Source organism: Protobothrops mucrosquamatus, unplaced genomic scaffold (assembly GCF_001527695.2).
Source record: "Protobothrops mucrosquamatus isolate PMUCROS unplaced genomic scaffold, P.Mucros_1.0 scaffold1, whole genome shotgun sequence".
Taxonomy (NCBI): Eukaryota; Metazoa; Chordata; class Lepidosauria; order Squamata; family Viperidae; genus Protobothrops; species Protobothrops mucrosquamatus.
The window spans coordinates 3932950-4005038 of record NW_015386388.1 but is presented as its reverse complement, the minus strand read 5'-3'; the positions used below and the strand labels follow the sequence as shown (position 1 = coordinate 4005038).

The window sequence follows — 72089 nt, the reverse complement described above, 5'->3', positions numbered from 1 at the left end:
TAGGGTTTTATAAAGTGGTACTAATACTTCGAGTGATCTTGATTCTATGCCTCTGTTTATACAACCCAGGATTGTATTAGCTTTTTGGTTGCTGCTGCATACTGCTGGCTCATAGTCAAGTGATTGTCCACTAGGACTCCAAGGTTGCTCTCACCATTGCTGTTTTTAAGCCATGTCTTGCCCAATCTGTATTTGTAACTTTGATTTTTCCTGCCTAAATGTAAAATTTTGCTTTTCTCCACATTGAAACTCATTTTGTTGGAAAAGACCCATTGTTCATGTTTGTCAAGATATTTTTGGATCCTGAGTTTGTCTTCTGGGGTGTTGGATACTTCTGCCAGTTTAGTGTCCTCTGCAAATTTGATGAGTTCCCCTTCAATTCCCTCATCTAAGTCATTTATGAAAATATTGAAGAGTACTGGGCCTAAGATGGAACCTTGTGGTACCCCACTGCTTACTTCTCTCCATGTGGATGTAGTGCCATTGAGGACTACTTGTTGAGTACGGTTTGCCAGCCAGCTACAGATCCATCTGATGGTGATATCTATTCCATCTTTTTCTAACTTACCAAGGAGTAGGTTGTGGTCTACTTTATCAAATGCCTTATTGAAATCTAAGTATACTACGTCCACAGCATTTCGCTGGTCTACCAGTTTAGTCACTTTATCAAAAAATGACATAAGATTGATTTGGCATGATCTGTTTTTAATAAACCCGTGCTGGCTACTACTCAGGGCTTTTTTTGTCATAGAACACGCAGAACGGAGTTCTGGCACCTTTTTTGGATGGAACCTTGTACAGTAGGCAAGGCGGGTTGTATAACGTGTGTGGGTTCCGGCATCTTTTTTTTTTTTTTTTTTACAAAAAAAGCATTGCTACTAGTTATAACTTTGTTTGCTTCTAGTTGTTTGCAGATCTGTTTTTTATTATCTTTACTAGGATCTTCTCAAGTATTGATGTTAAATAGATTGGTCTGTAGTTTCCTGGGTCCGTTTTTTTCCCTTTCTTGAAGATGGGAACTGTTAAGTCCTTGTCTTAGTGGCGAAAGAAAGGCAAACATACTGTCAGCAACAAGTTCTTTATTCTCCTTCTGATTGCTCCGTCACAACTCAGAGGCTCGCAGGCCTCTCTCCTCCTTCTCAATGGCCAGGTTTCCCGGGTAAAAAAGATACAAGAAAAATGGCGCGCTTTGCACCTCACGCATGCGCGCAGGCTGGCACCGCTTTGTCTGGTCCCGGGCAGCTTTGCAACAGCCTGTTACCATGACAATGTCCCGAGCCTGCTACTGCAGGCTCAGGACACAACAGGAACTACATCAGCCCTTTTCCAATCCTCAGGTATTTCCCCGGTGCTCCAGGATTTTTTAAAAGATATGGTGCATAACATCTGCCAGTTCCTTCAGAGCTCTGGGATGTAGTCTGTTGGGTCCCGGTGATTTATATTCGTCAAGGTGTTCTCTTACCATTTTCCTGCTTATTTTAATTTGTGTTTCTAGTTTGTCTTTTGCAGTGGTTTTTTTTTGATATATTGGGCTGTAGTTAGTTTATTGTTTAATTTAAAATACTTCTCCCTCACCTTTTCAAAGGACAAATTCTTTTTTTGGATAATTTTATAAAAGATTTTTCAAAAGAAGATTAAAACTAGTACAAACCAACATAAGGTGAGAATAAAAAGAAAAGAAGAAAAAGTCAAAGAGAAAGCTAAATGTGCAAGAAAGGCAAAAAAAAAAGAAACGAAAAGAAAGAAAAAGGTACAAACATGGGTTCTAATCTTTGTCTCAGCAGTACAATCATAGATTTACCTCTTAATCTATGGTTACAACATAACTATATCTATAATCTGTTCTATCCGATCATCAAAACCATAAATCACATTTTTCTTCTGGTTCACACTAAAAGTCTATAAGGGCTTTTGATTCAGCAATAAATGCAGATATTATCTTTTGTCTCATCAGAGAAGTCAATTTTGCCATCTCAGCAAGTTCCATCATCTTCAACAACCATTCCTCCATTAGTGCCAAATCTTTCCATCTTTGTGCATGCAACAATCTTGCTATAGTTAGCAAATATTCTTGGTTTTCAGATGTTTGTCCATCAATCCCAAAAGAAAGTAAGATCTCTGGTTTCAGTTGTATATTAATGTTTAAAATCAGTGTAGGAATTTGAATCCAAAGGTTTTATTTTAAGCTTTTTTACACATTCATGAAACCTGATAAAATGTCCTTTCTTGTTGCTCACATTTCCAACATAAATTTGAAGTGCATATATATATTCCAGACAATTTCTCTGGTGACATATAAATAATTCTATAAAAATAATCTTTATGATTGTAAAATAATGTAAATTTCAATCCTTTCAGCCACATATTTTTCCATTGTTCCATCTGTGTATTGTAATCAAAATTTTCAGCCTACTCTATCATACATTATTTCAGCTGTTGTTTTGTTTCAAATTTCAATAAAGTTTATACAACTTAGCAATAATACATTCATCATTTGTACACAATTCTGTTTCGTAATCAGTCTTACAATGTTCAAAACCAAACATTCTTTGGTCTACTTCAAAGGAAGGCTACTCAAAGTGGCTAAATAGTTTGGTACTAAGAACACAGGGAACAATAAAGTCTTGCAGCAACACAGTAAAACCTCAGCTCAAATACCAGGATGACTATTAAACAGTCCATTAAACAACTCACCAACAGCTTAAGTGAAGAAAAGACCTGGCATCTCAGAGGTAAAATGGGAAGCACTACAAAATGTCTCAAGAAAAAATGTTTCATAATCAAGGTACTGCTTCAGAAAAGAGGCAGTGTCTTATATCTCTCTCTCTCACTTTGGATGGGGACATACTCAGAGCAGAACCTTGCTTCAGGTTCACCTGAAGAAGGATGGCTAACTTGCTTCCAGGTACTTTGAACTGTGTAGGTTTAAAGACCAAGATTTGAACCTCTATGCTGTACCTAGAAAGAATGAGAAAGTGCCTTGAAAGGAAGCATCTACAACCTTTCCATGTATGGCAACCTAGTCACTAGGATTTCTTCTTGTCAGAAAGTAGAGTACCAATTGTAGGACACTTCCTTCTCCAGATTCCTGTCTTAGTGCCTATCCTATTCCATATACATGATGGTGTCACACTTCACAGCATAAGAAGAAGCTGACTAGTTATTAGCTCAACTTTAACATTGATGACAGGATGCTTTCTTCTCCAAAGAAGGCTAGCAAACTAGCTCAGAGGATTGCATACAGAGCTGACGTCGCTGCTTCCCACAGTCTGGGAACTAGTTTTGCTTTTACCAGTATTGTTTAATGCTGACCACTTTCAAATCAATCCTTCCACAATAACTATATATTTGGGTGGGACCTCCAGTTCAGCTGCCTCTTCATCTAGATCTGTTGATACCCTAAATGATGGCAGAATCTCTAGATTTACCTATCTAAGTAAGTGTTGAGAAAAGGATAGCATATATCATGTGTTTTCTCCTTCAGTTCTTGCCCCATAATCTCCCTTCTAGTGTATGCAGTTTCATGCAGGATTCCCCAGGGCAAAGCCAGTCTCCATAGCAGCAAGAGGGAATGGTGGGATGTGCCAAGCAGTTGGCACAAAAACCATTCCCTGAAGAGGCCAGAATCCTGATCTGAACCTGGCCTGTATTTCCTTTCCTCCTTGCTCACCTCTTAGTCTGTCAAGCACGTAATGCACACACATTGGGGATTGTGTACTATTAATAGCCACTAGGGGATGTTATCCGCTTAGGAGTAGAGTAAATGTAGCTCAGCCTATGAAACCCTGAAGAGCAAGAACTTCTGGGTTCTCTCTGCAGCTTCAGGGGCGGAGGAGGGGGGACGAGATTAGGAGCAACAAGGAATAAAAGAACCACAGTTTTATTACTCTTTAAAATAGCAGCAGGGAGCTTTAGGTACAAATACAAACAGTACTTCTGGAGTCTTGAAGACAAAAGTACAATTAACGTGGCATTGCTAAAATAGTTTCTGAGAATTGGAATGTCAGAATTATGAGGCACAGCACCTAAGGAAGGAATCTCAATGTGAAACTTCTGGAAAGCAAATCTAGTCTCCCAACTTAGAATGAAAGCTTGCTTTTCTGGAATTACACAACAGCAAAATGTTCCTAGAGCTAGCAAAGCTTCTGTGTCCTGTAGTGAGTTTTGATGGGTGGAAGCAGAATCCTACACCCCATTCCTAGAAAGCAAGGTTTTGCTGATTTTAAGTTGGTCCGAAAAGGGCCTTATGGATAGCAACTAGTTAACTCTGGGCTGGGAATTCTCCCCCTCCCCAGGTTTTCCGCCCAATCAGGCTCTAAGCCACAACTTTCACTCACTGCCAAGTTGGAGAAAGGTCAGCAAGACAGAGAGGCTAGCTGGCGGGAAGGGAGGGGTGGTGGTGCTGGGGCACCAGGCCAGGAGAGCTGGGCCCAAGTTTGAATCCAGGATGACCTGAGGAGGCTGTGGCCACACAGTGGAAGCCAACATTGCAATGAAAAAACACTGATGAGACACAAAGCCTGAATCCACGCAACACACTAAACAGATCAACAAAGCACAGTTGCTGGGTTCAGACAGCATGCTATGTCCAAAAAAATAAATCATATTATGGCCTAATGTAATGACCAGGTTGTACAATTTATGAAGTCAATGGCTGGATTGCCTTGATGGACTGAGCCACAGAACTACCTCAACTCCATTTTTAGCTGAGGCTAACGTAGTGTGGGAACCCATCCAAAGAGATGTATCCAAAGTCTACAGTGGACTATATTTATTGGAACCCAGCAAATTGCAGTTTTTCATTGCTCTAGCCAATCATAGATGAAGCAGAAAAATAACAAAAACAATTTAAAAAATCAAATATGATCACAGGAATTTATGTGGCCAGTGTTTGTTTGTTTTTTTAAAAAAATTGGGGAACTGAGCAGATAATCCACGGATCTATTTAAAATCCAACTACTTACTGCATCAGTATGTGTCATATGCCCACCCCCAGGGTCCCTGCCCTAAAATAGTTCCCTCTTACTCTTAGCAAGAGCGGCACCCAGTGGCTATTCTGCCTTATCACCACAACCCTTTTCACCTTTTTCAAGCTCCTACCCCATCTTCACAGATGCCCTCTGTGGAAATTAAAAGTAATTTCTAAAAAAGTGTGAACGCAAACCACTACTAAGAAACAATTCCCCCCAAGTCAGAAGTCCAGCCAACATTTCAATATCCAATATTTTACTGTCCTTTTTACATTGCCCATGCCTGCAAGTGCCTGTACCAGTACTTTCTTTCATCCTGACTTTGCGAACGTGGAACATAAAGCAAAGAACAGTAGCTTCTGTGCAGCTTTTAAATTTTTTCTCAACATGCGTGCTAGGCAGGCATATTATAGTGATAATCAATTGATATTTCAGAGTATATATCTAACAATCCTCATATTCCTGGAACTCTCTCTGTACCATGACACCCCAACATCTCCCTTCCTTCACAATCTGTTTTCTATAAAGTGTTTGCATTTGATTGCCTATAACCTGTCTCACCTGCCCTTCCCCTTCACAAAATCATAGGAGAGTTGGAAGAGACTATTCAAACTTTGAGTCAAACACAAACTCTCATTCAGTGGAAGAATCAAAATTAAAGCATAGGAGTTAGCTTTACAACTTCTGGTTCCATATACTATAAGAAAAAGGGTAACACACCATATCTTTCAATAATTGGTTCATTGTTGATCTACTCTTCTATTAGGAAAGTTTTTTTTAACCTTTAAACAGAATTTGCTTTCTTATAATTTCCTCCATTATTCCTCTCATCTAGGATGAGAAGAAACCATTTTGGCCTTCAAACTGCAAGTTCCTCAGGGTTGAGAACTATCCTGAAAGGGGTTAAGAATATATACCTCAATTAGAGTAACTTCTTAGTATTTAACATGTAACTACATTAACATTTTTAATTGCACCAGACCTCTGAGAAATCTTTGTGTGTGTACCAAGAGAGAAGGAACTAGTTATTCCTCCTTTTCCTTAAAAACACAAGTGCTTGCGATGGTTCCTACTAGATTATGTCTGAATTTAGTATTGTATTTGGTCAAGCCCAAGAAAAAATAAATTTGAGACCTGGAGGAAAATGGTCTCTAATAGAGTTAAAGTTTTCTAGATGAGTTCACCTATTGCCCCAGTTAGATGATGGGATATCCAGCCCAATACATGTTGAGAACAAGTAAGAAGAGGTGAGTGGCATAGAAATTCAGTTAAGGTTCAATAATAATTACAATATGCAAAAGGAAAATTCCATTTTCTCTCTAATTCAGAGAGAAAACCAAAGAGTCTCTGGAAGTCTCAATTCTTCTTTTTGTTGGCATTCAGAATATCTTTATAATCATGAGACAAGGGAATAATTTTCCAGTTAAGAGAAAAAACCATCAAGAAGAGCCTTTCCTAATGATATTGGGACAAACTCAGATATGGATTTGCAGCTTTGTAGCGCATCTTCCTTTTTAGATACACAGACATGGACACAGACACTAGAAGCTGAGAGGTCTTCCAGGCAACAAAAATGGGCTTGCACCATCTAGAAAAACAGGTTGTTGAGGGCCACAATAACTTAGGCTGAGCCACAGATGGCATTCAAGACAGAGTACCCTACTGTTCACTGAAGAAAAAAATAGACAATTTTTTCTTCAGTAAACACAAAAAAATTAAGAAGGTTTCACTACAGCTGCTCAGTTCCTTACATTAGCATGGAACTCTTTCCACACTGAAACCCTTTCTTAGTAATATATTTCCACAAACCTTCGTAATTGAGTATCAGAAAGCACTTATCTGACAAAACATCATCATCTTATATCTCCAAAAGTTGTTGAAATACATCGGATTCTGCCAGCCAACATGGCCTGTTATCAGAGATGAGATATAGCAATAGCACTTAGATTTATATTTACAGCACTCTCTGGGCAGTTTACAACATCAGCATGTTGCCCCCAACAATCTGGATCTTCATTTTATCAACCTCGGAAGGATGGAAGGCTGGGTCAACCTTGAGTTCTGTCAGGATCAAACTCCAGGCTGTGGGCAGAGTTTGCCTGCAATACTGCATCATCTGAGGACCATCAGCTGAAAAAGCCTAGCACTGAAGTCAACTTTTTCCAGCCTGATGATTTTTTAGGTGGACTAGATGTCTTGTATAAATCCTTGAGTAAGAATTATAAGAATTAAAATACAAACCACCTGGAGGGCACCAGTTGGAGAAGAATATTCTAGACTGTTTCTGGCATTTTTGCAGTTTACAATCAAGTGGACAGCAAGTGATCAATCTGTACTCCATGTATTTCTCATTTTTCCAGATGGCCTCTTCCACCCCTCCCTGCTGCCAATTTCTGTCCTTAAAAGCCAACAAAGTGTTTTTCAGCTGCCAGATCTAATTAATTCACCCACAAGGATTCAATTGGTCAATTGAAACTACAGAAACCCAGAAGCAGTGAGGAGGAGAATGGACAAGCCATCCATTCCCTCCTCCTCCTCCTCCTCCTCCTCCACCACCACCACCACCACCACCACTTGTTCTCCCAAAGTGCTCAAGAGTTTTGACCTTCCATGGAATGGAAATACTAGTGCCCAGGGGAAATTCCATGTTCTGCTCAGTACTGGTAGGAAGAACTGAGATGCCCTGCAGAAGAGCAGCCAAACTTTTTAAAGTCTGTTTTAAAAAAACAAACCCTTTTAGACACATGTATAGAACCTGCTTCTACAAGATGAACAATTTAAATTGTTTTTTTATTAGATTTATTCATTTATAACATAAAATGTGAAAATACAAAAGCAAATAGTAGGGGCAACAGTACAAAAAGGGAAAATAAAGGTGTGAGGAAGGGGAGGGAAAGAAATAAAAGGCATTGACTTCCGACTCTTTCTGTTGCAGTAAAATCAGACATTAAAATCAAATCTCAACTTTTTACATTTCTATAGTAGTATGCACTAGCCATTTCTATACCGGCAAATCAGTCTAATCGGTAAAACCCAAAATCATGATATCATTTTTTTCCACCTCACAATTTAAATTGTTAATGAGATACAACAAGAAATTTATTAAACACATGACTAGAAAGCAACCATAATCAGAGTTAATTTAGTTGTAATATAAAGTTGCTATTGCCCAGAAAAAAAATGTATAACTCTGCTACAGGACATTGCTAGATCTGGAAGAGAAGTTCTGAAGAATTTGAATGCTTGCACACTAATTTATGTCATTTTAATACACATACATATTCATACATCTCTCTCCCAACTGATAATGCAGAAGATGGAAGACATTTGGTCACTGAATGGAAACATTAAAAAAAAACACCTTATAATCAGCTACGTCCTGAACTTAGAACCATCTTCAAGATAAATTTCAGCATATCACTTAATACTGGCAGAGTCAGTGACCTAACGTAGGAATGAGTCACCATACACATCATACAGCTTTGAACACAATGCTTTTCACACCTTTTGGTATGAAGGCAGTTTTTTCTGTCTCAAAATACATGAAGTAAATAGGAAAATCATAGGAAGCACAAAGTACATTTCTCAAACCATTGTGAGCTTTTCTTTCCAGTCCCCCTATCACATCTAGGAAGGGTTTCAAAACAGAGGACTTATTTTCCTGCACATCTATAACATTTGTCTTACTATCAAACAGAAATCTTTAGTCTCCAGCTATAATTGTGTAAGTTACATTTAGCACATTTATAATTAACACATTTGCATTGTGCTGCATTGAATTGTAAATTATCCAAATGATATTGATTCATATGATACATTAAACCCAAAATAACTGACCAGGATTAAAGATATCCAACTTAGCATGTTATGCAGATAAAATCATTAAATCTTTAACTGACGTAGCAAACTGTGCTAAGCATATCCATTCTTAGTGTGCCATTTACACTTAAAAAAAAAAAGACATTCAAGACAACCAAAAATATAGTTTCAATATAACATCTATATTTCATTAAAACAGATCCCATAGAAACATCATTCTATGTTAAAAAAAAATAACTTTTTTAACTAACTCAAAAACATCTAGGCATGCAACAATCCCACAAATTGATGGATTGAAGAAGTCAACTTTTCCAGTTTCTTCATCTCAAGCCTTGAGAAGAAACCAAAGTTTGAAGCAATCGGATGCATCATGGGCCTCCAAGTTGATCCAATTCTACCTGATGCAGTATTTAAGCTCAAGCTTTAACAGTTAAAAGCTTTGATCAATTAGGGAACGCAGAGCCACTTTTCACTCAATCTCAGCTTCTTCAGCAAATTTAATAGCTCAGTTTCTACCTGACAAGGGTGCACTACTTTCAATCTGGCAGCCAGCCATTCTTGATTGCTTATTCCTTGCCCCGAGATGTAGATAGTTAACACAACCTTGCAACAATGCTAAAACCTCAGATGTCCTCTCCTTCCACACTAGAAAGATTGAAGGAAGATCGACTGTCCAGCTGGCTCAGTAGAGGTGCCATATGTGCAGATATTAACCTAAATGATGCTACTAGCAAGTGCAGGTAGGACCATATGGAAGCGGAGAGGTTGACAAAGCCCAAAAGTTTTCAAGTTAGCTATGGGAACAGATATTAATGTAAAGAAGGAACTCTTTCTTAAATAACCTGATATCACCACATAAGTTGATGTTTCTTTTCCACCGACATAAAAAAAAATCAAGCACTTTTTTCATCTCTGCTAAGTTTCAGCTCTTTCCCTTTGCAAAACTACTAGTTTTGCCAAATAGTTGTGAAGCAATAATGCCACAAAATTCAGAAAAATAACCTTTCTACATTGAAATAAATGATTTAGTTCAACAAATAACTCAATGACTACCAATACACTCTATTTTTCCTCTACTTAACCTCTAGCAAAGCAAAACAGTTGGTAAGAAATTGGAACAAGTAATGATTTTCTTCTACCTAGACAAGAATAGCAGAAAATATTGCAGTCAGTTAGCATGTTATCCTTGAGATGCAGTGCTAACCTCCCATCATCTTCAGCCAAAATAGCTCTTCCAAATTGTTCTGCATATAATCATGGTATAATTTAGGCAAAGTTCTTCCCAGCTGTTATTTTCAAAATCTCACATCCTCTATGATCAGAACCTAATTTTAAAAGACCACTGAGGCTATTGGTCTAAAGTTTTCCACTAATTCTATTTAAACATTTCAAAAATCTCAAAGTCCTCCATTCTCTTAATAGACTTCATCAAATGTACTTTAAGGCATTTAGTTATTCATATTAATTTGGGAGGATGGAATCCTATATTTTCCATTTCCATCCTGATAACCATCAAGGCGGTTAGATTATGATTCCCATCATCTTGAATTCAAGCCTATAGCCTAAAAAAACCTAGTTGGAAGAGGCTGACCTGAGCACCAAATTTTGGAGAAAACAATCAAAATTTGTCAAATGAAGTAATATTGAAGACACATCTGTTTTCCCCACAAAACAAGCAAGGAAAAACTATATTTCCATTGAGTCTAATATTGATTTCTCACCCATCAATGGAAAAAATCTATTTTTATTCCTGTTAGGAACCAATAGAAGTCTTTGAGATTGTCTAGGACAGTGATTTAGAGACCGAGTGCCCAAACTGCAACCCAAAAACTCACTTATGCATCACCGGGTGCCGGGTGGGTGTGGCCCATTGGGTGGGCGTGGCTGCCGTGGTAACGGCAGACTGGGTGGGCCTAAAAAGTTCAATCAATCAATTCCAACTTTGCAAGATCTTTTTTTTCCCCACGAGAAGTTGAAATTGACTGATTGATTGAACCTCTTTTTTTTTGTACATGGCGACAGAGATCTAAAGCGAAAAGGTTTTATAAAACCCAGCCGAAGGCCTAGGACTGGGGCGACGGCGCGCGGGCCCACAGAGAGGGCTCTGAATGCTGCCTGTGGCACCGGTGCCATAGGTTCACCACCACTGGTCTAGGAACAGCATTCCTAGGAAGTAGATGATGCCAATTTTGGAAGCACCTCCTTAGAGATTTGAAGGAAGTAACCTGAGAATTGAGAGTGAAATATAGCTCCCACTTCCTACATATATCATTCATCCAACCATTTTCCTCAAAAAACTAACCACTATCCAGATAAATTTTATTGTGCAATTTGTTCAGGATCGTTTAGACATTTATGCTGTCTTGCAAAAGACCTATAAAGAATGATGGCAAATAAGTAAAATAGCACCAACAATCTTTTTTTTAACTGAACTTTGAATCCAAAGTCTTGACCCAGAAATGCTTCCTGAGTTCCATGAGCCTAAAAAACCTGGCTGAGCATACTCAGCTACATGCAATCTACTCCATGTGTTGCCTTGACTTGAATTACTGCATCCATAAAATGGAACTAATCACTTTTAAGTTATTTAAAAAACAAATACGAAGCCTGCTGTTCCTCAAAGAATATAGAAGAGACATTTATACAATTATCCCATTACAGTATTGAGATTCAGCTTAGAGTTGCTGGTCCCAAGTTGTTCTTGATTAAACTCTGACCTCTGCTGCCTGAACCCATTAGGTTCAGCCGTGCTAACCTATCCCCAGCATTTATTTATTTATTTGCCTTCCGCCTCAGCTACTGGAAGAAATCGAAGAGGGGGGGGGGAAGGAATACAAGTAAAGTTGATCCGACGGTATGACAAGCCCGCCCCAACTTTGCAAGCCACTTCTGGGCTGACATTCCCTGATAAATGGGGAGGGCTAAGAATCTTATAGCTGACTTGAAGGGAGGAGATTTTACGACTGTTACAGAAGCCGTGGAACCCCAAACCCAACTATCCTCTTCCCACGCACAACTTTCTGGTGGGCAGCGACGCTTACGTCGGCAGGACCATTTGCTAGTTGGAAATCCCTTAATAGAGAGGAAGCGAAAATCAGACGGGTTGGGGGGGGAGGGTCTTATTAAAGGAAAAACGACAAGGCATTCTCTTTCTACCCAGTGTAAATGCTTGTATTTAAGTATGGTTTGCGGTAAGGAGAGGGAAAGAGAGAGATGATAGGCTGCTTACCTTGTAAAGGTTGGGGCTGCCGGGACTCTTCAGATCCTCGGGGAAGCCCTTCTTGGTGGAAAACAGGATTCCCCGTCTCGCTCAGGGTATGGGCTGTCTGCTAAGCGGCAAGCGCAATCCCGCTGCCCCTGGGTCCTAATACCTTCCACCCCAGTCTTGGTTTCCTTTCCACAGCGGCCTCAAAGCAGGTAATGACCCTGCTCTGGGTTTGTTTTGGAACTTTCTTTCCATAGCAAAGGTCACTTGGGAGAAAAGAGGGATGCGGCGGGAGGAGAGTACAAAGTTTGCTGCCACAAACTGGCGTTGGAAATCAATAAGGAAAGCTAATGAAAACCGTTCTGCGACCTATTTCCCAAGCAAGCAGGGCGCGCGTTTTTGCTTGGAAAGGCTCTTGCCCATCACTGAAATGCTCCTGCAGGTTAATCACACTTTATAGGTCACACTGAGGTGTTATATATTACCTCCATCAGAAAAGAAAAATTATAGAAGTGTAAACATAGGGCCTCTTGGATTTCAGCCATGTCGAAGGTGATCCTTAGGATGGATTTAAAGCAAAAACGGTCTAGAATCGTTACCCATTACATAATTATAGTATGTACGACTTCCTTCAACAACTCCTTTGCCTGTGAGCAAAGTAGTTTTGAAAATTCTATATTCTCTGTGGGATGCAATGTTCATGCCAGAAGCTTTTCCCTTTATCCTCACATATATTCTAAAGTAGGAGATAAGACCCAGATTTGGAAAACACTTGTATAAAAATTTATTTGTAAATCATATCATACAATTAATGGAATACACTTTTATAACATATACCATTTTCTCAAAGAATTTCAGCAGGTTTAGCTAACCATGTAATTAAAACATCATTGTTCCATCCCAATATTTTGCTGCTCATTATGCAAGCAGTGTTAAGAATTATTGTTACAATAATTTACCAACATCTTCCATATTTACCAAATCACCATGGAAGGAATGGCTTGAACCGTATGTTCCTGAAAAGATTAGTGGCTCTGGCAAGCAAGTATTTTCCACTGGTATTTCAGGAAATATGTTTCTCTGATAGGTAAAGAATCTTCTGCATCTCACAAGAGATGCAACAGCAGGAAAGTTTCCAAGAGAAAATGTGAAAGTCTTGCACCCAAACGTAGCCTGTTGTACAGATCTCACAGTGAATCTGAAGACCTTAAGGAACAATGAAGTTTAACCAAGAAGAGCCAATGGGTATTTTTCTTAAAGGTGAAGATAAGTTAAAAATAATTGTGAGATTTCTTATTTAAGAAATGGGGACTCATCCGTTGTTTTGTTTATTCCTTAATTTCAGTAATGGTGGGGAATCAGTGTGTAACCTTAATGTACCCGGTAGGGCCTAGTATGCATGTCTGCGGCCTCCTTCCAAATTCCAGCAGACTGAAACTAAACTCAGATGAGTTGAACAGATTCCCCCGCCCCATTTTTGCTTCCCTTTATTTACCACTTTTGCTGATGACATGTCAGCAAACTCAGAAGCCTGTATTCTACAGTACACTGTTTTGAGACAGCTAGCCTAATCAAATTAAAAGACAGAGGCTTACAACAAATTGAAGTATGCAAATATGCAGTTCAGGACCACATAGGATCTCATATCTCCTTTATGACCTTCAGAACAAATGCAATGCAGGATTCAATGTTTGGGGTGTGTGGCTGTGTTTTTGAGTTGGGTATTAATGGAAAAAAAATGGGTTTTTAAGCCTTGCAAGATATCAAGGCTCTCCAAAACCAATATTCTACTAATTTTTGGAACAAGTCTCTCAACCTGCCAAAGTCTTAACCACTAGTTCAGATCGACTCTTTAGCACAGTGGTTCCCAACGTTTTCTATACCCTGCACCCCTAGAATGCTTCTGATATATTCTCGCACCCCTTACAAAAGTTCAAAATAATGGCAACAAATTATGCATATACACTATAATTTTGAAAACCCAAGTTTTCGCACCCCCTAGAATATCATCTCGCACCCCTGGTTGGGAACCCCTGCTTTAACAGAATGTGTTTATTTCAGCAAAAAAGCTTTTGTTTTAAATCATCAGAAACAGCCACCTCCACCAGAAGGTTAAAATTAACAATCAGTAGCAAAGTCCATTTGTCTTTTTCTTTCTCAGCAGTTACCAAATTCCCAATCACTTTGAGTTTTTCATTTTTAAATGCAATCATGTTGCAGAGCTCCCAACAACTCAAATTAAAACAGACATCAACTTGAGAGCTGATTCTTATATTAAAAATCAGACCACATGAGAAGGATGATTTAAGAACTGCTGTCTCCAAACAAATGCACAAATGGATAAATAACCTTCGCAATGCACAAAATAATGCTACCAGTGTATAAGACTGGAATACCTACTGGAAGGAGGTAGGAAGTATTTTTTTTTAGGTATAGACTAGCATGCGCATGAATGCAACGAATGAAGAAAATAGGCACACATGCTGTAATGAGTACTGTATCATTTTCAAGGTCCTAGCAGGAAGAAAAATATGATTTAAAATCCAGCTGCCCATCTGCTCCCAATTCTTTCTAAAGTCTGCTTTCTATTAGCTGTGGCTGCTCTAGGCCATTAACTCTTTGAAAGCTGGCTTATATACGCAGTGTGCTTTGATAGCCTTAGAAGTCCAAAGATTAATCTTGGTTCTCCAAATCCTGTAGACAATAGTTTGTCAATTAGAACTTGAGAATCTTATAAGTTAACCTTTTATTTTATGTTAGTAGGCTTCAGCATTTTTCTATTGGATATATTGCAATGGTTAACCACTCACAGTTAGTGGCCAGGAAAGACAACCACAAAATCTCCCTTTGTTTTATGGGGCTAAGCTGGTTTCTCTTAACACTGTCATGGATTTTTTAACATCTGATGCCATTGTGGTTTACAGGAGTCAGCCATCAGGGATGCAGATGGATCAAGTCATCCCATTCCAACATAACTGAACAAGGAGGCTATAAAATGTAAATGCCAAAAAATGCATGTAATACATCTCTTGCTGTGGCCACTTGAGCAGCTTTATGAAAATTAGGGAGTATAAAAATTTAGGGGAGAACACAAATTAAACTGAAAGCCCCCAGCTCTTTAATAACACTACAATTTTGGCTAAAATTTAACCACTATATTAGTTACAGAATTGCATGTCCCAATGTAGTAGGTACTCTTCCAAAGTCCAAGAGAATAGTGAAAGATGCTAACGTATGCATAATCTGGAACAAGCTAGTATGCATTAGATATACAAATTCCAAGTATATTTAAAACTGAGCATAAGACAAGCCCACAATTAATGGGATATGTATACATCCCCACCAAACCAGAAAGCTATAACACATCTCCAACTCTAATGAAAATAGCTAAACAATGTAAATGATTGAACTAAGTATATATCCTAAACTTCAAAATTGCAAGATTGACTATTTTAATCTATAAATTAAAGTAATAGCAAATAATTGCAACTGTTAAAAACATCTGGTTACACATATTTCAATAAATCAGAACAATTCTAAGTTAATCAGTGGAGACGATATGTAAAAATAAATGGCTTTTCAGTTAAAACAAACCAATCCTGGTCATTCACATATATGCATGCAAACAAATGGATTCCAATTCAGAAATCCACACTGTGCTTAGTAAAAAAATTAGATTAATACAAGATCATTAAGCTATTTAATTAATTCAGCTTTTCAAAAGAAATGGCCCAGAAATAAAATTGATTCTTTGCTCCAGGTCTAAAACCAGTTTTACTGCTAGGATTGTAGCCATAGTTCAGTAATGTTAAGATGTTCAAGAGCCCTCAGGGGTGTGTGCGTTTCTGTGTGTATGGCTAAGCCCCTTTGCAACTCTTAAGAGGCTAAGCCTCAGTATGGATGACATTTACTTCATTGAAACAGCCCAACTTCAAAAGAACTCAAGCTACTGCATTCTTATTTTCTATTGCTACATTAATGGCTGTGTCTGCAAATGGACTCTCTTACTGACATCTTTCATTCCTTTTCATCTCTGCTGTTAATCACGGAGGCAAATATCACACTGGCAGTTCCATATGTGTAGATGGAAGGGACAGCAGAGAAAAGGTTGATTGCACTGCGGCTGGGAAAGAGGGGAAAATATTTCTGGTATTCAAGAATAAATCTCCAAATGGGAAGGAAGAGTGATGCATTGTCAAAGGGTAAAAAGTTTTAAAATCCTTGAAAACAGGGCAATTTTTTTTAATACTGACATTGTTTAAAAATAATAAAGCCAATGGTCCAAATATTCCGAAGATTGCACCTCTTTGTATGTCTCGATGAAGTCTGTTCCTAAAGTTAATAGATGTATGAGGCAAAGGGTTGTACAAGTGAGCAAAGCAACAGTTTTAAAGTCCCCCAGCCAAAATGCTTCCAACCAAGATTCCATCTTTGAGAGCATGTTCCACATCCTTCTCTTCTATTTTCAGAAAGACCTGGTGGAAGAAAAACAAACATGAATCTGTTACTTGGACATAGCTGAGTATCCATGATTGCCCATGTGTACAATATCAAGATTAAACTTTAGGCATTGGTAATTTCTAACTTTCCCTTTAATCTATATAGAAGAAAAAAGTTCTGCTATCAAGTTGTCACTGAAGCATCCAACTTCCAGCATATGCTGATTTCCAACCACTTTACAAGAACAGAAATATTATAATTGTTACAAGAATCATCAATCTGCCATACAATTTCCACTGCCAGTTCCCATAGAGTTAACATTGAAAAAAGAGGGATAGAATGAAGAGAAGATTCTACCCAAATGCCTCAAATATCTGCATTCCCCTTTTCTCTAATTGCAAAAATTTAGATGAATACAAGCAGAAACAAGAAGTGGGGGAAGATAGATTATTAACCAGTTTTTTTAGTTGTGCAACTTCTCTATGGTTCAAAATCCACAACATTTCAAATCAGAATTATCTCCCATAGCAGAATTCCAAGCATTAGCATGAATTAATCACCACAATGTTGCACTTTAGCTTCCTCATTATAGAGTATTTAATTTACATTCCAGAAAGTACTAGGCTTTGGAAAAATAGGCAAATTTCAAGAAGGATAGAGCACAACTATGACAACCAATCAAATACATTGTGATATGTCTGAACTTCGGGCAGCTCTTCCAATATAGGCAAGAATGATTGATGTTACACATGCAGTTCCAACTGCTCTGGTGAGAAAGTAATTGAACTCTGTTTCCTCTTTGTTTATTGTTTCTACAGTTCTGCAAAGAACAGATATGAACAAAAAAAAAGTTGTACCCTGAGGAAGTGTCACAGAAACATAAGAAAGGAGGGCTGATACACCTATTCTGTTCATATAGCAAAGACATTTAAGATGGCTGCATCTAAAGAAAAAAAATTCCCAGGTGCAGCAGAGATCTTTCAGGCACTAAAGAACTCTAGATAGTACATTTTCCTAGGAAAGCCAAGACAAGAATCACTGGCCAATTTTTATCGCTCCCTGTTATCATCATTATTATAATAGAGTAAAAGCCAACCACTCAAAGGGTTTCCTCTAAAAAGCAATAGAGAATGGAAAATTTGTACATTAATCTTAGATCTTTCAGCCAAGGAAGAGCATGTGATTAAACTACTCTCCCAGCCAACACGGAGAAATACCTTAGACAGCCGTGCTTCTTTAGCCTTTTTGAGTCCTACAATGCCCCTTGATTCCAAAAGAGCTGAGAGTGAGAGGCATTCCGATTGGCCAACAGGTCCTACTTTCTGTTTCTGACAAATTCTGCTGTAAGCTTCATGCAGCTAGAAATAGGGAAGGTTTAATAAGTTCCAGTTATTATTATTCAATACAATAACACAGAGAGATTAGTAGATACAACAAAGCTCACTCATCCTAGCTTCATTTTGTTCCATTATTGTAGCTTTTAACTAAAATATGTTCTTTATAATCATAAGCCAAAGTGCCCAGCCAAAGCACTTGCTAACATAGTTCTATATTTGGTATAGTTACTATATTTTTACTTTTTAAAGAAAAGAGTGGCCATGGAAAGAGATTTAGAAATCCCTAATAAGATATATTGCAAAAAATTCAGTTTACGCTAAATCCCACTTAAGTATAATTTTACTAGAAACAGTGAACAAATAATTGCCCCAACTAGTTTCAGCATTTGTTCCTATGGAATAGAAGCACCTATAATTTTGGAGGAATTTGGAATTCAGGCAACTATATTGTTCTACTACAAAAATTCGGAACTATTGCATAGAACAAACTATTCCCTCCTCCACTTTTCAAATGCCATGAGAAGGTAATAGAATGGGAATAGTAGGTAATTTATATATAACTCATGTACTGTAGAGGTAGTGCTTAACTTACAATCATTTGTTCAAAGTTACATTGGCAATGACTTACAATTGATCCTCACACTTAGAACTATTACAGCATCTGCAAAGACATGTGACCAAAATCCAGGTGCTTGGCAACTGGCATGTGTTTATAACAGTTGCAGCACCCCGAGATCATGATTGTGATTTGCAACCTTCCCAGCCAGCCTCCAACAAGCAAAATCAATGAGAGAAAACGGATTTGCTTAATGACTGCATGATTTACTTAATGATTATAGTGATTTGCTTAACAATCATGGCAAAGAAGATTGTAAAATCAGGCCTGATTCATTTAACAACTGCCCTGCTTAGCAACATAAATTCTAGTCCTAATTGTGTTCATAGGACAAGGACTACTTGTATTGCACATAGTCCTATATTTCATGCAATTATTTTTCATTCAGACCAGGGAGGATTGGAGACATTATTTCCTAAGTAAACAGAGAATTATTATTTATTCTCAATATCTTTTTTTTTTTTTTTTAAAGGTACAGGATACGAAGAGGCAGAGAGTAGCAATCTTTTTTTTTTCTTCCTTTTTTTATTAAAAAATATGGAACGCTTCACGAATTTGCGTATCACTTTATTCTAGAACTTTCAGAATGCGAATTTTGCATAAAAATATTACATTAACCAATATTAAAATTATTTCACATTCATTCCTCATGAGATCCGGGTGAAGCAGAATGAAGCAGCACTAAATAAAAGTACTATAGGAGAGTAGCAATGAAGGATCAATACACTCACCTTTCCTAGGTTAATTTCTTTGATATTCTGTTGCTTGGCTAAGAGCAACAGAGAACAGACTAAAATCTTTTGTTGTAGTGGGAAGGAAGAAGCATCACCGTAACTGTTACCGGTTGCCATCCGGTCACCATATACATCAGAGATCACTTGGGAGACATGACGCAGGCCCACTTGTTTGGGCACTGCAGAGTCTGCAGCTGGTTTGGAATGAGATTTGATTGAGGACACAGGACTGGAATCAGCTGGTCAGAAAGTACAAGATGGAAAATCCATTATTCATATGTAAAAACTGCAACTTAACCCATGTAATTCTTGAAATGTACAAATGACACATATATGCATTTTGATTACTTTCTATCTCATTTGAAAAAATTCAGCAAGCCATATTTGGGATTCCCAGACACTGTCTCACTAAAGATCTAGACCTGCTTAATTTTACCAGCATTGTTGCATCGTGTGGTTTCAGATCATGCATTAGTCAAACATGCAGTGTTTGATTTTGATCAACCATGAAGAACCATGTTAAACATACTTCATCCAGTAGTCTATGCCATACTCTGCTTAAATCAGGTGGAATCAAGACGTTCACAATTACTCCCAGCTGTTAGTATTGATGATATGGCATCTTAATTCAAGAGTCAGTAAATAAACATGCATCAATGGAAAATATTAAGGGTCCAATTATCCTTGAATCTATTTGATCTTTTTAAAGTATCTAAAGAGATGTCACATCTAATGGCAGAGATTTTTATGATTTAACTCAGGGCTGCATTATTATTGGTCCTGAATGTCTCCACTTTTTGTTATCCATGAAAAGCCCCAAATACCAATGCTGTGCTTGAGGAAGGAAGCCAATTGCCAGTCATGATGAATGATTTTATATATCTCTAGCAGATCTCCCCTTATTCTCTTTCATTCTAAGCTAAACAGCATATGATGCTGTTTTTCTTAATCTGAGAGCAGCTCTAGCAGGTAAACATTTCCAATTGTCCCCTTTTCTAGTTCCAACTTTGCCTTTTTTGAGGTTTTGTTGAGATAACTGGTACCACATTATTCCAAGTAAAGTCTCAGTAGAGTTCTATATTAAAGCATTACCAACTTTACTTTCAATTATCTTCTTAATGAATCCTAACATGGAACTTGCCTTTTTCCACAGTAGCTATATATCAAACTGCCATTTGCACCAATTGCAAGATCCCTTTCCTGCTCAATCAAGTTGTATATCCAAATGGTTACAGCAAATGTTTTGGCAGGATTCCTCAGCAACACTAAGATGTGTGGATTTTGCATGCTGGCTAGGAAATTCTGGTAGTTAAAATCCATACACTGTAACATTGCTAAACTTTAAAAGTATTGGTTTAAAGTTCAAGATGGGTCAATACAAACCTCTATACACCACTATCACTGTTCATAAACCTTAAGATACAAATTTTTAGCCTGTATGTAGCTGTTTGGAAGAAGCATGCATGTAGTACTACTTCATATGTGCTTTTCTAATGTTCCTTACATTTAGGATCAGATATAGAAGAGAGGGAACAAGTTCAGTGTCTTCAACAGGGCCGTTTTTGTAATAGGGGAAGAGAAAATACATTTGTGTCAGCCAACTTTACAATCATTTCCATTCCCCCAGCATGATTTAAACTTTCTTTCTCGAAGAAATGGTGCCAAACTAGATCAGGAAAACACTTAAGGAAACCTAGTACTATTGCATAGAAGTACATGAGCTGCATAAAGTAGAGAATGAGAAAAATCTACTTACAGGCAGGCATTTGTTTAAGTATAGCTTGGGTCTTCACATCTGACTCCACAATTTCAACGGCCCTCCTAAAGATGAAGATAGTATTTTAGATCATGGTATTAGAACTTTATCCCCAATACAGCAATGTGCCACTCCAGATTGTCTCACATAATTGATGTGTTGACCAAACCACCATTCTAGCACATATGAAGGCATTCTGCCAAGATTCAGAAATCACTTCCAGCTGTTTCAGCTTAAGTGCAAAACAGACAAGTTACAACCAATTGTATTACTTACATTCCTTTAGCTGCCCACTTAATGTAGGGCATACAGGGAAGATATCTGCTGTTTGTTCTTGCTATCAGATCATAGCATCCATTACCATCACTTTAACACCCATCCAGCCTTAACTGGGATTTAAACAAGCTCAGAAGAAAAAACGTCCAACTCCAAAGCCAATTAGCACAAGAAGCTATCCCCCCTTATCTGGAGTATTTATTTATTTTAATGAGAAAGCGTAAACTCAATTCCTATTATCTAAAAAAATGGGGATTTTACACAAATGTGCAAATAGCTTATCAAATGCAATACAAAAAGGGAGTCACGGGAGGTCCAACAGCAGAATTAACTAAGCTCACAACAGGAAAGCTTCCTGCTGATGACATTTCATACACCAAGTCATTGTATTGTGATGCCTATGCAGTGTCTATAAACGTTAGGGATTTTCTTTTTCCTTTCTTTATAAATCTTGATTGCTTTCTCAAATGGTTATATCTTCTTCAAAGTGCCTTTTTTTGGTGCACCACTTTTAATAAAGTTGCACCAATAGTAGATTAAAGGAAGAGAACAGAATAAGGCAATCATAGATAGACTCTCAAAGGGATCCAAGTAAAGATTTTAAAAGGAACCTTCTAGAAGCTTACCATGTCTGCATCATTTTGGACAGAAGACTGACTTTCATGTAAAGCAACAGTAATGGCATGCCTCAGGCTTCTAGTTTATGTTTACATTATTTTATTCATTTATTTGCTGCCTATCTCACCTTGAGGTGACTCTAGGTAGCTTACAACATTAAACATTTTAGAATGGAGTGCTAAGCAGGTTTTGTTTCCCACTTTGGGGGATTCTAGGGGTAAAATAAATGCTTTGCATAAGACACCAATTAACTGCTTCAAAAACATTAGCCCTTATAAAAACAATGGGAAATTGGGCTTGCCCACTTTTCAAGGATAGCACTCAAAACAGGTCTGCAAAGTTGCCTTCTGATTCAATAGAGTAATTCATCTAGTCCACTGGTCAACTAGATGCTACCAAAAAGTCCAAGGACACAAGATAATATCCCATCTTTGCTATTGCCCTATTCATTGACCAGAACTTTGTAGAAGATACACTTAGTATATTTTTAGACATTTAAGTAGGCCCCACCTACTTAGTGTTTAATACATTGTATTATTTTATATATTTTTAAACTGCCCTGTAAAGAGGAGAGAAAGAGATACTTTTCCAATTTATGTGTCATTTTTGAACTCTTTAATGTCAATTCTCTTGACTTCCTTAACAACAGAAATCTATATGAAGCATGCAATAAGAGGCGTCTTTGATTTTCAGTACAAACAATGCTCATCTCCATATTCTGTCTGGATTTAGTTTCATGTGGCAGCAACATCTTGTGAACAAGGAAAGTTTATTACAGGGAGGTTCCACAGGGAAATTTAAAAAGTCAAGATGGTGGCTGCAATTGCACAATCAAAGCCCCACCCCTTTTTATGGAGCATGAAGATGGTCCCAGTCACCATCTTAATTTTCTAACCACCCACACTGCCCACAGATGCCTGAAGTCAATCATTTTTTACTACAGGGAAATAACAGCTTTAACAGATAATTATTTAAGGTTAAAGAATGATCCCTCTCTGACAACCTTTTTCATTTTAGCTACTCTTCTTTGAGTAAACAAATCTATTAAATAAATTGAACTGTCTACTTTTGTGATTATCCCTAACACGAGATTATCCTGTCAGTATTACCCTTGACATTTTTCAGAAATTGTCCTTAATTTTATTTTGGGTGGGGATAGACTGGGGTTACAACAGTCAATATGTTGCCAAATTCAGCTTTCACTTCAACTTTAGAAATATTCAAAGAAATAGAAATTGTGTGATCGGCACATGAGGTAGTGAGGATTTAAATTTTTACTTTGGTTAAGGGGCAAATATTTCACAGAAAAGTTACATTTTGGAAAGTTATATTTAAGATGAAAGAAATAGGATCGTTATAGGCTTTCTGGGAAGTGAAAACATTGTCAACAATGCAAAGCAAGTCTGCAGGGGGACTGCAGGGGGTGGTGATGCCCTCTGCTGCTGTAGGCCCCTCAATGGTTGCTGGACATGCTGGGCCTCCCTGATCTGCAAGCTCACTGGCTGTAGCTCTCCTGGCTCTCATTCCGTTCTCCCACCAGATGAAATTCAGAATTCTTTAAAAAAAACAACACCTGCATAAAAATCTGCTTCCAATTAGATTTGTTGTGAAAAGCTAGGCAAACATTTGACAAGTGTGATATACATTGAGATCCTCCTTCAAGAGCAGATGAGTTAAACAAGAATGGTTGATTGGGTTGCCTAAAATCCTGTGATTTGAAGAAAATCTTCAACCATTAAGAGACTGTTTAACAGCAAACTATTCAATTCTTCATTTTTAAAGAATTTCTTCTCACTTACTCCCTTTCTGTATCTATGTATTTCTACATAATTCCTCTCTTCTTTCCTATTACAGTTCCCATTTAAAAATAATAATAACAAAATTAAAAGCAACAGAAGAAATATAACCATTATTGCCATGACACAACCCACTTTAGCTAATTCATGAATTGATTTTGGGCTTGACCAACCAGCTGAAAGTCTAATAAAGTGCTATGGCATTTATTATTGGTACAAGAAACCTGTACCAGCCTAGCCTTCTCATAGTGAATGTTACTCTTACTTATACCAGTTCTTGATCTTGCCTTTTCACCTCAGTACTCTAAAGTAGCTCTCAAGTCACAAGGGAGAAACTGTGTAAGTATGCTATAATGAAAGAAGATCTAGTATAGCATGCATGGCCCATTAATGGGAATTCATTACTATCTTGCATGTTAATGAGATGAACGCTCTATTTGTTATATTGGAAGCAGTGCCAGAGGCAGATTTTGACCCTCTGTGCTAACCTATGTCTAATCTGGGCACCACATGGGTAGATGGAATCAGGATTTATTCTGTGTATAAGCTGACATTTATTCATAGCTAAACCAAAGCTTAAGTTTCAGATCCAAACGTTTGTTGACAATTCTGGAACAAAGAACTATTTTGAAATGGAACCAGGTATGTTTAAATTTTCATTAGTGAATTTGTTTAATAAAATTAAGTATTTTTTTTCTGACAATGCATCATACAGCTAAATAAAGCAAACAAAATACAGATAACAGAACAAAACCCAAAAACAAAACATAACCCCCCCCAAAAGCAAATTAAGCAAACAGCCTATCTTTCCTTCAACTAGAATGAACAAGTAAAGCTTTAGAATGGCATTCTTTAAGGTACCAAGATTGGTCTGAAAGCATTTGCTTAACTCAAATGCATAATGTCAGCTAGATGAGCATCAACTGTCTTTCACTGAATTGGTTTAACATAAACTTTAATTGTATTTCTGCTTCTTCTAAAGACTGCTTTAGGACCAATTAACTTTTAATGCTGATTTTGCGTTAGTATTAAAGTTATCATTGCCTCCTCTAGATCCTAAGTGTAAATTATTTTATGTTTACTGCTGTAGTTTTTAACTAAGAGAAATAAAATATAATCCAGTTAAGGAAAAACTCCTACAAGAATCTTCTGCATGAAAACGATGTATCAGGAAACTAAATTATAAAGGTCTTGTATATTAAAATCACTTTTAATGAACCTCCTCAAAGATGATAAAGGTAGATATCTAATGGAGTTCGAAAGGATTTGCATAGCTCAGGGGCTAGCAAAAGAAAAGGGGGCAGGATCAATAGTGAACTATATAAAACAGAAACATGTAGTAATATTTATTTGCATATAATATTTATTAGCATATCTGAATAATTTTTTTCAGGATCAAGACACAAGCTGTATAATTCAGCAAGGTCTCTGTGAACTCCTTAAATGAAATCAAATCAAAATATATTATATGGATCATGTGGCTTCACATTTTGACTCTTACTGTTAGAGGTCTCAAGAGGCCATTTTCCCTATAAAGATAAGGGAACAACCGCAGAACATTCCAGCAGCTTGGCTTACTCAAGACAGTCATCTGCAGCCTGTTCTCCTGGCCCTCTTAGAATGGCATCCTAGCACACATGCTTTGCTTCTGTACTTTTCTCACAGTCTGGATTAAGCTGCATGTGACTTTTGCTTTCGGTTATTGGGTTAACATATACTGTAATATGCTTTCTGTGCTTTTCAAATGCTGTAAATATCTAAACCCTAATGCAAAGATCTAGATTAGAATTCTCCCAAAGTGGCTGTGTGAAAACTCCACTGAGTTTCTATACTGTAAAATTCCCAAAATCTGCATTGCTCCTACCCTAACGACATTCAATTATCAAAGTTATTGAAGACCTGGCTTTTCTCCTAGACCTTGAGATAGGTTGATGGTTGAGCCCCTGTCTTCAGGACACCTATGATTTTTTAAATTGTAACGTTCTTACTTTTTTAACTCTAAGCCACCCAGAATCATTAGGACTTCTAAACTGACTGACATAAATAAATAAGTAAATGCATACATATTAAAGTAGGTGTATTTGCTCTGCGTTTGAGCAAACATAAAAAGGGACACCCAACAAATGTCTAACCGAGATCAAGGAAGATGGAAGACAACTCTGATAAACTCTCTTGTGAGGGAAAAGATAACATTTCCAAGCACCATAAAGATGTCTGCTTGAGAGCTGTTAATGAGAGCCTTTTGCAATCTAAATGTAATTAACCAATCTATAATCGCTGCAGGAGGACCAATTCCTCTCACCCTTCATAGGTAATGGGCTGTAAACATTTCCAGACATTAGCACAGCCAGGAGGCACCACCCTCCCCTATCGCACAAAGACAGGAGAGTTCTGACTCTCCCCCCTCTCAGGCAGGGGGACCAAACACCACAATAAAGCTTTAAATCACGTCCCACACCCAGTAATTAGCTTGGAATTTAGTTCACTATATATTTGTCACCTGCAGATGTCCAGTGCTTTGCGGGCATCCCCAGAGAAGGCAGAGACTTTTCTAGCACAGAACTGGATAGCAGCGTTGTCCAACACCTGCTCCCCTGACACCTAAAGGAATAAAGAAGAGAAAACATGGTAGTTAATAAAAGTAATGGTGTCCTACATTTTTGGAGAGAAAAAAGACGTGATCTGGCCATGTATAGGAAGCAATCCTTATACTTAGTTCAGAACCTCTCATTCTGCTCAAATTAATATCCTTAATCATTTAACTTCCTACCTTACTTTTTGCCATTAGGGATTAGCCCAACAAATTAACTAATGTGTTCTCTGCTGCAAAGAAACTGAAGGAGCTCCTAATATAGATATGTCAAACCTGCGATGTCACATGACGTCGCGTGACGTATTGGGATTGTTTTGCCATTGCTGGCAATGGGGTGGGCGCGGCTTCTGTGTGACGCGTCTGATCCAGGGGTCGGCAGTTTGACACCCCTGTCCTAATGCAAAGCAAAGGATGCTGAGAAATTCAAATAACAGTTCTCCAAGTGACATCAAAGATAAATGCAGCTTATTCCTTCTATAAGATGTTTAGGGCCAAGACAGTAATTTTTGAACCAGGCCGCTGAGATATTACCTTCTTCAAGCGTTCCTGGAGAATAGAAGCCAGCTGATCTTTGCTGTATGGGGGAAAGTTTAGCAGCTGTGGCCTGCACATAGGTCGGGTCTGCAGGCGAGGTAGGATGCGATCAGTGAGATCCAAAGCATTAGCTATTCCTACCAAACAAACAAACAAATCTCGTTTATATCCAACAAACAAACATTCCATCCTACCCATAGCTTCTTTAATAATTGAAAGAATCTTTCTTTTAAAACACTGGAGCAACCATACTTTTACAGTACTTATCTGGTACCTGCTATTGTGAGCTATGTACAACTCACCTCTAATGCCATCTTTATTGGTTCTAAGTAAATGCACAAGTAAGTTCAGAAGGAAAGTATTTCCTATTTTCTCAACACCCTACTTTGTGCTTTTTATTTTGCACAATGAAAAGTTTGTTAAATTTAGGGCTTGGATAGATGGTCCTACATGCTGCATTGAGGACTGGCCTAGTTAGTTCCTATTTCCCTTAGAATGCTATATATCTTTCAGATAAGCAATTAATTAAAGATTCTTCTACTTAGCAGATCAGTGGGAATGCACAATTCTAACAGAGGGAGAGACAGAATATAATCACAGATCCACATTCTCTGAAAATCTTCTATTCTTTCTGCTTCTAACTTAAGTATATCTTTTTCTTTCCTTTCCAGTAGTTGAGAAGGAAGGTGGCATGAACTATAACAGCACAGTTAAGCAAGAGTCAACATGGACAAGTAGCAGAAGAAAGGCACTGAAATCAATAGTGGGCAAAATTAGACTTTGGAAAATACCCAGCACTTGGCTAGGCATTCCCCCCCCCCCCCAAAAAAAGTATAGTAACACTCTTCTTCTTAAACTATCAAGCTAAAGCTTTAACATCTCTAATACTCACCAATGAGAATGAGCCGAGAGTTGGGAAGGGAAGGCCACTCAAATATTGTATAGAGAACATCTTGTCCCTTGCTATCCAACTGATCCATCTCATCTAATACAACCAAACTGCAAGGATGAAAAACATCAAGACTGAGTACTACCTTCCCAGAGAAAAGAATATGCAAATGTAACAATAAACAAAGAATAAAACATTCAAATTATTTTAACAAAATATCCTTTAGCTGCAGGTAGTACCTTTAGATAATGAGTGGACTGAGGTACTTGCAAGGTTCCCAACTTCCAGAAAATTGAATAAAATGTTTTTTGTTTTAAAAAGCACATAGTTTAGTATATAAGCCCATGGATTCATAAATATTCTAGGAAAATCCACTAGATCAGACATGTCAAACTCACGACGTCACGTGATGTTGCGCGACGTATCGGAACTTTCCCCCCATTGCCAGTAACGGGGTGGGCGCGGTTTCCTTGTGATGCGTCCAGCCCACAGGCCGGCAGTTTGACACCCCTGCACTAGATCATAAAATGTTGCTGCTTAATATCAATTAAGAAAAATAAGTTATACTCTGAGATTTTATTCTGGATAAAGAAACTGAACTGTCATTTGAATAAAATATGGTTATATAAGGGCAAAGGAATTGGCTTGACTAATTATATTCACTAGGCTTTTGAGGATAACAAAATACAAGATTCAGTGGAAAGGTCTTCTATTGAATGCTGTGTGGCCAACAGGTTAAATATTGGGAACCCTCTGATCCACTAGCTTCTTGCCTGAATTGTTACAGGCTGCTTCAAAACTCATCACTCTAATTTCCTTGCTTTGGGAAAATTCAAACCAAGGTAATACCATCTGAAATAATTCAAGAGTTCATTGTTTTCAAGCAAAAATTTGTCTGAATTAGTTCATATACAACACAGTGTGTTTTCAGAGTCAAGACCTGATTCAATGTTTAGTTTCAGCCTGCTTAACAGTCTGTGGTGAAAACGATTTTACATGAACATTATTAATAGTGCTTACATTTATTGAAACATAAAACCTCTGCACTGGTCTGGTGAACCATTAATTTAGTCTGTCTTTGGAGATCAATGGCTTTGGAAGAATTTGTGAATGCTCTGGAGAATTTTCTAGCTATTGGTGCTGGCAGTTCTCCTGACTGATATGTGGGTGTGGAGCTGGATAGCTGCCATGGCTAATCCCAAATATCCTCCTCTGGGAACAGAACTCCACTCTTTGATTTTCCAATAAGCTTGAAGTACTAGGAAAATAATTAGATAGTGTTCTCGCAATTGGCACTGATCCTGAAAGGTCAGACTGTTAGCAATGGTCAGGAATGCCTCTGCCCAGCCCCATTTTCAATTGTTGCACCATCTGTGCTTTCAACTGTGATTTGTGTTTTAATTACCTCTTATTTACATCACTTAACACTGTGACCTTCATAAGTATTCAAAACTGTAACTGACATATAATATTGCAGTTAGATTGCTTTGGGGAGTATGTTTTTATAGTATAAAAAGTGGAGCAATGAATTTGCTCTAACAGCTCGAACAACCTACTATTGGAGCAAATTCACTGACTTCAAGTTTTTATGAGTAAAATGCAAGATGCAAGTTTTGCCCTATGAAAGGACAAGATACTTGAAGGACTGCCTCCTTCCATATATACCTGCTTGTTATTTTCATTATTCATTGGGGGGGGGGGGAAAGGTGCAATCAAAAGCTTTTATGTTACTCCTTGACATCTCTGGGTAAAGTAGAAGAAAAAATTGGTTTAAAGAATAGTGACCGCATTTAGAAACTTTCAGGTTCATCACATTTTTTAAAAGGTAGGGCAGAAATCTGTCATGTTGTGCTAGACAAACCAACAATCTGGTTAAAAAAGGCATCTTATTTCTATCCCACATCTAAAAATGTATGGTTATAGGTTATGTGAAAAAAGACCTCTTCAGCAATATGACCCATATTGTGGAAGTCTCTCTTTAAAAAGGTAGTATTTTATTTTCTGTTACCCTTTTCAGAATTATGATAAAGGCAGTTCTTAGATTTTCAATGCTATAGAATCCTAGCTATTTAATCTAAATTTAATTGCGTAATTTTTTGCTTGTTTCTTAGCTTATAGCATATTTTAATTGATCTCTTTATTTTATACCATCTCCAGCATTTTAATAAATTCATTTCCAGAGAAGTTATTCTCTCAAACTCATAAATTGAAGATTGTATTATATAGGAAACAATTATTTCTCCCAACAGTCTCTCCAAGACTGTTTTAAAAGCTGGTTCTAAAAAATCTGGGTCAGTATATTTTTCAAAATTAACTAAAACAACAATATATATATATATTTAAAACAAAGGCAAAAATAAAAGTTTCAATGTATCAAGCGCTGCATCCACTCATTTAATGCTAATCAAGGGCAAGCCCTGAATGATTGAGGCTTAGATATAGTCCTGAGAATAAATTCATAGCACACCTTCAAAACATCTGGTCAAAATACTTAGGCTCTGTGAGTTGAACAACTCTCCCAAGTACCAATCAGCCTACGTGAGGATAATTATAATAATTATATTATATATATCTCCATTATTAGAGATCCTACTGTTCAGCATTTATTTCTACAATGCTTTCCCTGGGTTCAATTGTTATTACTACAATAATAATGCTGTCAAATGGCTTAATCTGAGAAAAAAATCCAATTTCCATGGACCAATTAGTTCAGTTTATTAAATCTTGAACATACTTAAATAACTAAATATATTTACAGGGAGGAATTATAGGGAGAAGACAATAGGAAAGGTATGTAATTCTCCTATAAAGATTACTCTAACCCAGTGATGGCGAACCTTTTAGAGACTGAGTGCCCAAACTGCAACCCAAAACCCACTTATTTATTGCCGGGTGCCAGGTGGGTGTGGCTGTGGCGGTCATGGCAGATTGGGTGGGTGTGACCAAGGTGGGCGTGATCACTTCAATGTTGCTCGTGAGGAGGGACGCCTGTGGGGGCCGGGCAGGGTTGGGGGAGATCCAGGGGATCTCTGGCAGGTGGGACGGTGGGCAGGAGGCTCGTCCTGTGGGGTGAGACAAGGCAGGGCGGGGGTGCCATTGTCACAGGGCAAGGTGAGGCAGGGGCCGAGGCGGCTGCTGCCTGATACCATTGGCCCCTGCACACAGAAGCCAGCAAGCGCATGGGTGCTGGGATGCATCCAGCCATGTGGGACCTTGGCGAGTTAGTGGGCGGCTGGTTGAAGAGGGACAGTTGCCATCTCCGGGGCACGGCGAGCGTGCCCACAGAGAGGGCTCTGAGTGCCGCCTCTGGCATGCGTGCCATAGGTTCGCCACCACTGCTCTAACCCCAGAACATTTCATTCAAATTATTATTAGCCAGACTAGTCCATCTCTGGTGAGAAAATGCCATTTGCTCACTGGAGTTTGGCAAGCTACTTTTTTCTGTGAAGCAAACAGGGATTCTGTGATGCTCTCATATAAATTAGAATCCCAAAACAACCAAATATGCTGTTTTTCCATACACAGCATAAATTCATGACTAATCCCATCCCTATTTCCAATTGATAATTTAAAAAAAAAAAAACTTCTCCCATAAAAAATCTTATACTCACGCCATCGATGCACTTTCTGATGTCAACCGTTTCTCCAGCTTTCTGATGACATCACCTTTGGCTGCTTTGGCAGCTCCAGCCAGGCCCAACTGTTCAGCAATTGCTGGGAAGACAGCTTGGGAGCTCCTTAAGGCCATGCAATTTAAGACTGTGATCTGAATCCCAGTGAGTTCTGTCTGTAAGGAAGGCGGAAAAGTTTGATCACTACCTAGACTAGTGATGGCGAACCTTTTAGAGACCGAGTGCCCAAATTGCAACCCATCGGATGATGGGTGGGTGTGGCCCATTGGGTGGGTGTGGCCCATTGGGTGGGCATAGCTGCGGTGGTAACGGCAACTGGGTGGGACTAAAAATTTCAATCAATCAATTCCAACTTTGTGATATCTTTTTTTCCCCCGCAAGAAGTTGAAATTGATTGAGAAATAAAGAGAACACACAACTGTTCTCTTTATTTAAACTGCAACATCCTAAATATTTTAGGAAAAGCCTCCTGTTCACAAAGTCTTCCTTTGAGAAAGAAACATGCGACAAGCCATAAATAAAGCCATAAAAATACTCAATTGCATTAAATAGGCAATACGTACAGTATATTTTATTCCTCCTGCTCATGATCAAATCAATAAAATTTATCTGAGAGGCTTAAACAAAAAATGAATTTAAAATATTGATATTCTATGTAATATAATTAAATATAACAATATTTAATTTTATTTATATTTATATAATTTATATATATTCAATTATATAATATTCTATATATAATTAAATATAATAGAAAATGAATTTAGAATAGAGTTTATTCTAGAATATAATTTATTATTTTAGAATATTAATCAATGGAACAGCTTCCCTCCTAGAGTTGTGGGTGCTCCATTGCTGGAAGTTTTCAAGAAAAGACTGGACAACCATTTGTTCAGGATGGTATAAGGATTCCTGTCTTGGGAGGCGGTTGGACTGGAAGATCTCCAAGATCTCTTCCAGCCCTATGCTTCTATACAACTACACTATCAAGGCTAACAAGTTACACATGATTTTTGCTCTTTGCATGGCTGGTAAAGTCCAGGGAGCCTTTTTTTCAGCTCCTAGACATTAGAAGGGGAGGCAAAGAACAAATAATTGTTTCCCTATTATTAACAGTAAAACAAGGGGTATTAACCTTCGCCATCAATCCTCCAATTTGAATGGAATGCATGTTGCAGTCCCATACAGTTAGTCTTTGACTTATGACCACAATTGAGCACAAAATTTCCGATGCTAAGCAAGCTTTTTAAAATGAATTTTGCCCTATTTTACGACTTTTCTTGCCATAGTTAAATGAATCACTGAAGTTAAGTTACTAACATGATTGTTAAGTGAATCTGGCTTTCTCATTGACTTTGCTTGTCAGAAGGGCACAAAAGGTGATCATATGACCCCAGGACACTGCAACTGTCATGCCAATTGCTAAATGTCTGAATTTTGATCATGTGACCTTGAGGATGCTGCAATGGTCATGAAAAATAGTCATAAGTTACTTTTTTCAGTGCCATTGTAATTTCAAACCGTTACAAGAGTGGTTGTAAGTCAAGGACTACTTGTGATCACACTACTATTAATCTGAATTGTTGAGCAAAGACCAATCTCAATCTCTCTCTCTCTGTTATCTATTTATCACATCCATCGAATACCACACCTAAGTGACTAAGTAGTTTAGAATAAAACATAAAAAGAGGTATAAAAGCACAAATACAGCAGAGTTAAAACTGAGTTAAGAACAAAGTTAAAATAAGATATTACAAGTTAAAAAAGGCAGACAGCACATCCTCACATTACCAGCCACCCATATCATATCATATCATTCTTCAATCTCCATGTCAATTGGCAAAGCCAGGTCTTAACACTATATTGAAAGGCCAGAAAAGTAGAGGCCGGTCTTACCTTTGGGATAAATAAGTGTAAATTGCTATTTTTTATTTACGCAAATACAAACATTGCATTCAATCATGTTTTGTGTCGTTTAGGACTCAAAATTGACAGCATACAGGTAAACTTTGATTTAGCGACCATTCAAAATTATAAAAATCCCCACAAAAGGTAGTTACAACCAACTGCAGGAATGTTGCAGCCCCTCCCCCTCCCCCATCTCTGCCACCCATCAAGTTTCCCCAGGCCTCAAATGACTATCACAATAACATTACCAGCAACACAGCAGGCAATAATTGTTCAAGCACTCTGTTTCAAAGAAAGATCTCAAGAACATTTAATACCCATGGTCAAATCCAGCAGTTACCTTCAAATCCAGCAAGGCTCTGTTGAGGCAAGCAGTTTTCCCAGTGCCAGGGGCTCCAGATATATAAAGACTTCCAGGCCTCTTCCTGCAGACATGTTCCAAGAGGAATTGTTGCAGGACACCTGATTCTTTTTCCCTTGCAAGCAATTGGTCTGGAACAGCTGTATGAAGAAGACTCTTTGCCTGCTGATAACAGGTGCCTGCATTAAAATAAACAGCTACCATAAAACAAAAACATGTCTTGACACAGTAGATGACAGCATTCTGATTTCTAGAAAAAGAAATTATAATAGGTAAAGTTTTGCTACTAAATTAGTTGTATATACTTTTAACTGAGTTCTTGTTAATGATGAAATAGATTGTTCAATTACACATTCTTATCAGATTAAGCAAAATAAATATTGCATTTTATCTTTCATATTATTAATATATTATCTTGACTTTCTAACACTGTCTGCAGCTGTAAAATCGGTGACATATGATTCCATAAATAAATATGGTCAATGAGGAAGAGTAATTGGTTGCATGCCCAGCAAATTCATTCTAACTTTTGGTGAAGTGAATTTAGGCCTTGTGGATACCTTATGCTTTTGGGGAACTCTTTATAAACACCAAAATAAAATGGCTACCATAATGACCTGGGGAAAAAAAAATCACACAAATTATTATTACAACATTAGCTGTACCCGGCCACGCGTTGCTGTGGTTCAGAGTCTGGTTAAATGGAAAAGAAAAGAGAAAGCGCACGTTTGTAATATGTTTAATTTCACAATGCTTGTGGGTATACAATATTTTTTGTTGTTCCATTGTCTGTGCAGATATAGATATAAATCGTAGCGTGTGTTGCTTTTACGTCCAACAGATGGTGCTGGTTTTCAAAAAAGCATGTTTTTACCTGTCACAGGTTTGACATCTATAATAGTAGGTATATAAAAACACGCGCGTATTCGAATGCAACGTTGTGTCAAAATTTCAAAGCAATCGGTGAAGAACTTTCGGAGATTTAAGATTTTGAACAAACGAACATTTACATTTTTATTTATATATAAGATTGTAATGTATTTTTTTAAAAAAATGTGTTAGAAAATAACAAAGAAAATATGTTTATACATTAAATCTTCTTTACCTTATCAAAATGTCCTTTTCCAAATAGAATTTTCCATTTTTTTTCTAGGGATACTTTTCATAAATAGGAAGATTAATAGTAAATTGTTTTCTTCCATATATAATACCAATATCAATACTAATATAAAGCTCTAAAATTCAATCCCCTCAAAACAACTTCTCCCATTCTAATAACCCATTTCTTCTGTTTCACACTTACCAATCCATGCACATACATAACCACTTCTAATTCGTCCACCATATGCATATCCTTTTTTCCTAGTTTTAATTTGCTGGCTCCTCAGTTCCCTTCAAGCCACCCATTAAAAAAATCTTCCTTTTATACTTTATTCTCCTGTTGTTTTCAACCTTTCAAAGTAGTCTACCTATTTCAGCTTGGAAAAGTATTCTTTTTGTTACTATTTTCACAGTAGTTCCTTTATTTCCTTTTATTTTTGGTGAGATAGCTGGAAAGCAGGATTTTCATCCCACCTTTTTTCTTTTTCTGAGAATGCTCAGGTCCACAAAGGAGTCAGAAAAATATTGGCAAAGGAAAAGCAGGATGATGGATTGGTTACAGGTCAAAAAGAACTCATTTTTTAGCCAGCCAAGGAAAAGAATACTTAATAATTCAAACAAAATTTAGAAATATCATTTTGGAAGCACCCAGTGCTTTGGCAGATGTTAATGGAATGTCCCTTAGGAACACATTATTGGTGACCAAGAGTAGCAGACTTAATTTCAAGTCTTCTAGCAATCACATCTGAACTACAAAGCAGAAGATTCAAATAAATTCATTCAACTATAGTTTTTAACAGAAATTCAAATCTTTTTCACAGTATTGTATTAGCTCCTAAATAAAATCACCTTCAAATTTCATTTACTTTGTGATAGAGTCATGCTTAGCCTTCCCATTCTATACAATAACAGAAATTATATGCTAATATTAGTATTGTATTTATTTTTTGTAAAACATTTGCACTGAATTTGTACTGATGTTTGCTGTCTTTTGCTTTTATCATAGTGGGTGATTGCCCATTCTTGGTTTTTGCTGGTTTTTTTTAAAATTGTTAACAATCTCAAGTCACCTTTTTGAGATAGGCAGCTATATAAATGGAATTACTAAATAAAGAAATAAAATAATATAGAGCTGAAGGAATTTTTTTTGATACTAAAGTTACTGGAAAAGACAAATTGAAACAATAGGTCCTAGCTGTCCATCCTTGTTACATACCTTCTGGCTTAAACAGTTGAGTTCGTACTCGCTGTTTTTTAAGAGAGTAACACTGCATAGTAGTAGGTGTTTCTTGGCTCCTTTGTACTGGAGACTGAACCAAACTGCTGCACTTGGTGGGAGTCCTGGAGACTGAATGTTCACTGAAGAGTAAAGTCCGGACCCTGGGGGAAGTTGCTGGAAAGCTGTTTTCTTTTTTACTCTGTTTAGTTGGGGTACAAGGTAACAAGTGGGCAACATTGCAGAGATTGTCATCACCTAGAGGAAACAAAGAGGTATCTAGTGTAGAAATTAATAGGTGAAATTCAGACATCTACACAAAGTGACTTCTTTAAAATGTTGTCCTTTTATTCAAAGTCTCATTTTGAGACACTCAAGCCTTTTAAAAAAATACTATCTCAGAGGTAATGGGTGGAGTTTCAAGGAAACCTTTTGTTGTGAACTTTTTAATGATTCGCTCTTATTAATTCATTAGTTGGTAATCTCTTGCAATAGTAAAGTTCAAAACACTTGGATTTGTAATTTTTAAAAGTTGAAACTCAATTCTTTGTAATTAAGTCTATTTATAGAAATGTCATTAGAACTAATTTTCTCCAGTATTGTCCAAGAGATTTGTTAATTCATTTTGCATAAATTAGTTTCCTAATTTTTAGTTGAGTAACAAAGAGTTAGCTAGAAGAGCAAGCCATTCTGTTATAATCATTAGGATACAGGACTAGGATATGCAAGATACAGGTTCAACTTCATACTCAAATACAAAAATTCATTGAGTATCTTTGGGCCAGTATGCTCCTCTCTGTCTAACAGGATTATTATGGTAGGGGGAAAATGGAGGTGGGAACTATGCATATACTCTTAAGCTCCAGGAGGAAAAATGGAACATAAATCTAACAAATCTTAATAGTTGTAAACATTAATCAGAGGATATTTAGCATTTTTATTTCATATGTGCTTAAATCTATACACAGTACAAGACCTAACATTCCCCACAAAAATAACTGTGTCATAGCCTGTGCCTTTATAGACTTAGAATGCCAAAGAATTGAATAGGCAAGTTTAATTCAGTGCATAATTTGTCTAATCTCACCATTCAATTTGGCAAAATCATAGTATTTTTAATATTCAACTTTGAATATTTTGGGTTCATATATTTTGGAAATTTTCCATTTATAAGTAATTATATGTGGTCCTCAACTTACGACAATTGAGCCCAAAATTTATGTTGCTAAGTAAGAAATGTGTTAAGTGAGCTTCGCCCCATTTTATTACTTTTCTTGTCACATTTGTTAAGTGAATCACTGCAGTTGTTAAATTAATAACAGTTATTAAGTGAATCTGGTTTCCCATTGAGTTTGCTTGTCAGAAGGTTGCAAAAGGGGATCACATGACCCCAGGACACTGCAACCATCATAAATATGAACCAAGTGTCAAGCATCCAAATGTAAATCACATGACATCTGCAACAGTCATAAGTCATTTTTTTCAGCGCCATTGTAATTTTAAACGGTCACTAAATGAATAGTTGTAAGTCAAGGACTACCTGCAGTTTGTCAACCCTTTCTATTACTTTAATTTTAAAGAAAATGATTTTTAAGATAATGATTCAACATTATGCTAGGATATTTGGGAAGTATAAGAAAAGACAACTTACCTATGCGTTTGCGGGGACTGAGAGGCAAGACCTGTTTTGGCGAATATGACAAAGAGACTGGTAATGTTGCTGAATCTAGATGGGAACCCTTCTTTTTCTCCAATGATTTCTGAAGTGTCCTAACTGATTTTCGCTTTGGAAAGTCTATAGTCTTCTGGCTCTGGGACTGTGACCTGGTACCGGGCATGATGAACATACTAGAACCAAACATAGAAAAAAAAAAAGTATTCAAACTAAACTTGTCTTAATTCAAACAAGTGTCAAACCTGGCTACTTGAAAGGGAGACCAGAATGAAACCTCAAGAGTAGACTGAGAAATTAAAAAACAATCCTAGAAGACAGCGATCAACCATTTCCATACTGTTACCAGTAAAAGTACATTGATATATCCAAGGAATCACCAGTGATTTTGCATGAGTTTTGGGGATCTTTATTTTTGTCCCACTCTTCTGAGCGTATCTTGGTTCTCAAGTTTAATTACAATTATTTTGCACCCAAAGTTTGTTTCTTCATCCCTTGTTTGCTTATCCTTTCCTTATTCTTTACTTCCTTTGTAATGTTAAATGTAATAAAATCCTAAACATTATCAGAAAACATGCACTCATCCTAGCTTTAAATTTTGATTGATGCCAACTTATTAAATCTATCAATCACAAAGATGCATAACATGTCCCATTGCTTGTTCAAGCTCTAGTGTTGAAATACTTCCAAATATGGTTTCATACAAATATATCCGCTACTAGACAGCATGAGTTAAATGAAAAATAGCAAGAAAAATTTCTCCCATTTTAATTCTGATCTTTAAACCATTGAAGCAGCAGTTTGGTTTCAGAATAGTTCTGGATGCTAACACTTGGACTTTCAAAATAAACTTTTAAAACTCTCAATTCTCCAATATATATTTTTACCCAGACATTAAAACCGTTAAATGAAGCCTTTTCACAAAGGAAATGAGATGGGCCTCTAAAGGGGCACAGCTTTTTCTGTGGTAGCAATCCATTTATGGAATTTCCTTCCAAGAGTAGTTCAATTGACATCCACACTGATATTATTTTTTGCACCAGATGAAGGCCTTTTTATTTTCTCACGCTAATTAATTTTGGTCCCCCTTGCAACTATTTGGTCTGTATTATGCCTATATTTTGAATTTTATTGTTCACGTTTTTATTATTTTAGTGTTTTATTGTAAATCCAGAGCTTTGGCTGTTGGGCAGTTTTAAAAATTCGTATTCTCCGGATCACCCCCCCCCCCTCTATCTATAGCCAACATGGTCTTTGCCTCGGATGTTGCAACAACATGCCCTGAGGCCATCTAGCTAAGTAAGGCTTACTTTTTCACGGAAGAAGTTGCATGAGGGAACGGGCAACTAGCCTCTTCCTATCCCACGATATATTTTTTTTTATTTTGGATCGCCCTCCCCAAATCGCTGCCACTTAGACGGAAAGGAAGCGCAGACATGCCAGGCGTTTACTGAGAAAGGTATCGGCTTCAATGGCGCGTGTTCCTTAGCGCGGCCTTCTCCATTATGCCCTCTCCGTTCTACCACGCCTTCTATCTTTTCTGACAGAATTATCCCCAAACCCAGTATTTAAAAAAAAATGCTATGAAACGGGAACTACCGTCCAATATATCGGGCGCGGGCTCGCTGGCAGCATATTCAGGTTTTAAATCTTGCGCTGGACAGCTGATTCTTTCCCGCATATAAAAAGTTCCCCTCCTCAATCTCTATACCTCCCTTTCCTGACTGCCCCGAGATCCAGTACCCACCACAAACCGAATTCTTGGGAGCTTGTCGAGTTAGGACACCGGATCACGCTCGTCGTTCGCTCACCTCTTCCCGATTCACTGGCAGAATTTCTCCTCGCGCGCTCTAGCCGTTCGGTCCTGCCAATTGGTTATTCCGAGCGGTGCTGCTCCTTGCCAACCAATCGCCACTCTTCGCGCCGAACGCATATTTCCATTGGCCCTGCCCCTTCTACGCCACTCTCCCCTTCCTGCCGCTCAATTTATCTACCCCCCCTCTTCTTTCACATTAAAAAAAAAATAGTGCAGTACAGCACTACACTACTTATCTAGGAGGATCTTCCTTCCCGGATAAGATAGCAGAAGCGAGCTGCCTTTTACTGAATGCAAAACTTGCCACTTAGCAAACAGAACTACATTTCCCATCGAACCTTGCTGCAAAATGAAAGGGAAGCAGCTAGCGCGCTCAGCGCAATTTTTTTCTAGAGGGGAAGGAGAATGCTCATACAAGCCACGGGAGGTGAATTTTTGCGGGTTGCGAATTCTGTAAATTGCAGTGCAAAGATCTGGAAGGCTGGGGAAACTATCGAGTGTTTCCACTTGGAAGTAAAAATGGAAATTGTAGCAGAGCAGAGACAATGCTCTCCAGACGTTTAGAACTACAATTCCCATACAATATGTGAGCAAACTGGCTAATTTATTATTTATGACAGCTGTAGTCCAAAGCATCTGGGAAGAACTAAATTGATGACACGACTTTTTACAGCCTATAGATAGTTCTTGGCTAATATATCTGTATACATTTCAGCCTTTAGTACCACATAATCTTTCAAATGTAACAGCATATACTATTTTCACCAATTGCCTAATTTTATACATGAGTTCCATAGGTTATGTAAATCTATTTTCAGATTAGATCAGATTCAAATTTTAGAGTAGCAAGTGCTAAATGTTTTAATCATGATACCTGTCATAGTTTGATAGGAAACAAATAGGATTTGTTTGCAACTCCTTCTCTTCCAGATGTGTCAAAACACTCCTGAAAATAATTTAAAAATATGGGTTTCATTGGGAAATTCATTGTATAGGTAGTCCTCATGTAACAATCATTAACTGAGACCAATAATCTCATCATTAAGCAGCATTAAGTGAATCAAACAATCACACCTATGAATGTCAGTTTCACTGTTAATTGTTAAAACAAATCACCTGCAATCATTAAGCATGGTATCCCATGTCCACAACTTTCAACTTCCTACTGACTTCCCAATTGATTTTGCTGGGCGGAATCTGACTGGAAATGTTACAAATGGCAATCAGCTGACCATGGGATGCTGTGATAGCTGTAAGCTTGAGGACTGGTTGTAAATCTACTTTTTCAGCACTATTATAAGTTAGAATGGTCACAAAATGAGGCAGTAGTTAATTGAGGTCTATCTATACCAGGGGTTCCCAACCAGGGGTGCAAGACGATATTCCAGGGGGTGCAAAAACTTGGGTTTTCAAAATTATAGTGTATATGCATAATTCATTGCCGTTATTCCAAACTTTTGTAAGGGGTGCGAGAATATATCAGAAGCATTTTAGGGGTGCGGGGTATAGAAAAGTTTGAGAGCTGCTGATCTATACAATAAAGGAAGTTATCACTTCCTTTCCTACAGCAAACTTTCTTCAAAAAAAGGGGCAGGAGGAAAAGGGGAGTACTATGGCCTACCTGCATTTGACAATTCAGTCAGAAAAATACATGAAAATAAATCATAGCAAAAATTGTACTCTAGGTTATATTAGAAATTGCTCAATGCAAAGAATTATTAGTTTGCTCTTCTTTGTTTCCTCAAAAGTCTCCAAAAGCAGGTTGTGTGAATTTCTTGTGGACTGATTTGTGAAATCTCAAATAACGCTGGGTCAATATAATGGGATATAAATAAAAATACTTGACATATTCAATGCTAGATATTAGTGACATGTGCTTAAACAGAGAACAAATCGCAGAAACAATATTTGTATTTGATTAATTTATTAGATCATGGACACAGACTCACTTCTGCATCAGTCAATGCAGCTACAATTTTAATAAGAGACAGCACCACTTCCTGTGGTCAGATACAGTGTCTTATGAAGTAGTGAAATATTAAAAGAGGCAGCATTATCAAACATAGCTACTAGGGAATAAAAGTAGTGTTCTTTTCTCTCTCCCAAAATCAGCCTTTCAATATATACTATCTTCACAGGCTATTCTCATCTCAACTATAGGGAACATGATTGATCTGCATGTTGAAACTAAGATGGTTGATTAATGATACAGATTGAAGAGGGAGAGGGAATGATCTTCCCATTCAGAGCTATATAATTATACTGTACTGGGAGCATTTTGCATTTGCCCAAATGAGCAATGACTTTCTACCTTTGAGAGGAAGTTGTATAGCCATGTCTTCTGTTGATTGATACAGTAATTATTGTGCCCTGCAAGTGGAAAAAAAACTGAGAGGCAATGGTTCTTGAAAGATCCCACTAAGAGAGAGCAATTTAAAAAAAGGACAGTTTATATTTTTTTTAAATGTAGGAAAATGATTTGCAGCAGTGTTTCTCAATTTTGGCAATTTGAAGATGTGTGATTTCAATTCCCAGTCAGCCAGCAGCCTTCTCTGAGTTGAAGTCCACATATCTTTGTCAAGCTTGAGAAACACTGATCTACAGTATGCTTATCATCTGTGGAATTCAGGTGAACATGAAGTATTTGACTGTTTAATGTGAAAATTATCAAAATGATTTAAAAATCAAACTCCTCCTAATGCCACATCAACAGAATTCTCACAATTATTTAATCAGGACAATAAAACTATGAAAGACTATTACATGCAAGTCCCATTAAGAATTTTTTTCTTTAAACCAAGTCCACATGTGTCCTTGCAATGGATTCAAGAATTCTTTCACTGCCCCAACAACCTAAAGAAATTTACTTGAAACACTTGCAAAGGAAAAACTCCAAAAGGACATTTTCTGTGAAAGAGAAAGATGATCTGAAACAAAAGCAGCAGTGCAACCCACTCAAATTCTGGTTCTTGAAACTACAGGAACTATTCTCAGTAGTGTTTCTGCAGTAAATAAAAGTGAAGCTATTGAGCATAGACAGTGAGAGAGGACAGAGTGTGCATGAAGCTTGCAAGATCCAAATTTCTATGCATGCACACAGATACAAAACTCCATTGGGAGCCACTTAAGGATAAGGCACCATGAATGAAGCTTGAAACATTTGCTATTAAATAACACAAACATTACACCACTCATAAAAGCCTTTTCCTTGGCATACCTGCATAGTTGCAATGGAAAATTGATATATTTCAACATGGAGAAGGGCTGCACAAAATCTGCTAATTATGGGGAGAGTTAAAAAGCTACAAAGGCCCTCTCCTAAACCATCAAAAATAAGAGAAAACCCCAATTCTTAAAATTCATGTTCACAACTTCTGAAACTTATAGTTACAGGATAGCATGACACACAGTTCTTTGCAATGGTTCCTCTCATTTTGTACTAGTAGACTGTGATTAGCCTTCACAGCATCACTGTGTACCTCTTGTACATATAGAGAAAATCTTATTTGTGTGGGCATATTTGTTGATAAACAATATAAAACTGTAGAATTGCCTCAAGAAATCAGACAGATAAAACTTTTAAAAATTCTTGGGTCAGCTAAAGAAACTAGATATTACTGAACTGATATTTCGATCATTTCATACCTTAAGGTCAGATACACTGTGAAGAACAAAAAATCATACTTTAACCTATACCATCCTTAAAACTAGAGGTACCGTAGGAAAAGAGTGTAAAACATTTCCTAATATTCTACTTTAAATTGCATTAAAACAATAGCAAGAAGGAAAGAAGACTGGGATGAAGACTCTGTGAGAGGCTACAAATTTAGTTTTCCAGATACAAATAGAAGATTTTCTGAGCAACTAAGACTGTGTAAGTTCAAAATTAACCTAAGGCAGTCTTCCCTAAAATGGATCTCACGGATGATAAGACTATACTTGCCATCAGTTTTAACCAACATAATTACCTTGGTTAGAATTACTGGATATTGCAGCCAACACAAATGGGGGCACTAGACTGGTGAAAGTGATCTATAAGAGAATTAAGATTTTTATCTTGGTAGTGCTAGTTGCAAATATATGGTTTTTCTGAATGTTTTCAGAATGCGTATGAAAATGTATGTGCTAAATTCACTATGTACAAAACTCTTGCCTTAGCAAGGAAAAGCAAATACATCTTGCCCACTCACATAATTAAACCACCAGATAACTTGGCCCAGGGAGGGATGTGGGCAAGAGGCAGCAAGAAGAAATAAAGCAGCGTTTTGGACCAGAATGTGCAAGTATGACTGTATGCCTCTTGTATTCAGTTTCCATTTGACTGCCATTTCAAGCTTAAGAACCCCCTTCACAGCGCTTCCCATAGGATATACTCACTGGAAGCCAACATTATACAGAACATAATAAAAAAAATAATACCCCTCCCTGAAATGCACAGTGCATTTAACTTCTCTTCCCAGCAAGTTATGCTGGATAAGATTTAATTTTCTTCCAGAAGAAAAAAAGAAATTCCTCTGACCAAACATTAGTCCCTCAACATGAGGGACTGCCCAGTCATTAACTTAAAAGCAGACAAATTTCCATCATCATAAAAAAAAAAATTGGGTGGTAAAGGAATTTTTGTAGTGTAGGGCTAGCAAGCCTACAAACTTTTTACAACATACAAAATAGATCAATATTTATCATTATAACACAAATTTCCCAATGCCACATTTTAAGAGTAAATACACATAATAATTATAATAAATCTGGTACCAATCACATAACAAAACCACTGTATAAGGCAAAACACCAACCAGCAATCTAGTCTTGATGTTACAACCAAATGCAGAGCATGAGATAAAATGAGATGAAAAATTTGCTTCTGCTTCAGAGTCTGCTTAGTGGTGTCTAATCCAGAACTGGGCATTTTTACTGCTGGAATCTGCTTTCTAACAAATTTATATGAAGAGAGAGAGGGAGAGACAGAAAGAGAGAGATGCATCCCCATAGGGGAGTCTTCAGCAGTGTAAACTACTGTGTTGAGAAGCAGATGTGCAATCCATCCTTGGCCTTTTTCTGATACTGGGAAAAGGCCAAATGTAAATACCTCTTTTGATCTCAGAGACAAGGCCAGCACTATCGAATTTCCTATGACACCACCAAGAGGCCTAACTGGAATTAGTGGCATTCTTGCAAAGGACCTAACAAACATCCTAAAAGTCACAAACATAACTGACAACCCTCCACCTCATAAAATGTCTGTGCAAGAACCACAGAAAAATGTGTCAATTGTGTACAACCAGCAAAAATAAAATATGAAGGAATTTCACCAGTTTCTATCATTTCCAAAGTTATTTCGTTGAAGTAGGTACTAACCACTAAAGATCAGCTTTGAGCTAGAACAAAATGGTATGTCATTTAAAAATTTTAATTGGAAGTTTGCCATTAAAGGTATGTTCCCCATTACTAGACTGGAATGTATGCCAATGGGACCTTCAGACAGTCAATGACGCTCTGGAATTGGTAGTAGCCAGCGCCCATCCACTTCTCAGCAAAAAAACAGAATACTTCTCAGGTGTTTTGCCATCCCTCAGCAATAGATGGTTACATTCTCAAGACTGATTATGTCTGAAAAATATTCATAGGATAAGACAATGAAGCTGGGCATTTCTGTTAATGAGAGCAAGATGGATCTTCTGAAGACACAGGACATTCAGGCATCAGAAATTCTAACAAGTTGGAATATAATATATATTTTGTTCTATACTGGTGTAGCACCTTCAGTGTATTATCTATGGCCAGCACTGTATTGCAACATTTATCCACTAGTTTGCTATAAACTAGTTCTTCATCCCCAGTATTTGTCAGGACATCATTCTTTTCACTTTCAGGGGCTGCTAGTTCCTCAATAACAGTCATGCCTTTTTTTTTAAATACAATGCAGAAATCAGTGATAGCTATTAGACTTTACAATCTGTTCATCTCTACCATGGTATCTTTTATTCTGTAGAAACACAATCCCATTTTGAGAAGCTTCATTTAGGATGCCAGCTTCTTTTGGAGAAACTGACAATCAAAGATTAGGATTCCAGATTTGCAAGACAACAACTCTGCCAAAACATAGCACGGTAACTTCTGTACTTGCCCACTTTTTTGAGCACTTCTACAGATACTGCTTTCTTATGCAGCTTTATCATTTTTTTAAACTGTCTTTAAGACATGCCATTTAGTTCATCTTTCTCCTCCTGCTTTAAGTTACAAAGTTTAATAACTGAATATGTGGTGCCTGCAATGAAAAATGAAGGAGCCATTTCAATTTTTTTCATAGCACAGCCCTTTAAAAAAGAATTAATGTTCCCTAATCCATACAATTTGTGGCCATTTCCTTCCTTATGATAAGCAAGCATCTATAAATAACCACTTCAACTTGGCCCATAGCTTTGTTGTTCTGATTGGTTTTCTTTCCTGGGAAACATTCACTCTTCCCTTGTTCTTGAACTGTAGTGTTTATGAACTGAAGGTTTCCCGCCCCCCTTGTGACAAAGATAGCAGGAAAGGGAGGAAATTAGCATTGATGTGCAGGAGTATTCTCACCTGGCTATGCCAACAGATGCCTTTTTATGTCAGAGAGTGAAATGCATAGAGAAAGTTGAGTAATGATAAGTTCATCCAGGTTCTTGCAATTAAAAAAGCAGGAATGTATTTTTCATGCAGATTTCTGAGGAATGCTTTTTGGAGGTGGGAAGAGAATTTAAGAACAAGTTTTGGTGCTAAGCAAAAATGCTCATTTGCTGTTTTTCACCTAGGGACAGGAGGCAGAGGAGGGGCCCCACGAGTAGCTGAAAAGATAAGAGTGGGTGTTAATATATGGGTATTATATATTCAGGTGCTTTCTTCTACAAGAACCATGACCCCAAAACAAAAAAGACCATGAAATTTTTACATGGATGTTTTCATCCTAAGAAATATATATATATATATACATATACATATACATATACATATACATACATATACATACATACATACAGGTTTTCGCGGGTGTTTGTATGTAGGTCTTTAGTTATTCGGGTTTTCTCCCGCGTAGAATTAGAAGTGTCTTGGCGACGTTTCGACGAAGTCACATTCGTCATCTTCAGGCTGGTGTCTTCAGCTTCGTGCTTCTGGGAGTAGTGTGTGTGATCGCAGCTGTTTCAAACCCCACTGGCAGTTAAAAGGAAGAAACAGCTGCGATCACACACACTACTCCCAGAAGCACGAAGCTGAAGACACCAGCCTGAAGATGACGAATGTGACTTTGTCGAAACGTCGCCAAGACACTTCTAATTCTACGCGGGAGAAAACCCGAATAACTAAAGACCTACATATATATATATGAAAAATTTAAACTAAAAACGTTTAATCTAATGCCAAGCTTTTGTCGGCCAACTACCGACATCATCAGGGCTTAAAACAGGTTGATGGGAGTCTCCTTTATAGTGTTGGTCAGTTTTTGCGCACGGCTCCTGGACCTCGTTATCGGTCCACTCAATAGTCCTAATTGGTTAGATTGTGTATTGGCTGCTTTCTTGATGTTATTTGGGGCTGCTGCTCCGTTACTTGCTTCCCTTCCTCCACTCTCTCCCTTTGTGCGTGTGTTGATGACGAGGTCCAGAAGCTGTGCGCAAAAACTGACCAACACTATAAAGGAGATTCCCATCGACCTGTTTTAAGCCCTGATGATTCGGTAGTTGGCCGACGAAAGCTGGGCATTAGATTAAATGTTTTTAGTTTAAATTTTTCCTGGTGTTCGTGTTTATTTGTTTTTATAATATATATATATATTTCAGTTTAAAACAGATTTCGTTTTGCTGACCGGTCTGTCTAAAAAACTTTCTGTATATACTCCCTTGACTCGGCTGACAAAGAGGGGAGGAGAGCCAGTGGCCTGGTGGTTAATACAACTGCCTAGCATGTAAGCTGCCTAGGTTCGAATCCATAAAGGGTGTGGCTAGCTGATGAGGGCTAATGAGCCTGAAATAGCTATACTAGTCTCCCACTTAATTTTCTAACTCTTTGGGGGGCGGCAAGGCAAAAGTGATTATATATATTAAAAAAATAGAACTGCAGTATAGCAGTCAAAAAAATGCCAAGATGTAATCAATCAGACCGGGCATTCTTATGAGTTTACTATGGTTCCATGGCAATTTTAGAACTATGGGCATAACATATATAAGGCTGCACAATTGGCATAATTTGGAACAATCAAGAAACAATTACTTAACAACAGTATTTAGAACTGAGAATTGCATCACTAAGCAACATGGTCATAAGGGGTAATGTCACGAGACTGTGTCAACTTGTGATGGCTATTTCAGCAGTTCCTAGTTAGCATTGTTAGGCAAATCCCACTTGATCACAGTGTCCTGTGATCACATGATCACCATTTGTGACTTCTTGACATTTTCCCATGATTTTGCTTAAAAATCAGCAGTGAAGGTCAAAAATGGTGAATGTTTGACAGTGGAATGCTGTGGCAGTCATAAGTATGAGAATCTGTTATAACTACCCCTCATTCAATGCCATTATTCGAATAGCCACCAAATAAATGAATTACCTGTAGAAGTAAATTAATGATAAACACAATTTAACTCATCCTGTTGGTGGCAGCATTTTTGCCTTATGGATTGTTGTTAAATCCCTTATTAAGCCTGCCAGTTTGCAAATTGTGATGCAACATTGCAGTGTATTAAATTACAGTTTAGTACTTACCTCTGTTAGTTTTGCTGGGATAAATTCTCTGAAAATATTTGAACTCTTCTGGAGCTGGGAAATCTTCAACTGGATGAAAAGAGTATTTGGATTCAAAGTCATCTGTACAAGATTCAAATAACAAAAACAAAATGGTGGATTTTGCTAGATAAGTCTGAAAGTCACACACCCATCCTGCTGTTGTTATCATTAAGGCTTTGTAAGACTCCTGTGCAAGATGAAAATGGCCAACTAAAATCATGAGGTAGTTAGACCTCATAGATAGAACATTTGTGGCACAATTCAGCAAGATGTCATCTGGCACCTAAAGTAAAGAAACTACTGCTATTTGGAAATGCAACTGACATAAAATACATATCATGTTCTTTGCGTATCCAGATAACTTTTGATCAGAATATCAAAAGCAACATAAAACATAAAATGAACTAGTTCCATATGTATCCCACAGAGTATTAGATTACAGATACTCAACTTTTTAAAACTACTTTTTTCTTGCAGATACAATATGATCAACTTCTATTCTACTGTAATTACATTTGGTAGGTTCACTAGACTAACAGATTAATTTCAAGCATCAAATGTATATAATTTGATACCAATATTTAAGGCAAAAATGTTATATTTTATAGCTGGCTCCTAACATCGAGCAGCAGAGTTTGATTTTACCACTACATCCTCAAAAAGAAAAATTTTTCTCGCCTTCCGGTTTTGCGCAGAAGCGCAGCAGCTGAGGATCACGGGGCTCCGCACCCTATGGCTGATTTCTGCCCTAAAATCAGGGGACCCTAAATGGGCCTGAAGTTGCCCCGTAGACAAAGGCAACATAGAAGGGGGGAAGTCCTGCCAATTGCAGAGAGACAGTGGTTGATCTGATCGGTTTGGGAAAAGCCCTCCAGAAACCAGCAGAAGAGGCTAGCTTAACTTCCAAATCTAGCCCAAGCTACAAAAGTACTACTTCAAGCTAACTGTAAACAACATGTTTGGAACTGGGTAAGAACAGTGATTTTCTCTCTTCTACTTGAAAATTGATTTCCTGGAAAAAAGGAAAGAAAAACCAAGAAGAAGCAAAAAGTCTCCGAAAGTGAGAAGGGGGACCTTTGCCTCACCCTCCTGCAGATGGAAGCGGCGAATTAAACCTTCCAGGAGGAAGAGAAATATATTAAAATAAAAATAATATAAGACTTAATTTGGATAAATTTGAAATTGGTGGAATCTGTTAAGATTTTCCTTTTATATCATGAAAATAGAAGTAAATAATTGTCTATTACTGAAAAGAACTGAAAGAACTGGTGCTGACATCTAGTGGTGGATAAAAATATACAACAGCTGCTCTATTACAGGGACTGGCAAGGCTCAGGAAAAGATAAATTTGATTCTGCTGACTTTCAGTGTCTTAATAACAGAGAACAGCTGTGACAAAGAAAAAAGAAAACATCTTGGGCTTTCTACAAAGTGAGAATTATAAACTCTAAACTTCTTGGGTTTTTTTCCCTCTTATTTTTCTTTAAGACATGGGAAATGTAAAAATGTGATGGCTTGTTTAAGAAAAAAGACTTAAACACTTAAGTGTAACTAATTTTGAGAAAATCTTAACCAGTAAGAATGTTTTGAATATTGTGGGGAAAACAAATTTAAATAAGAGTATAAATAGGATTATGATGAGGCAATTAAGATGATTAATAAAAAAATGATTTATATTGATGTGGTTATTATTTGCAGAAACATGAGAAAAATGTTTCTATTTAATTGTAATTTATTTAAATAAGAACTGTATTAAGTTAAGGCTAGCAAAAGAGAATATTACTGGAAGAAGAGGAAATCGAGTAAAGCTATTATATGGACCATAGAATTATAGAAATTGTTATTATTTTTAAACATTAACCCAGACAACATGATATTTACCAAATATTAAGATATATATTAAAAATTAATAAAACATATTTAAATAAAAAAGACAAAGAAAAAAGAAAAAATTATCCTGGCTAATCTAAATATTTTTATAGCCTTCAGAATTAAACAAAGAAGATTAGTAACAGCCATTCCTTTCTGGGTAGTCTAGAATCTTGAATATTTCCCTATTCAACTTAAATGTCAAAGGAACCTATCAGAACAACAAGCTCTTTTTACTCACCCAAATAAGACCTAACTGTAGAGATAGAGTCCCGATGTCCATTTCTCATTGGTGGGGGAGGAGGGGGTGGTCCAACTGGTGTTCTGGTAGGAGGAGGGGGTGGTTTCCCACGATTCATGGGATCTGAAGACCCATGTATTCTGTAGGGTGGAGGCGGTGGAGGTGCATCTCTTCCACCATTTCGTATCATGGGTGGAGGTGGTGGTGGAGCTAAACAGAAATTCTCCACATCAGCAAAGACATGGACTCCATTGCAAAGTCATAGTTATTTTAGCCATAGTTATTGATTAAGCTACAAAGGCCAGGTACAAACGTTAAGATATACTCCATGGTTCATAAACATAGAGTTTACAACTGAAATTAAGCAAGCCACATCATGACTTAATGTGATACACAAACTATTATGCCTAAATTTAGCAGATGCAGCCCAATTCTGAAAATACATCTTTGATAGCCAAAAATATATGATGTGCATAACTAAACTGGCAATTCATTTTCCATTCATATTTTACATCATTCACACTGTATGTATGCAAAGCTCTGCCTTGCTCTGTATAGAAGTTTGTATCCACAATACTGGGGCAAGTCATACATTTGATTTTAATCCCAAGAGAGTAAGCTAACAGAAGATTTGGTGAGTGCTGTGAAGAGGAAGTACAGCATTTTAGAAATAAATAAGAGAAATGCAGAGCATGAATATATCACACTCTAACATCCTTCATTGCCCCATTCGCATACACGTGCATGCAGCCACATTTGGGTGTATGCGCATGCGCACATAAAGGTGTCTGCCCATCCCTTTCCCACCGGGCCGCCAATCCAGAAAAGTTGGGGACCGTTGCACTAAGAGTTTATGAAATCACTATCAAGCATTCAACATTATCCCTAAAATTCTTGATGTCTCAAATTTAGATCAATACTGAAGATGAAGAGCCTGAAAGGGAGAGATCTGTGGCTTGTTTACGTATTCATAATGGTTGGACGAAGAATTTCCTAACTCATGGCGCACACTAATGTCATCAAATTTTAGCACTGTAAATAGGTTTTTTTCAGAAGGAGCATTGTCTTACCTGAACGCCTTTTCTCAGCACAGAGATGGAGAATCCATCAATGGGTTTGCTCCGTCTTCCTGCTTTTGAGACCAAGTCAACCAAACTTGCCACGCCCCTGCTGGGCTAGGAGACACCCAGTCTTGACGAGGGCAAAAGCAGCTGATGACAGTCCAGAGATGTTGGCTCTCAGACCCCTAACCTCGGCCTTACGGACCCTAAGGGGTGGGAGTAGCTTCTCCATCTCCGTGCTGAGAAAAGGCGTTCAAGTAAGACAATGCCCCTTCTCCAGCACAGGAGATGGAGAATCTACCAATGGGACATACCAAAGCCTCGCTGTCCTAATGGGAGGGAAACAGACAAGGCCGGATCCGCATCCCCAGACACCATCTGCTGGAGGACCCTCCGACCAAAGGAGGGGCCCACGGAAGCAAAGCGGTCTATTTTATAATGTCTAACAAATGGGGAAGGCGAAGACCATGTCGCAGCCCTACAAATTTCTTCGATGGACGCCTGAGTGGCCTATGCTGCAGAGGTCGCAGTGCTGTGAGTGGAATGAGCCATGACACGACCTGGAGCTGGCAGGGAAAACGACTGATACGCCTCCGCAATGCAGGCCCTGATCCACCTGTCTATAGTGGAGGCAGACACCTTCTGTCCCAGAGAGGCAGGGTAAAAAGAAACAAAGAGGGCCTCGGACCTGCGAAAGGACGCCGTTCACTTGATGTATCGGCATAGTGCCAATGGACGTCCAGCGTGTGCCACTGTCGCTCCAAGTCATGGAAAGGATTAGGACAAAAATCCAGCAAAACAATCTCCTGGGCCCTATGAAAAAGACAGTTGACCTTGGGCACGAATGTGGGATCCAATCAGGACCACCCGGTCCCGGTGGAAGATACAGAGGTCATCCCTGACCGACAGTGCAGCCAGCTCAGAAATGCACCTGGCTGACGTGATAGCGACCAGGAAGGCAACCTTGTGGGATAAGGACCGTAGAGCACTAGCTGTGAGAGGCTCAAACGGCGGTCTGGCGAGAGCCCGTAGAACCCGAGGTAATTCCCAAGAGGGATACCTGTGTACCATGGGTGGCTTAGTGTTGGTGGCACCCTTGAGAAAGGCGCGTATCCTGGGATGCTGGGCCAAAGGGACCGAATTGGCACAGGTAAGTAATGTTGATAGGGCCGCAACCTGCCTACAGATGGTATTAGGGGCTAAGCCCTTATCAAGGCCGTCTAGGAAGTATTCTAAGATCTGTGGAATTGTCAAGTCCGAGATATTCAGTTGCTGCCTTTCGCACCAATGGCAAAAATTCCTCCATGTGGAGTCATAGATGCGATTGATCGCCAGCCGGCGAGATGCCTGAATCATGGAAATGGCTCTAGCCGAGAACGACTTTTGGGTCATGATCCGGCGTTCAAGTGCCAGGTGGCTAACTGTAGCCATTGGGGCTCCGGGTGTCGTAGAACCCCCTGGTGGAGAGATATGCGATCCGATGGGATTCTCCATGCGGGAGAGCGGGATTTACAAGGTCAGCGAACCAGGGTCTCCGAGGCCAATACGGAGCCACAAAGATTACCTCTGCCCGTTCCAGTAGTAGTTTGCGAATGACTGCCGGGATCAGGGGGAGAGGGGGAAATGCGTACAGCAGACCCCCCAGCCATGGGGCTCGAAGGGCATCCGCTCCCTCTGCCCCTGGGGATGGGAACCGGGAAAAGAATCTCGGGAGCTGGGCGTTCGCCGGAGAAGCGAACAAATCGAGGACCGGTTGTCCGAACCGTCGCGTCATCTCTGCGAAGAGATCCGGATGCAGGCGCCATTCGGAGTGATCCACGGTCGACCTGCTTAGAAAGTCTGCTTGCCGGTTTGCCTCCCCCGAGATGTGCTCAGCCTTGAGGGAGGAAAGGTTGGTCTCTGCCCAGGAGCTGGGCCTCGGCCATGAGGGACCTGGACCGGGTACCCCCTTGCCGGTTCACGTGGGCCTTTGCCACCACATTGTCCGTAAGGACTAGCACGTGCTGCCTTGCAACCTCGTTGCGGAAGTGGCGGAGAGCCAGGTGTATGGCTCTGAGCTCCAGCGCGGGACCAACGGCCCTGCGTGAACTGAGACCGGAGGTGTGCTCCCCAGCCCAACATACTGGCGTCCGTTGTAAGTGTAAGACGGACAGGTTCCTTGAATAGTGACCCTCTGGCTGCCGCTGGCGAGAACCACCAAGGGATCTCAGGGTTTGAGCAGGAACCCTTACCTGTTGGTTGAACTGGTGCCCAACCTCTGGAAGGGGAGCAGAAACCATTTGAACTCCTGGAATGGAGTCTGGCCCAAGGGACTATGGCGATACAAGAAACCATCTTTCCCAAGAGTTGGGAAAGTAGGGCCAGTGACACTAAGCGTTCCCTGCATACCTTGAGTGCTAGGTCCCGGATACTGTCCCGACGCTCCTGTGATAGATAGACCAGGCAACCGACTGTGTCTATGACAGGGCCCAGGTGTGGGAGTCGGGTCGAGGGAACTGTCTGACTCTCTTGGAAGTTCACCGAGAATCCGTGCTGTTGGAGGACCTGGATTGACAAACCCAGGTCTGACTGGGCTACCAGAAGGGAGGAAGACTGGATGAGAATGTCGTCCAGGTAGCATTGAATGTGTACCGGTACCAGTCTTAGGTGTGCTGCGAGCACCACCAGGATCTTGGTGAACACTCTGGGAGCCGAGGAGAGTCCGAACGGCAGGGCCCTGTACTGGTAGTGGTGGCTCATATAACAGAACCTGAGGAACCGCCAGTGGTCGGGAAGGATAGGGATGTGGAGATACGCTTCTGTGAGGTCTATGGACATCAGGAAGTCTCCCTTTCTGATGCTGCCTAGGATGGACTGGAGCGTTCGCATTTTGAATTTCCGGTATGCAATGTGGGAATTCAAACCCTTGAGGTCTAGAATTGCCCTCCATCTTCCCGAGGCCTTGGGAACCACGAAGAGGATGGAATAGAATCCCTCTCCCTTCTGACCAGCCGGTACCGGTTCTATGGCTCTTATGTCTAGAAGATGACGAATGGCCTCTTGCATGAGGCCCCGTTTGATTGAATTCCGTGACTGGGGGCAAGAGATGAAGTGCCCCGGTGGGCTGGATACGAATTCCAGGGACAGGCCAAATTGGACGGTTTGGAGGACCCAGGAGTCTGTGGTGGTGAGCTCCCACTGGTGGAAAAAAAAGGATAGCCTGCCACCTATGGGAGGGGCAGCCCGGGAGTCACTTGGACCTCCACGAAAGGGCCGCTTGCCCTGGTACTGTTGCCTGGGTCTGAAACCAGGTCTGTCGGATGGACAATCCTGTCTAGCCGTGAAGGGGAGGGGAGGCTGTAAGGCTTCTGAACCCATTCCTGACCGAAATGACTGCTTGCGAGGGTATGGATTAGCACACCTGTCAGTCCACCTGTTGAGATGTGTCATGACCTTCCGCTTATCCTTATTCTCGGTCAAATAAGGTTTTAGGACCTCTCCAAACAAATGCCCTCCTTGATAAGGGGCCGCAGCCAGACACCACTTGGATTTGGTGTTGGCTTGCCAATGTTTAAGCCCTAGCATCCGACGTGCTGTGACATTGGATCCAATGGACTTGGAGGAGAATCTGGCCGCCTGCAAGGTTTCGTCAGAGGCATACTCTGTCGCTGCAACCAGCTTACTCAAATCCTGGTGAGTGCGTATCTCCTCTGGAGGGATTCTGGCTTGAAGTTGACGAAGCCAGAGGAGAGAGGTCCTGGTAAAGAAGGAAGCACAAGTGGCTGCTCTCACCGCCCATGCCGCCGCCTGGTGGGTCCTGTGGAAGGCCAATTCCCATCTCCTGTCCTCCATCTTCAGCGCTTCAGCCATATCTCCCGACACTGTGGACGAGGGCAAGAGAGGGGCCAAAGGTTCGTCCACCTTTGGTACCTCCAGGGCGTCAGTCAAATCTGGTGCTGTGCTGAACAATTTTTTGTCCATTTCTCCTGGAGGGGGAAAGGTACCCGGTGAGGCCCATTGCTTCCAAACGGCATTCAGGAAGAGGGATGGACAAGGGACATGGTGCTGAGTCGTAATAGTCTCAAAGAACACCGGATTTGGGTCTGAAGTGGGCGGAGGGTCCAGTGGAGGGACCCGATCGGGACCTATGTTGGCCGTGGTGCTGGCCTTGCGCAGAAGTGGAAAAAAAGGGCCGTGTTGAAGAGACCTCCAGGTGGAGGAGGGTCTGGAGGGGAATCCTCCTCTTCCGACCATGGGATGTCTGGCTGGCCGTACTCTGCTGGAGGAGAGGCCCCACTATACGAAGAGCGGGAAGGTGAGGGGGGACCATGGTACCTGGGAGGCTCTGATTGGGGAAAATAAGATGGAGATGCGGCTGCCATTGATTCTGTCCTGGGTATGTGGTAGGACCTTGCGGCAAGTGCCCGGTCAACCGCCCGAGAGATCAGAGCTTCAAGGTGATCATCAGAGGGGGTGCCTGCGGGTTCAACCCTCCCTGAGCCCAGCAGCCATAGAGGTAAAGGTGGCCTCTGGGCCCAGATGTGAGGCCCGCAGAGTGAATGAAGTTGGGTGGGTGGTACTACCGTGACCCGCCCCGGAGGGAGGGGGTTGTAAAATGGTATTGTCCTGCGGGGACCACACCCCCTGGGTAGAGGTCGAAGGCCCCAGCGGAAGGTCAAAGTCCGGAGTCCGGCCTGCTCTGCCTCTGTCCTGGCCTGTCTCTGCGCTCTGGAGAACTCCTTCTCTAGGGCCTGGTGCCTCCTGCTCGCCTGTTTCTCCGACAATTTGGAAGGCTTCCTGGAAATGGCCTTGGCCTTGGCCTTAATCCTGCCTGCCGCCTCCTGTTTGGAGGATTTGTGTTTTTCTTGGCCAGTGGATGGGGAGACGGTGGCTGTGAGCTGGGGCACCGTGGAGTCCTCCATCCCGAAGGGAGCTATCTCAGGAAGTACTGAGAGGGAGCTCTGGCAGGGGATCAATTGGCAGGTTGGCTAAAGCAGCTGGAGCAGGGAAATGTGCACTGCTCCCCTGGCCACCTGACCTTCTTGGGAGCGATGAGGAAGAGATCAGCACGCTCCCCGGACGGGTCAATCTGTGACAGAGGCTGTGACAGCCAACTGGTGTGCAGCCCCTGAAATCCTTTGGTGGCCAGGTCAAAAATAGTTGCACCAGAGTGGCCCGAGTTGTTTGAGCACAGAGTGGCCTCGCTGCCAGCCTGGATGTCAAATTTACCACAGCCTAGGGCACCTTCATGCAAGCGGCCCGCCACGTGTCCAAAATGGTGGCAGCACGGGGAGATCACGCGGGGGTGCAGGCCGGGCCTGGCAGACAGCAGCTAAAATGGCGGCTGTGAGGGTTAATAATGCCTATATGGAATACCGAGCGTGGAAGCTGTCAGGGAGGAAGGGGCCGGCCAGACCAGGCTAGCGGCGATCGAATTGCAACCGCGACAGAGGGGTGGGCTCTCGATGCGACGAAAAGCCGAAAGACCCAACATTCCCCTCAGGCAAGAACAGGGCGCGGCCAAAATGGTGGCCGCTCAGATCGTAACGCGATCTTCAGCAATTGGGCCGATCGCAATTGCCAGTAAGGAGACTAAAATCGGCTTTGCGCTGATGTGAGTTCTTTCCTCGCTCGTAATGGTAAGGAACGGCCTTACAAGGAGCCTCCCCCCCTCCGGAGTTGCAAACAACTGTTGCAAAATGGGTGCCGCGATGAACGAGGAGAGAAGAAATGTGCTGGAGGCCAAGGGGCCTTGTGTATCTTTCCTGGGAAGCTGGGGAAAGATTCAGGCTGTAGTGCTGAACCTAGCACTAAAGCCACTGGAAGAAGGGGTGGAAAAAACGAAAGGCTGAAGCCTCAGCAATCCAAGCTGCAGCGCTGAGCCCAGCGCTGAAGCACCTAAAGGACAAGGGGTGGAGAGGACGAAGGGCTGAAGCCTCAGCAATGAGCCCTGGGGCAAGGAGAAGGGGAAAGGAACCCCCCCCTAGCCTTCCAATAGACAATCTGGAGCAGCGCTGTTCCCAGCGCTGCTGAGATAGTTGAGGAGGTGAGGAAATGAAGAATCCACTAATGGGAGAACTCACTACCTGCAAGACTTTTGAGAGCCAAACCTGTCACATCTCTTAGAGCTGGAGACCAAGACTGGGTGTCTCCTAGCCCAGCAGGGGCGTGGCAAGTTTGGCTGACTTGGTCTCAAGAGCAGGAAGACGGAGCAAACCCATTGGTGGATTCTCCATCTCCTGTGCTGGAGAAACACCAAATCAAAAATTTTGAGATCAGCTACAAACCCAAGTTCCCAAACTTTCTGTTAAACATTGTTATATACATCTGCAGATATTTTCTAGTTATAATCCTTATTCCATTATTTTTCTGCTATATGGAACTTCTTTGTCAGTGGCCTTGTCTGTGAAACCAGGGCAATTAGCATCTTCTGTAAATCTATCTCTATACATCCAGATTAGAAAATATAAATAGCTCTGAAGCATTTTCTGTTTTCAGACATTAAATGTTGAATGTTATCAACCTATTTTTAAGCTGAAGGGGGCTGTAAAAATCTCTTACCTGCACCTCGGCTTGGAGGATCACGGGCAGGAGGTGGGGGCCGACTATTCTGTAAGGAAGGAGATGCTGAAGGAGGAGGGGGAGGTGCCATACCCCTCCCTGGTCCAGGTGTCTTTCTATGTAAGGAATTGTGTCTCTGGGGAAGCTCAGGAGCAGATTCATTAATAGGGCTGGCAGGGCCATTAGGGACACCAGGAGGCTGCCGGTAAGGTGGGGGAGGGGGTACCAAGGATTGGCTCTGACTGCTTGGTCCTGACCGGATATTTACTGGGGAAGGGGGGGGCTTGATGGGAGGAGGAGCTGGTGGTCCATCACGATTTCCTGGAAGCCTTTGTCCTGGAGTTGGTGGCAATGGCTTCTCACGGTTGTAGGAAGGTGCTTTGCTATTATGCATAGAATGTGGAGCAAGAGGAGCATTGGCTCGCCGTCCAGGAGGTGGCGGTGGTGGGGCTGAAGAGCTATGCTTCATACCAGTGCCACTGGCACTGTTTGGCCGTGAAAGATCTGGCAATGAAGGTCTCTGCATGCGTGGAAGCTCTGGGGGAGAAGCTCGGCTATTTTCAGTGTCATCTTGGGGTCGTGTGCTAGTAGCACACACAGGAGGCCGGGGTGCAGCTGATCGAACCCCAGAACCCTGATGTAGTACCTTCCCAGAGGAGTTGTCTGGAAAAATTAAAAAATGGTATGTAAAATCAGCTAAATGGATCAAAGCCTATACAGATAGCTCTGCTGTGAAAAAGTTACCTTATTTCTTAAAGGCGTAAAGCTCACTGGTAAAAATGACCATCCAATTTAATAAAACTTACAGACCTGCTTGAACAGAAATTATACCCAATGCTATATATAATATGTATTCCTAATTGCAGATGATTGGATTTTAAATGCCTAAACTTTACTATTTCCAATAGAAAGTAAAAGGAATACAGATTCAAATATGGACATAGGTATGGCACAGCAAGGGAAATCAACTCATGTTTCAAAACCTCTAAAAAAGGTATTTTTAAAAACATCACCTGAACTTTCTTTTACTCCCATGTGTCGTAGTTTGGGGATACCACCTTGGAAAAGGCCCACTTTTGTTGAAAGAGGAGATGCAGCAGAATTATAGCTGCTGCCACTCTTGGATTCTGAAATAAGTTAAATAATATTATTTAATTTGTCAGACTGTGTAACACAAAAAGTTTATTAATTACAGCTATTGCAAGCAAACCCATAATTGCTAGGCCTACCTGCAACTATTCAAATGTCCAAAGTTTAATATATTTTCCCCTAGAATGCTTTAAAAATATGTTCTTTTTCTTTAATTTAAAATGCAAAATTCAGAAACGTTTGTTTCTAATGTTTACTATTAATGTGTAAATGCTTGAACTTTATATATATTTTAATATTAATCTAAAGATTTCAGGCAGTTTACATTCTTTTCTATTGAGCAGGACTGTACCCAGCATCAAAAACTCCCTTTGGAAAGTCTAAAATAACTTTTAGCATACAATAGGTATAGGAAACACAATGGTACTGAGTAGAAATTCCAATGGTTAAACTATAACAGTTCAAACTCCACAAATTTTTTCCCTCCTGCCTTCCTAAACTAGAAGAATTAAATTCAAAACAATCAATAACCAAACAATAACAGCAGAAAAAATTTGGGCACTATATAATAAGAACGAACCAGAAAAAAACAAAGTCATTCATGGTCAGAAGTAAAGTGAAAGGGCAACAGATTGTATCTAAATTGCTTAAATAATTATTTACTGGACTAAAAACAATCCATCTCACCTAACAAGCCCTCACCTAATTACCTTTATTTAATTTCTGGATGATTCTCTCACATGCCTGGAATTCAATTATTTTAAACATTAATTCCCAAATTCTGTTTGCACTGCTGCCCTAATTCACACATTATGGGAAATGATGCTCTGTCTAATCATAATTTGTTGAATAAATTCCAATCTCTGGTTTCATGGTACAAGCAAAGCACTAATAGAAATATATGAACCCATCTTATATGTCTAAAGAGCTATAGGTTATTCCCAAAAGAAAGGAACAACTGGGGGAATGTAACACCTTTCCTTTAATTTGACAACAAAAAAAATCTTCTGACGGTTACTTCATTCACCTACTTACTTTCAAGGATAGGTGCACTGCGATCATTAACTTGAGCCACTTTTTTCAGTTGGGTCCCTTTACAAATGTCTTGCAGCAGAGCATTTCTCCCTCGCTGCTCATCTCTGTTCAATTTTGGTGCTTCTGTATTTGCCTGAAAGGAAATGTTGCACAAAAAAATGAAAAGGGAATTCTTATCCCTTGGCAGCCTGAAGATCACACAAATCCTTCATTCACATCACCAAAAAAGGCTACATGTAATGAACTGCACAATTCTATAGCCAGAAGGCTTGTACTTCTACAGCTAAAAATTTCTTACTTATGGTTTAGAAAAGGCTTTCAAAGAACTATTTTCACCTCATCTGCAATTCCTACTCTTTCCATTATTTTTATCTATCAATCTAAAATAAATATTTCATTTTTGGTTCATTTATGTATTATATCTGTAATATTGCAATCAAATCACTCTTGGTGGTTAATCTATGAACAGCCAATATATTTAATGTCATCTCTCAGGATCCCTCCAGCCCTACTTCTTTATAACATATGAACTAGAGTAATAATGGGTTAAATCCTGAAGGACCAATATAAAAGGTACATAATCTATGGTCTTCACACATACACTGTATATGAAACTGCCTTATACTTATATGTAACTTGGTATTATCTACTGAACATATATAAATTTTAGGAACAGGTTGTTCCTAGTTATGATACCTGGGCATAGAGATGTGTGACAGCAACTGGACCTGACTTTCTTATATCACCTTAGCAACAACCGAAGCACTCTCTATATGAATTTCCATTTTCAAAATTCTAAGCCAAAGCCATACTAATTAGGACTAGAGCCACAGGTCTACATATATGGAAGATGCACAAGCTGACATAATCAGTAGAAATAAAGATTCCTTGTGATTAATCCATACTAGAGATAAAGCAATACACAGAAGCAGAAGGATTACCTGACTGAAAGTTGGAGGTGGAGGAGGTCCAGGTGGAGGAGGTGGTGGTATCGGCATCTTTGCCCCACTCCCTCCTGGCTTAGTGTAAAAAGAATGTTTGATCACTCATAAACCTGCAATGTTGGAAGGAAAAAGAAAGTGATTAGAGGACAGATGCAACAGAAGAGGACTGAAATCTATAGGTAATCCTCGACTTACGACCACAATGAAGCCCAAAATTTCTATTGCTAAGTGAGACATTTGTTGAGTTTGCCCCATTTTACAATTTTTCTAGCCACACTGATTATATGAATCTGGCTTGCTTGTTGCTTGTCAAAAGGTCGCAAAAGGTGATCACATGAGGCAGAACATTACAACTGTCATAAATATGAGCCAGTTGCCAAGCAGCTGAATTTTGGTCACGTAATCATGATGCTGTTGCAAGTTGTTAAGTGTGAAAATGTTTATAAGTCATCTTTTTTAGTGTGGTTGTAACTTTGAACGGTCACTAAATGGACTGTTGTAAGTCAAAGACTACTTGTATTGTGCACTGCTTCCATTGGAGCATCCGTGCATTTATTACAGTTCCTAATTTAGTACCTTCCAAATAGATGATGGGCACTATTGACTGGAAGTCCTGGGAGTTATATTGCTTTCATTTTGAGAGCTGGAAATTAATTTACATATTAACTCATTTTATATTGTTTTTATATTAACTCATTTATATATTTAACAATTATATATAAACATAATAATGCTATTCAAAATAATTAAAATAACAAAATAAAAGTTGGAAGTAACAAAAAGAAATAGGAAAATTGAAATTATTGCAAACACTTGCTGAACTAATAGAATTACTTTCAACATGTTAATTAAAAGTCATGACAATTGAAAATTCTTGGAGTTATAATTTTAATACATTGGGAGAAGTGTTTAATAAAGAATACAATAGCACAAATAAATAATTTTCCACTGACAAATCCAAAGCCCCAGAGAAAATATTTTAGGGAAGTTTAGCTCCACATTAATTGACTGAATAAGATGAAACTTAATGAAAAATAAAACTTAAATGGGTTTACACTGTACAGTGTATTTCTTAATTATACTATCATTCACAACAATTATTTTAGACTGCCCACCTCTACTCCTCCTTTGTTTTTATACAAAGCTCATAGAACCAGAAGTCTAATGGAAGAAGCTTGTAATACCACCAGATGACAACAGAACTACGCTTATAGTTCTCAATGATACAAGCTATTATAAAAATGAGGCAGTTACTCAAATTATCTGTTTTAATATATAAGATAAGATAACCTTTATTGTCATTTTTTTACTGTGGGCACAACGGCACACATCAAAAATGAAATTTAGTTGCCCGCTCTCAAATATAAATAAAACTATAAAATATATAAAAATATAAAACTCTTTCATATAGTTAAAAGGCTTTCTCACAAATATCAATTTCCTTACATTTTTGCTATACATTTAAGATACTTGAAATTTTTCAATAGCCATGGCTTCCAATACTATAAGGCATTCTCACAACCATACATTTCTGAAGGGGCCAAAACTTTTTTCACACTTTTATAACACTCACGCTTTTATAACATTACAATTTCCAATACTCTTTGAACTAAATTTTGATAATCAAAATTATATGAGTAGAATATCACTTCAGATCTGAAATCTTATGTGTTACAAAGAGGAGGGGTTTTTTTTCCCTCTTGCACCCTCTTGCACCAAATTGTATTTTGCATCTTCATCTGCCTTAAAGGTCCAATACTGATGGAGCAATATTCTGGGGTTGTTGTGAATATGCTATATGCCAGTTATGGCAAACCTTTTAGAGACCGAGTGCCCAAACTGCAACCCAAAAGTCACTTATGCATCGTTGGGTGCCGGGTGGGTGTGGCCCATTGGCTTGGTGTGGCCAATCGGGTGGGTGTGTCCCATTGGACGTGGCTGCGGTGGTAACGGCAGACTGTGTGGGACTAAAAAGTTCAATCAATCAATTCCAACTTTCCAAGATTTTTTTCCCCCAGCAAGAAGTTGAAATTGATTGATTGAACCCTTTTTTTTTTTTGCACACGGCGACGGAGGCCTAAAGTGAAAAGGTTTTATAAAACCCAGCTGAAAGCCTAGGACTGGGGCGATGGCACGCGTGCCCACAGAGAGGGCTCTGAGTGCCACCTCTGGCACCCGTGCCATAGGTTCGCCACCACTGCTATATGCCTTACTTTGATGGGGCTGAAGTTGTGAAGAAGAGGTGTGTCCTTCCTTCTCAGAACTAAAACTGAGCAACATGTCCAGATGCTATCCCAAATACCTCTCAAACCTTATCCATCATTTATATAGACTTTAGCTGTTCAGATGCTCTTTTACACACACACAAAAACAGAGAGAGAGGGAGGGAGAGAGAGGGGGGGGAGAGGGAGAGAATGAATATATATGCCATCCATTCTGCCAGTTTTATGTTACAGTATTCTAGATACTAGAAATCTTGTCTTTGCCTACTACTACTTTTCAACCTGATGGAAGTTCCAATGCTATTTGCTGTTACAGACCACTGACAGATCCTCCTTTTGGAATTTCTATACTAATTCCTTATCTGTTTTCTCTTATTGATATTGTTTATTTGTGGACCAAATATACAGAAGTGTACCCCCGATCTTAAAAATAAAAGTTAATGGCATACCTACAGGCCAGAAGGGTTGACGACCAAGATGTTTTTAGTTTTGTGCACTTCTGACTATCACACTCTGCACATTATCTATAGAATTTGTGAAACTGTATGACTCCAGATAGCTGCAGAAACCAAGCTACCCAAGCACTGAAATGATTATAGTGTTGAAAAGAAGAGAACAATGAATCCAAAGTTCTGCCATCTTGTAATTGGCAACAAGAATTTTCAAGATCCTGTCTTACATTTCTAGTACAGGAAGTAATTGTGTGCCTGTAATTATAAATAGCTCGAAAAACTTAGTCTTAATACAGCAGTATATTAGTTGCCATCCAAATTTGTGCAGAGTTTACATAACCAGAAACAAACAGGCATGATTCTTTATCAGATACCACATCATAGCAGAAATGAAGCAAGAATAGGTGTGTAATGGAGGAAGTGTGACTCATCCATGACACTACGGATACCTGTCAAATCCACAAGTCCAATGAAACTATTTCAAGCAAGTCAATGAAGATTCTTGGTCTTCCAGGGAAGTCTAATAGTATAGGAATGTGTTAAGTTTCAACACGTGCTCATTAAAACACAGAAAAAGGTGGCACTTAGGAAACTGTATCAATCTACCTAGAAATTTAAGATTTTAAGGCAAACTCCTGCTTTATAGAGTCTAAAATAAATTGTTATGTAGATGAAAGAATTGTACATCTTTGATATTAAAGAATGGGTTAAAAAATAAGTGTACTTGTCAGTTTTTGAAATGTTTTTATATTCTAAAGATGAGAAGATAGAGGAATATGTTTCTCTATGGTCTAGATTTAGTAATATTTTAAAGGATTGAACTAGCTATACATGAATAAGAATTATTCTTTTCCCCCCTTTTTTCTTTCCCTCTTTTTATTTTATCACATTATTTTTATACTTTGTATTAACACTGCTATAAAGAGATTCAGTATCCACAAAACTCTTAAAATTCCATCTTCCTTCAAATATGTTTTGCAACAGCTTTGTCAGAACTCCTTGTGATATCTGCTAAACATCAAGAGGAACACCAAATCCCTCTAAAAGCTTCTCAACAAACAGTGGTGGACATTTCCTCACAAGAAATAATTGTGTTGTTCTTTCCATGAACAAAGACCAAAAGAGGAATTTAGAGGACAAAAGTGATCTGTAAAGAAAAGAAACTCTATACAACATTCTTGCCCAATTAAGTATCCTCGAGACATGCTGAAATTATAGCTTCCAACATTCATAGTCATTATATATGAGAATTACAAGAATTATAATTCCAAAATATGTTGAAGACTATAACTCAACATACTACCTTTTCTCAAATGCCCAAGTTTTAATTATTCCTTAAACAGAACTTACAAATAAATTCTTAAAAATTACTAGAGAAATTTGCATAAGAAAACGTAACCAACCAATCGCTGACCAAAGAACCTTTAAGAGATGCATTAGCTATGAGTTCCAAGAAATATTCATGCTATTTAGAAGACAGAGAAACCGTCTTAATATCAGTAAAATGCTTTGCTAGGAAAATGTTATTTCTGAATGTCCTTCTACCAAACTAAATTAGGCTGGTGGACTTAGCCTCCCTTTCCAATTATTATGAGTAGACAACTTTTGGCCCAAATTTTTTGTATGTGTCCCTCATAGATGCTGAAGCAGATTGATGTAATTTCCTGACATTCTGAAATAGGAAAGAATATTTAAATTTAACAAAGCCAAGATATAATTCATTAAAAAAAAGTTAAATAACTCCTGGAAAATCCTAGCATGAGAACTTTAATATTTTTAATATTAAATTTTAATATTGCCCCGTCAACTGTTAAGTGCAAGATCTGCAAAAATCTGTCTATCTGATTCATGAGAACACATACCCTTCTATCCCGTTCTGTTTATTTTACCCCCACTTAAGAACTAAGTAGATATTGGGGTTGCGATTGAATTAAGAGAATACTGATTGTTCAATTTTTCAAAAATTAATCATCTATATGCCTGCTAGAAGGTTCTTTGCCTCCATTTATCATGAAATAATTAAATATTACCAATTAATCAATAGTTCCTTTCCATGTCATATGGTGAACATCACATATTTTCAGTCAATGGTGAAATGGACTGTTCCCATCTGCTCCCAAACTATTAAAAAAGTTCCTTTCTCTCCCTGGAATATCTCTCTTTATTCTAATGCTCAATATAGAAATAAACCATATTGTATATTCAAAGTAAAAGCAGTAGAAACAGTAGGAATATTTCCACCTATAGCTAGATATTTTTTTTTAGCACTCAGGCAAAATAATCTTTTTGTTGTTTCAGACAGCATATAATTCTAAATGGGATTCCAACTTTATCAAGAAAAAGATATCTTGCTAATATCTCATGTACATAGTACTACACAACAGCAACATGATCCTCACAACAGCTTAAAAGAGAAATAAATTTAAGAAGTACAAACATACCTACCTAGTTGGGAGTTTCTAAGTCAGAAGCAACAGAACAAGCTCCGTAAGTTTCATCTACAAGAGACTGAAGTTAAGCACTACCTCCTTCTCCCGTTTCCTTTCCTGTTCCTCCTTCCTTTCATTACGAAGTCACACCCTTGATTTATGAGCACAAAAGAACATGTAGCCTTGCAGTAACTTAAGTTATGAAGGAAGCATCATAGTATGATCACCTGAGGAGGGCCGGAAATGGCTAGTGATAAGCAAACAGTCAATCAAGCAGCCTCAGGTAAAATACTTCTGTAAGATGCAAACTTTTCAAGTAGTAAGAATCTCTCAATTAATTGGAGATATCCCTATTTAAAATATAGCCACACTGGCTATTAGCTCACTTGCTCCAGTATACACAACCAACTTTTCTCTTAAGCACTAATTAAATCAAATAAAAATAGGTTACTTGCCCATTTCTTCTCTTCCATTTTAACATCTCAGGATTGAAACATAAAATTTGTTTAATTAAGAATGAATGGTATTAAGAAAGAGATAGGAACTTGTCCTGTAGGACAGGGGTCCCTAACCCCTGGTCCGTGGACTGGTACTGGGCCACGGCATGCCAGCAACCAGTCCGCACCTACAAGCAAAGCCCCATCCATGGGATGCAGGCAGCACACAAAACCACACATTCACCAGTACGTGGAAAAACCTTTCTCCACGGAACCGGTCCCTGGTGCCCAAAAGGTTGGGGACCTCTGCTATAGGACACACATCTTCTGGTAGTACCATACCACAACAAAGTAGACTAGAACAATAAAAACTAACTGCATATGTATCCCAGTGCTTCTGGATTTTAGGTGCATTCTTTGCAGTGCACTTCTTGCATTTCATTTCTTCCATTTACTAAGAATCTAGTTCCCTTTTGGGGCTTTAACCATGGAGAATGTAGAATTAAAATATGTCATCAATTAATAGTAATCACAGAACTCCCTAAAGTAAATTACAATTTTAGAAAGCATTAATTGTTCAAAATAGTTTTATGATTCATGCAAGAACACTAAAATCAAGTATTTGCCAGCCTTGCAAGTATTCTGTAATATTTGTTTACTTAAATACTTTCAGCAATACATTGGTGCCTATAATGTTATCAATTCCTAATCCAAGATAATAGGTATATTATACCAGGTTAGCGCCTCTCTGTGAAATTTATTTTCACTGAGATGATGAATGATAGCATAAAAGTCAATGGTGCTCAGGGTTGACATACAGGGTTGACTTTTGAGGGAGGTATGATGAAATGAAGATAGGATGAAAGATTGACCACATGGGCCAGATAGGTGCTCGTCAGAAAAAGACTGTAGGACAGTGGTTTGCCACAAGTTTGAACACCAAGAGAAAAAGGGATGAACTATCCTGCTTGAAACTGGTCTTAAAGGACATCAAGATTGCAAACCTTACTTTCTATTCACTTTCAGAAAATGCCTATTAACCATTTTAAAACTATTAGAGACCTTCTAATATGTCTCAAATGACAGATTTGAAAATTTAATCAGGTGAGTTTATCTTCAACTCTGAGCAAAAGAAAATTTTATTATAAACTTAAAAATTTAAAGAATCTCAAATAAATAACAAAAATGCTAAATAACTTTTTGATTTTAGAAAGTTATAAATGGACTAAGGTCCAGATAAATTTGAAATATTGAAAGTTTTACAACAATACTTTGGAATTAATTATAAAGAACAATCAGATTTTTGTGGGAAACATATCAGTTTTGGTTTTTGGACAACAGAAGAAAGATAAGTAATTTCATGATTTTAAAACCAGAGGGGGTAAAAGATTTTAGGAAAGAAAAAAATGCAAGCTTATAAATGCAAATCATTGTAACAATGAAAATAGTGAAGGAGACTTTGAAAGAATGGAAATTAGTAGCCTCAATTTGAATAGTGATGTCTATTTCTATAAACAGACTATGTCCAAAAGATGGTATTGAAGAAATGACAGAAGTGTCAAGTTTCATCTGACAAGATACAAATTTACAACTCATAGATCAAGAGAATGACTTGAAAAAGGATGTTTCACTGAATCTAATAAGAAAGTGGGTGATGTGTTAACATTCAAAGGTGCCCACATCTTGATCCTGAATGTAAACATCTACTTCGCATGTAAAAACTGGAATTTACATAGATGAGTCAGAAATTGTGAATCCTTCTCAATCGTATCTATTTGGTATCTCAGTGTAACACCAGTATAGGATGTAAAGTCAGGGAACGGTTAGTATAGCTACTATTCTGTTCAGTATTCAGGTTTAGAAAAGACTTGGGTTTACATGTTATTGCTTGGTATTAAGTGCCTTAAAACAGATTGGGGAATTAGTGCATTGTTCCTTCTGTTGAGTACTATAATTCTTTCACTGCTTATGTTGATGGAGATAATGTCAGATATAGTGATGAAGATTCTTAAGCTTTTTGTTCTGCAAAATGTATTTATTAAACTCTCATTATTTTTAGATGAAGGTTTGGTTTTTAGTAACTTTTTTTTTCATTGCTCGAATGGTGGACTGAATGAGATGATCCATTCAAGCAGTACTTTGATCCTGATGAAATCTTGATAATGTTAAAGGACATAGTTAGCATTTGTACCAGCCTTTTGCTACATAATATAAATATGATTTGGGAATTTATTATGACACCCATGACTTATTATTTTCTGTCACAGCAGCAACATTAAGAACTCTGTATTTACCAGTAATTTGACCAGAAAGAGTGAGACCAGCAATATAGCTGAAAATATGTGAAAAAAGGATCACTTTAGAAGGGTTTGTCTGCCTCCCTCCGCATCTTCCTTTACTCCAATGAGTTTAAATAAGGGCATCCCACAAACGTCTTTTTCAATTATAAGCTCTATTAATGTCCATACTAACTATCCTATTAGAGATCAAGAGCTAACAAGGTAAAAATTAAAGATGAAAAAGTGCAGCACACAGCACATAAGCAAATCTGCAAAACCTTATTAATAAATGAAAAAAAATATATTGTTATACCAACATCATCCCAATTTTTTAGTATGGAGAACATTAATAATTAATTTGAATGGCAGACCTCAATGTTTCTTGCAAGTCTGTAAGACTTTTCTGAGTCATTTATTTACAGTACTTATTTACTTAAAGGTTTCTACTTCCTATTTTCCCAGCTATGAAGTATGTGGGCTGAGACAGAGTAATTGGCTCAAAGATACCTAGTCAGCTTCCATAGCTAAAAGTGGACTAGAATCTCTTGCTCTAATTAAAAACTTAACCATCACACCATACTGGTTTGCACATAGACTGATTAGCAATAACTTTTGTTAGATTTATTTGAGGCACAAAGTTACCTACATCTTTTTTTAAATCCCCCATCGCTCAACTAAGTGTAAACACTAGATTTTACAGCACTTTTTGAATTTTGAAATGCTTACTTGCAAGGCTGCTATACAGGAAGCAATGGGAAAACATGCGGAAACTGAGCCTTCTAAATTGCAACAGAAACTACCTAGAGAATACAGATGGTAGGAGATAGCCTGATCAGGTGACAGGCTCTCAGGAAAAATTCTTACTGGTCTGAACATGCCCATTAGGGCGTCACTGGTGTTTTAAATTGAACCTGGTTTTATATAAAGGGATTTCATTTGATTGGCACCTCTGGTGTGGACTAAAAGAGCTATCACATGAATAATCTGATAATTGGATTAAGTAAATTAATCATGCTCTTGAGTTCTATACGAAATGAACAAACAGTGCAGCACTGTACAAGTCTACCATTAGATATTTCCACCAATCTACTCTTCAGCATTTCAAGGCCTGCAGTCCAGTCAAGTGCATATGGTCCACTTCCAGCTATAATTTTCTCCCCTACCCCAGTCAACCTAAGAGAACACATAAAAAAAAATTGGGCCACAGGCAATAACTGGCATAGTAGCATTGGTAGCACAGCAATTTAGGTTACCAGCTCCTCTAGAGTCAAGGTGCAAATTGAAACAATTTATATTAGCACAGTAGCACTAAATTAAATGTACAGAGAGGGAAAAAAATATTTGATCCCCTGCTAATTTTGTATGTTTGCCCACTGACAAATAAATGATCAGTCTATAATTTTAATGGTAGATTTATTTTAACGAGACACAGAATAACAACAAAAAAAATCCAGAAAACACATTTCAAAAAAGTTATACATTGTTTTGCATTTTAATGAGTGAAATAAGTATTTGATCCCTTTGCAAAACATGACTTAGTACTTGATGGCAAAACCTTTGTTGACAATCAGAGGTCAGACGTTTCTTGTAGTTGGCCACCAGATTTGCACACATCTCAGAAGGGATTTTGTTTCACTCCTCTTTGCAGATCCTCTCCAAGGCATTAAGGCAGGCATGTCAAACTCGTGATGCCGGCAATGGGGTGGGTGCGGTTTCGACATGACGCATCCGGCCCGCAGGCCGGCAGGTTGACATGCCTGCATTAAGGTTTTGAAGCTGATGTTTGGCAGCTCGAACCATCAGCTCCCTCCATAGATTTTCTATGGGATTAAGGTCTGGAGACTGGCTAGGCCACTCCAGGACCTTAATGTGTTTCTTCTTGAGCCACTCCTTTGTTGCCTTGGCTGTATGTTTTAGGTCACTGCCATACTGGAATAACCATCCACAACCCATTTTCAATGCCCTGGCTGAGGGAAGGAGGTTCTCACCCAAAATTTGATGGCACATGGCCCCGTCCATTGTCCCTTTGATGTGGTGAAGTTGTCCTGTCCCCTTAGCAAAAAAACCACCCCCAAAGCATAATGTGTCCCCCTCCATGTTTGACAGTGGGGATGGTGTTCTTAGGGTCATAGCCAGCATTCTTCCTCCAAACACAGCGAGTTGAGTTGATGCCAAAAAGCTCGATTTTGGTCTCATCTGACCACAAGACTTTCACCCAGTTCTCTGAATCATTCAGATGTTCATTGGCAAACTTCAGACGGGTCTGTACATGTGCTTTCTTGATCAGGAGGACCTTGCGGGCGCTGCAGGATTTCAGTCTTTCACGCTGTAGTGTGTTACCAATTGTTTTCTTGGTGACTATGGTTCCAGCTGCCTTGAGATCATTGACAAGATCCTCCCGTTTAGTTCTGGGCTGATCCCTCACCATTTTCATGATCATTGAAACTCCACAAGGTGAGATCTTGCATGGAGCCCCAGACTGAGGGAGATTGACAATTATTTTGTATTTCTTCCATTTGTGAATAATTGCACCAATTGTTGTCATCTTCTCACCAAGCTGCTTGGCGATAGTCTTGTAGCCCATTCCAGCCTTGTGTAGATCTACAATCTTGTCCCTGACATCCTTGGACAGCTCTTTGGTCTTGGCCATGGTGGAGAGTTTGATTGATTGATTGCTTCTGTGAACAGGTGTCTTTCATACAAATAACAAGATGAGATTAGGAGCACTCCCTTTAAGAGAGTGCTCCTAATCTCAGCTCGTTACCTGTATAAAAGACATCTGAGAGCCAGAAATCTGGCTGATTGGTAGGGGATCAAATACTTCACTCATTAAAATGCAAACTAGTTTATAACTTTTTTGAAATGCCTTTTTCTGGATTTTTTTGTTGTTATTCTGTCTCTGTGTGTTAAAATAAACCTACCATTAAAATTATAGACTGATGATTTCTTTGTCAGTGGGCAAACATACAAAATCAACAGGGGATCAAATAATTTTTCCCCTCACTGTAGATTACCAACTGGCTTACCCCATTTTTATAGAAAGGTGTGTGTTTCATAAGACTATTGTTCAGTCATTCAAACCTGACCTGATTTCTAAAAAGGAAGTTAGCATTTTTTGTCTGTAAAGGATTCCAGTATTCTGAAAAAAAGTAACTATTACAGCATTCACATTAAATTTTCAATAATTAAAAACAATACATTCATTAAACAAGAATTTGCTGTATATTCTATTCCCCTTATCAACTTATTTTACATCCCGTGTATTCATGTATTTACACAACTGTTTTAAATTTGTTACTTGGCTTTAGACTGCGGGCAGGTAGCATTAACATATACCCGTAAAACTAAAAGAGCAAAGTACAAACAACTGGGCCAGAAGCACAGTACCATATATGTTGATTTTCTTATTATAGGAAGATGCATTTACATGCAGTGATATATTCACAAG

The 72089-nt window shown here is 38.8% G+C and overlaps 2 protein-coding genes across 2 annotated transcripts; both read right to left on the bottom strand.

Annotated features, from left to right (window-relative positions):
- Window positions 1–16382: 16382 nt before the first annotated feature.
- CDC6 (cell division cycle 6) lies at window positions 16383–39291 on the bottom strand. The gene is made up of 12 exons (XM_015832274.1): window positions 39285–39291; window positions 37453–37649; window positions 35802–36059; window positions 33464–33663; window positions 31195–31370; window positions 27587–27693; window positions 26692–26831; window positions 26068–26168; window positions 20878–20942; window positions 19119–19360; window positions 17652–17792; window positions 16383–16469 (listed from the first exon to the last, which is right to left on the bottom strand). The coding sequence occupies exons 2-12, from the start codon at window positions 37646–37648 to the stop codon at window positions 16383–16385; spliced, it is 1713 nt and encodes a 570-aa protein (XP_015687760.1). The 5' UTR covers window position 37649; window positions 39285–39291.
- A 5400-nt stretch (window positions 39292–44691) lies between these two features.
- Window positions 44692–60927, bottom strand: WIPF2 (WAS/WASL interacting protein family member 2). The gene is made up of 7 exons (XM_015832273.1): window positions 60820–60927; window positions 59879–60011; window positions 58768–58881; window positions 57755–58417; window positions 50154–50363; window positions 48023–48124; window positions 44692–46110 (listed from the first exon to the last, which is right to left on the bottom strand). Exons 1-7 carry the CDS (start codon window positions 60874–60876, stop codon window positions 46070–46072), a joined length of 1320 nt encoding a protein of 439 aa, XP_015687759.1. The 5' UTR covers window positions 60877–60927; the 3' UTR covers window positions 44692–46069.
- Window positions 60928–72089: the final 11162 nt, after the last annotated feature.

Coding starts and splice junctions, on each gene's coding strand:
- WIPF2 (XM_015832273.1), bottom strand. CDS start 60,876: ATGCCGATACCACCACCTCCTCCACCTGGACCTCCTCCACCTCCAACT. Junction 60,012..60,819: donor CACCTCCAACTTTCAGTCAG/GTAATCCTTCTG, acceptor ATTTCCTTTCAG/GCAAATACAGAAGCACCAAA. Junction 58,418..58,767: donor GGGAGTAAAAGAAAGTTCAG/GTGATGTTTTTA, acceptor TAATTTTTCCAG/ACAACTCCTCTGGGAAGGTA.
- CDC6 (XM_015832274.1), bottom strand. CDS start 37,648: ATGTTCATCATGCCCGGTACCAGGTCACAGTCCCAGAGCCAGAAGACT. Junction 26,832..27,586: donor CTCTCGGCTCATTCTCATTG/GTGAGTATTAGA, acceptor TTTGTTTGGTAG/GAATAGCTAATGCTTTGGAT. Junction 20,943..26,067: donor AAAGCACTGGACATCTGCAG/GTGACAAATATA, acceptor CTTCATCTTTAG/GAGGGCCGTTGAAATTGTGG.